General features: G+C 34.6%; 7 protein-coding genes across 10 annotated transcripts in view; 4 read left to right on the plus strand and 3 right to left on the minus strand.

Annotated features, from left to right (window-relative positions):
* Positions 1-11655, minus strand: part of LOC140985611 (uncharacterized) — a 25420-nt gene extending 13765 nt beyond the window's left edge. The window contains exons 1-4 of one of the 3 annotated variants that reach the window (XM_073453473.1): positions 11414-11655; positions 9851-9910; positions 9745-9770; positions 6522-8645 (exon numbers count right to left, since the gene is read on the minus strand). In XM_073453473.1, the coding sequence (XP_073309574.1) occupies positions 7825-8645; positions 9745-9770; positions 9851-9910; positions 11414-11448 (942 nt within the window). In that variant the 5' untranslated portion in view covers positions 11449-11655 and the 3' untranslated portion in view covers positions 6522-7824. Of the gene's footprint in view, positions 1-6521; positions 8777-9744; positions 9771-9850; positions 9912-11413 lie in introns of those variants that run through there. The other 2 variants (XR_012176805.1, XR_012176806.1) reach the window with 2 other exon arrangements.
* Positions 3165-6515, plus strand: LOC140985612 (serine/threonine-protein phosphatase 7 long form homolog). The gene is made up of 4 exons (XM_073453474.1): positions 3165-3993; positions 4070-4191; positions 4270-4357; positions 4454-6515. Exons 1-4 carry the CDS (start codon positions 3814-3816, stop codon positions 4907-4909), a joined length of 846 nt encoding a protein of 281 aa, XP_073309575.1. The 5' UTR covers positions 3165-3813; the 3' UTR covers positions 4910-6515.
* Positions 11656-22730: 11075 nt separating the features above from the next.
* LOC140985694 (peroxisomal membrane protein 11C-like) lies at positions 22731-25656 on the plus strand. Of its 2 annotated transcripts, none has more exons than XM_073453578.1 (8): positions 22731-23018; positions 23685-23888; positions 24042-24116; positions 24193-24267; positions 24348-24428; positions 24845-24919; positions 25022-25195; positions 25320-25656. In XM_073453578.1, the coding sequence occupies exons 2-8, from the start codon at positions 23697-23699 to the stop codon at positions 25353-25355; spliced, it is 708 nt and encodes a 235-aa protein (XP_073309679.1). In that variant the 5' UTR covers positions 22731-23018; positions 23685-23696; the 3' UTR covers positions 25356-25656. The 2 variants fall into 2 exon arrangements, with proteins under 2 accessions (XP_073309679.1, XP_073309678.1); XM_073453577.1 differs by having other exon boundaries at positions 22734-22908.
* Positions 25657-27625: 1969 nt separating this feature from the next.
* LOC140986932 (glutamate receptor 2.2-like) lies at positions 27626-30929 on the minus strand. The gene is made up of 5 exons (XM_073455349.1): positions 30641-30929; positions 29189-30531; positions 28828-29116; positions 28190-28596; positions 27626-28097 (listed from the first exon to the last, which is right to left on the minus strand). Exons 1-5 carry the CDS (start codon positions 30921-30923, stop codon positions 27699-27701), a joined length of 2721 nt encoding a protein of 906 aa, XP_073311450.1. The 5' UTR covers positions 30924-30929; the 3' UTR covers positions 27626-27698.
* A 1507-nt stretch (positions 30930-32436) lies between these two features.
* On the plus strand, positions 32437-35975 carry LOC140986906 (COP9 signalosome complex subunit 1-like). Its single transcript, XM_073455308.1, has 6 exons — positions 32437-32928; positions 34115-34435; positions 34603-34719; positions 34797-34882; positions 35209-35443; positions 35565-35975. Exons 1-6 carry the CDS (start codon positions 32524-32526, stop codon positions 35748-35750), a joined length of 1350 nt encoding a protein of 449 aa, XP_073311409.1. The 5' UTR covers positions 32437-32523; the 3' UTR covers positions 35751-35975.
* A 2789-nt stretch (positions 35976-38764) lies between these two features.
* On the minus strand, positions 38765-42859 carry LOC140985912 (uncharacterized). Its single transcript, XM_073453857.1, has 5 exons — positions 41674-42859; positions 40429-40749; positions 39551-39993; positions 39202-39445; positions 38765-38841 (listed from the first exon to the last, which is right to left on the minus strand). Exons 1-5 carry the CDS (start codon positions 42857-42859, stop codon positions 38765-38767), a joined length of 2271 nt encoding a protein of 756 aa, XP_073309958.1.
* Positions 42860-52704: 9845 nt separating this feature from the next.
* On the plus strand, positions 52705-58910 carry LOC140986328 (probable pectin methyltransferase QUA3). The gene is made up of 7 exons (XM_073454522.1): positions 52705-53357; positions 54970-55173; positions 55254-55464; positions 55562-55823; positions 55989-56363; positions 56552-56647; positions 58356-58910. Exons 1-7 carry the CDS (start codon positions 52926-52928, stop codon positions 58567-58569), a joined length of 1794 nt encoding a protein of 597 aa, XP_073310623.1. The 5' UTR covers positions 52705-52925; the 3' UTR covers positions 58570-58910.
* Positions 58911-70987: the final 12077 nt, after the last annotated feature.

Raw genomic sequence — 70987 nt, forward strand, 5'->3', positions numbered from 1 at the left:
CTATGCAAGCACGTGGTTCGAGGATTCACAGGTGTGCGCCTTATCTTCGATAGACATCGTGGCATCATTAATGTTGTTGAAGAGATACCTGATTTTAGACATCCACGTGGAGTACATCATTTTTGTCTTAGACGCATATGTTCTAATTTCAATACACATTTAAAAAAATGTGCACCTACAGGATCTATGTTGGAAAGCAGGCACACAACATCAAATACGCAAATTTGTTGCCATCATGGATTAAATTAAAAATCTAGACTTGAGATCTTTTTTCTCTCTCTGAAATTGATAAACAAAAGTGTACTCTTGCTCACGATGGGGGATGGAGACGTGGAGTTATGACGACCAACATGTCTGAGTGTCTTAATTCTATTCTGAAGGGTGCTCGTTGACTTTCTGTATCAGTGTTAGTTCAGTTGGCATTCAATCGTTGCATATAGTATTTCATCAATCGTAATACACGAAGTCAATGTATGACTCAGGGCAATCAGCCTTGGCATGATTATGCATTTCGAATTTATCAGAAATTATCTGTGAGATCTAGTGAACACACTGTGCAAAGTACCTAACCCAAAAAGTACAATAAAATCAAACCTATGTGGCCATTCAGTATACAAGGAAGACACAAAATAATGATCATGTGGAGTTCGAAATATATAATCTTGATGCGAAGTACCCTCTCCTGAAAGTTAATATATTTGTTGAATAAGAACATGAAAGTGAATATAAACAAAATACTTTGATAATAAAACATGTACCATGTGAGGTATGAGGCCACACAGGAATCATGGGAGATTGTGTAGACATACTTTGTCTCCAGTCAGGAGTCGAGAGTGATGGTTCATCATCTCTCTGTCGTCGCCTTCTATTTGCAAACCTTTCATGGTGATGATGTTGCTCATGTTCTGAAGGACATTTCATACAATAAGTCACCGGTCTGGATAGTTTTTTTAACAATTTTGGCTAACGTTTCACGCGGTTGATCGTCAACAGGAAGTCCTCTAAACAAGTTCCTTAAAATTGATGCTTCATCTCACTAAAATAAAAATAAAAACTTATCAAACACATTAATAGTAAATTATAATAGTATAATGTAAAGTGTTGGAAATAAATGGTTTAACAAGCAATTACCACAACACGCATGAAATATGAATCACCGGGCTGATAACCAAAATCCTTTTGTCGAGGCTCGATAGGAGATACGAAACGTCAAGTTATAGAATCATATCTTGTCTCATAATCATATCTCATGCTGAAATTTTCAACCAATTCACTCTCAATAATCAAATTATGACGATTTCCCACGCAGCCACCATTAGTCTATGATGGTTGACCCAATCGTAATTTTTGCGCCCCCGCCTTGAGCATTCATGTAACTGATCTCCATTAAGTGCTGGTATTGAAATGTTTTGTGACATTCCAAATAGCCGAAGAACTCGATTTAGGCGATGCATCTCCACAATGTGAAAAATATTAGTGGACACACACTTAGCCAGAGAGTGAGATGTCTACATTCTAAGGGCAATGAAAAAACATCCAAAACTTCGAGGTCGTATACGAGACATTTAAACTACAATTAATGGAAAAAAAGAATCATGTACAAAAGTGATAATATCTGACATATTTGAAATTTTATATTATATTATATAATGTAAACACCTGACTATTTGCCATCTTGTCAAGTACATCACGAATGATCCGTACAGAGTGTGTAGGTGTCCAAGTGAATACCTGTTTCCATCTACATGTACATTAAATTCGTAAACTTTAAAATAAAAATGACTTTATTAATTTTATATCATATGTTGCAATTATTACTTTGCTCCATATGGTGGAATTGGAAGAATATTATCACCGCTATTTTGATTTTCAGGTCGCGTGATTAGGTTGTATCCTAAGCGGTTAGGAGATAGAAGAGTCATTCTAGACCATGCCCAAATCTATAAAACAATTGAGTTTAATAAATGTGTACCAAAGAATAGTATATATTCAAATAAAAAATTGTAATAAATATACTTGTAAAATGTATAAAGGACCTGCGATTTCTTGTTTTCCCGATCCAGATGCGGAATACAACTCGTGATATAAATATGCAAGTACAGCGCTTGCCCAGCTATAACTACGAACCTTATGCAAATCTTGCAGAAAATGTAAGTACAATGTTTGACCACGCAACCTTCAGAATCAGGTAGCATACAACCACCAACAACCAACGCAACACATCGGGAGTATTGTGTCACTTCTATGTCTGTACTGTTTTCATCAATTACTGTTTGTGTACAGTGTAAGTACAAAGTAGTCAACTTTAAACTGTTGGATCTGAAGTCTGTCTGAAGTGGCACAAAACCTAGCCAATCATAACAATATACCTGCCACACAGTAAACTTGCGGGATATATCAGTCCGGATGATAGAGTCACCGTCAACATTAAGCCCCCAAATTATCGCAATATCTTGTAGCGTGATTGTTGCCTCGCCAACTCGAAGGTGGAAAATATGACTTTCTCGGCCATCTTTCCACAAAATCAATTATCAAATGATTATCGTAAACACAATCACCACAACAGAGGATGTCGTAAAAGCTCGTTTCATGTCCACACGTGTATTATACCATTTTTCCACAATTCCCAAATTAAATTATATGATATACGCACTCTTAGGATGTAATCCAAGTTGTTAGGTGTAATAAAACTAGATATATGTGTTTGTTGCTGATAAAGAACAGTAACATCAACAGGTTCAGCATTTAAGGACATCCTATAATTAATAACAAGAATAATATATTCTTTATAAATGAATTTAATAATAAATTCAGCGTGATTCAGCGTGATTGTTTTTTGATTCAGCGTGATTTTTTATTAATGAATTTAATAATAAATTCAGTGTGATTGTTTTTTGATTCAGCGTGATTTTTTATTAATGAATTTAATAATAAATTCAGTGTTATTGTTTTTTGATTTTTTCATGCAATTAAAATTTCATTATAAAAATTTCAATTGAGGTATGTATCGAGGTATGTATATAAATTTTTATTATTATAATAACTTTGTATTTTCAAAACTCGTAGATTGTAAATATAATATTTTTAATTTATTTATTATTTTAATTTTTTAAAAATTGGTTTACTTATAGTTAATGTTTATATATTATAATTGTTTTGTTAATTGATGTTATAGTTGTTTTTTTTAGACAATATTGTGCCAGATAATAATATATTATTCTTGTTATTAATTATAGGATGTCCTTAAATGCTGAACCTGTTGATGTTACTGTTCTTTATCAACAACAAACACATATATCTAGTTTTATTACACCGAACAACTTGGATTACATCCTAAGAGTGCGTATTTCATATAATTTAATTTGGGAATTTTAGAAGATTTGTTTAATACACCATCGTGTTCGGTCATGTCTACACGAAATGGGCTTTTACGACATCCTCTGTTGTGATGATTGTGTTTACGATAATCATTTGATAACTGCTCTTGTGGAAACATGGCACCGAGAAACTCATACTTTCCACCTTCGCGTTGACGAGGCAACAATCAAGCTACAAGATGTTGCGATAATTTGGGGGCTTAATGTTGACGGTGATCCTATCATCGGGACTGATGTATTCCGCAAATTTATTGTATGACATGTTTATTGTTATGATTGGTTAGGTTTTGTGCCACTTCAGACAGACTTCAGATCCAACAGTTTAAAGTTGACTACTTTGTACTTACACTGTACACAAACAGTCATTGATGAACACAGTACAGACATAAAAGTGACACAATACTCCCGATGTGTTGCGTTGGTTGTTGGTGGTTGTATGCTTCCTGATTCTGAAGGTTGCGTGGTCAAACTGTTGTACTTACATTTTCTGCAAGATTTGCATAAGGTTCGTAGTTATAGCTGGGCAAGCGTTGTACTTGCATATTTATATCACGAGTTGTATTCCGCATCTGGATCGGGAAAACAAGAAATCGCAGGTCCTTTATACATTTTAAAGGTATGTTTATTACAATTTTTAATTTGAATATATAATATTCTTTGGTACACATTTATTAAACTCAATTGTTTTATAGATTTGGGCATGGTCTAGAATGACTCTTCTATCTCCTGACCGCTTAGGATACAACCTAATCACGCGACCTGAAAATCAAAATAGCGGTGATAATATTCTTCCAATTCCACCATATGGAGCAAAGTAATAATTGCAACATATGATATAAAATTGATAAAGTCATTTTTATTTTAAAGTCTTACGAATTTAATGTACATGCAGATGGAAACAGGTATTCACTTGGACACATACACCTACACACTCTGTGTGGATCATTCGTGATGTATTTGAAAAGATGGGAGATGGTCAGGTATTTATATTGTATAAAATATAATATAATATAAAATTTCAAATATGACAGATATTATCACTTTTGTACATGATTCTTTTTTTTCATTAATTGTAGTTTAAATGGCTCGTATACGACCTCGAAGTTGTGGATGTTTTGTCATTGTCCTTAGAATGTAGACATCTCACTCTCTGGCGAAGTGTGTGCCCACTGATATGTTTTCACATTATGGAAATGCATCATCCAAATGGAGTTCTTCGGCAATTTGGAATGTCACAAAACATTCCAATACCAACACTTGATGTAGATCAGTTACATGAATGCTCAAGGCGGGGGCGAAAAAATTACGATTGGGTCAAACATCATAGATTAATGGTGGATGCATGGGAAAATCGTCATAATTTGATTGTTGAGAGTGAATTGATTGAAAATTTCAGCATGAGATATGATTATGAAACATGGTATGATTCTATAACTCGACGTTTCATATCTCCTATCGAGCCTCAACAAATGGATTATGGTTATCAGCCTGGTGATACATATTTCATGTGTGATGTGGTAAGTGCTTATTAAACCATTTATTTATAACATTTTTCATTATACTATTATAATTTACTATTAATGTGTTAAGAGTTTTATTTTTATTTTATTTTAGATTGATGAAACATCAATTTTAAGGAATTTGTTTCGAGGACTTTCAGTTGACGATCAACCGCGTGATGCGTTAACTGTAGTTGTTAAAAATACTATCCAGACCGATGACTTATTGTATGAAATGTCCTTCAGAACAGGAGCAACATCATCACCATGCAAGGTCTGCAAATAGAAGGCGACGACAGAGAGATGATGATGTAGATGATGAACCATCACTCTCGACTACTGACTGGCGACAAAGTACGTCTACACAATCTCTCACGACTCTTGTGTGGCCTCATACCTCACATGGTACATGTTTTTATTATCAAAGTACTTTGTTTATATTCACCTTCATGTTCTTATTCAACAATATATCAACTTTCAGGAGAGGATACTTGCATCAAGATTTATATTTCGAACTCCATATGATCATTATTCCGTGCCTTCCTTGTATACTGAATGGGCACATAGGTTTGATTTTAATGTACCTTTTGGGTTAGGTACTTCACACACGCATCATGAATTTCAAACTCCACAGCATGCTTATGAATCTTTTTTTACGGTACTCTTATTTGACATACATCACCATCAGAATAAGGAAATCCGTCCAAATTATAACATATCACCAATTTCATACATGGGATATTCTCATCCTCAATCGTCAAGCGAGGTTCCTCGAAACGTTGATATTAACGTGGGTTCCAGCGCTAGACTGAATGTTAATGAAGAAGAAGAAGAAGAAAAGAACTTCAACCCCCACAATTGGTGCGTAAAAGCAAACGAGTCCCAAAGCCACGTGATTGTGGGACTGGACATCGTTTGTGCAGGAAAAAAATGTAAACTATTTGAATGCTTACTTGCATTATAATATATTAATTTATAAGTTATGTATTATGAATTTATGTAAATTTACTTGTTTTATTTTCAAATTTTGCATTTGTTTTTAAATATTTGCATTATATTATACTGATACATGAGCCAATATAAATATGTGATAAATATGAGATGATATATATTTATATATACACTACACAATTAATAAGATTCAATATTTATTCAAAATGTGACAAAGCTTTAAGATTTTCAAATTTAAGAACTTTCATTATTAACTTCAAATATACATAAACTTAAATATTAAAAATTTAATTAAATGTGTCGCTATACATAATCTAAAATTAGGAAACAATGGTGATATTATCAAATAAAAAACAAAACGAGATGATTTTACACAACAGAGAACATAAAAATACATAAAAATCTACCAGCCCGCGAAACAATGAAATACAATCAAATAAAAACCAAAACAAACTGATCGGTTAACATACAATACTTACTAAAATACAGAGAAAAACATACAATCATAATTGTAACATATTGAATCTTCTAGTGTTCCTTCAAACATGCAAACAATAAATACATAAACACTTAAATATAAGATTATATTTGCAATATGAATGAAATACAAAATTAAAAATCAAATAAATTGTATAGACAGTTTTTCATATAACTTTACCTATAATTGATCATGGATTTCTAACTTTACCTTTACCTTTTTACATGTTCTGATTACGGCGGTGTTGTCACGAGCTTTCTCGCTGGATGCGTTGCCTTTCTCGAGTTGAAGGCTGGTCCATCTCATTTTTTATTCTTGTAGTTCGGTCCCTTCCCTTTCTCCGTCTTTAACGCCTATTTGCGTTGTGGCACAATTCAAATGTCGATGCATCCCAATATTCCTTGTCGCCGATCGGGCAAAATCTTCCCTCGTAGTATCTATGTATTCACTAATCTAAAACCAACATTGTAAAGTTGTGTAGGAACTAATCCATACCATATGGTAGTACATATTGCATGTGAAAACGAAATTCCAAAAATAGTCCATTTTCTGCCTGAGCATTCATTTAGACTAAGGGCGCGTTCACCCCGACCTTGTCGCCCCCCGTGACAACAAATGTTGATTGGTCTCTGATCTCAGTACGAGCAGTAGTGTGTTCACTAGATCTCACAGACCATTTCTCAAGAAGTCGATATGCATAATCAGACCAAGGCTGATTGCCCTTAGTCATACGCTGACTTCGTGTGATACGATCGATGAAATACTACACGCAACGATTGAATGTCAACTGAACTAACGCTGACACATGAAGTCGACGATCACACTTCATAACAGAATTAAGACACTCAGACATGTTCTTCATAACTCCACGTCGTCATCCCCATCGTTAGCAAGAGTCCACTTGTGTTTATCAATTTCAGAGAGAGCAGAGTCGAGATTTTTAATTTCATCCATGATGACATCAAATTTGCGTATTTGATGTTGTGTGCCTGCTTTCCAACATAGATCCTTTAGATGCACATTTTTGAAACGTGTATTGAAATTAGAACATGCATGTCTAAGACAAAAATGTACTCCACGTGGGTCTAAAATCAGGTATCTCTTCAACAACATTGATGATGCCACGATGCCGGAGACAAAGCACAAACCTGTGGATCCTTAGACCACATGCTTGCATAGAAGTTCCAAAACCATTTCCAGTACTTTTATGTTTCCTCATTGACAATTGCAAATGATAAAGATAATATTTGGTTGTTTGCATCTAAATCCACAGCTATAAGCATCTTGTGCTTATACTTCATGTACAAATGAGTACCATCAACACCAATTATTTTTCGACAGTGTCGGAACCCATCTATACATGGTCGGAACCTTGAATGCATAATTGTTTGGGTAAATGGTTCCACTCTACAATACTTCCCGGATTATACTTTACAAGGGCACCCATATATCTTGGCAAAAGACATGTTGAACTCTCCCATGTACCATATACATTTTCCACCGCTCACTTTAAACTATGTCATGCCTTACCATATGAGATTTGATAATTATATCGATCCTTAATATGTTGGATGACATATTTAATCTCACATGAAAGATTACACTGAACAATACTGGTAAGTGTTTGTGCAATCATATTTTTGTCCAGGTTATGGTGGTCTAACACCACATGGCTAGACATACATGTATGTGGACCACCATATTTCGTCATCTTGATATAGCCCAATTTGGATTTTGACGATGCACGAAGACCCCACCTATAGTTTGTATTTGAATATTTATTTTTACAACGAACTTTCCACAAAGTCTTTGTACTCTCCACAACTTGGTATTCACGTCGAGCAACTCTAACTGAGAAATCGTTAACTGCTGTAATCAAATGCTTCTTACCTTTAAAAACCATGTCCGTGCAAAGTTCTCCTTTATCTACGTTGTAATAACTCAAATTCGACGTAGATGACATTCCAACAGAATCAGGGCATTGCTCATCATATATTGTATTAAAGAATTGAGGTACATCATATAAAGATGGACCAACAGGCAGGACAGATTGAACAATATCAGAAAATTTTGCATTCTCGTCATCACGCTCATCTTCATCTGTTTCACTTGCAGTTGTATCAGGTTCAGTAACTATCTCGGTGGCGTCAAGCTGAATATCTAATGACAACTCACGCATTCTTTGTTCTTCAGACACGAAAGGTGTCAATACATGACCCGATCCACTAGTATGTGCATTAAGTGAACAATCGATACCTGCATGATTTGTGTCAACCGAGTACCATCCTCTTGCACCAGAATCCCATCCTCGTGTGGAAATCGGCCAGCAAACATTTTCTTCTACGGTGTCCATAATATACCGATCCCAATCCCCAGTACAATACTCCGAATTAGAACAATTTTCATCTATTGTTCCGAAAAAACAGCAGTAGAAGTACCAGCTTCATCATTAAATCCCATTGGATTGAACCCTTCAGTTATACATGGAATTTATGATTCAGAAACCTCAACATATACATTATGCTTGATGAAATCCGTTTCAATATACAATTCAATACACTATATTTTGTTATTAGAATCCAACATAAACTGTAAATTGTTTTCATCATTGATGTCAAGATGCACTTCTACACAACGTGAGTTGTCCATGAAAGAATATTTGTTGACAATTTTAAGTTAAATTTTGAATTTTCAATATTTGTCAACGGGTACACTATTTCCTTCAATTCACAAAAATTGATAGATCATAAGATTCGTGTTGCCCTCAGCGCGGTGGTACTATATTTTACAGTGTGGTGTCCTATCATAACATTACCACCTACCAATAAAAGAACTGACACTATATCCATTCTTACACAAATATTAATAGATCATAAAAAATAAAAAGTTGATAGTAAATTTTTTAAATTACAATTGCATAACAAGTGGAATTTAATAAATAATACATACTAAAATTTGTTTACATATGCTTTGATTTTTATTCTGATTAATGATTATAATAATACAAATGATAATGATAAAATTGTCTAATGATACTACTACTATNTTTATTTATATACTATCTATATAAAACAACAACAATAATAATTATAATTATAAGTATTATTACCATTCTAAAATAAAAAAATCTTATTTTTTATCTGTATCTTATAAGTTAATAATAATACAAATAATAAAAAAATATTTTTTATAATAATAAGTTTTGATACTATGTATGTGAAATATAATAATAATAATACTTATTTTTTATATAGTTTTTGAATAATATAAAATAATAATAATAACAACTTGATTTCGAAATAAACGAAGAAATCAGTAATTATAATAATATATTGAAACATAATTAACCGTTTTAATCATAAATTTGATATGTAATATAATGATTAAATAATAATATATATTCACAAATTAAATTCACATAATTTATATTAATACTTACCTCGAAGTTCAAAATCAAAATTTTCTCTGAAAAAAAAATCACAAATAAATAAATTATCGATTTCAATAAAACTTGAAAAACAAAACTTAATTTAGAGCATAACTACCTCATGTGTTGAAGTGAAAACTGATATTGAGCTGCTCCAACAATTAAATATATTCGAACACCGAAAGAAAATGTATCACTTCAATCAGCCAAAATAATTCGAAGAATGATAAAAGCAAACGAATGATACACTTCAAAAAAAATTTTAGACTAACGAAGAATAATGATAGCAAATGTTCTCTAGACGTTCACCAATTATATAAGCAAATTTTAAATATTCGGTCAAAAACACGCCATTTAACAGGGCGTGGTAATTGGTTCGTGTGATTTGTGTTGCACGTGATACATCCTATCACTCTGTCACCACAATTCTAATTATTATTTTTAATAATTTACGTGTAAAAAAAATTTTAAAAATCAAGTCACGTCATAAAAAAAATCAACAAGTCACGTCATTGAATTTTTAAAAAAAAAACAGCAAGTCATGCCGTCTAAGACGGCGTGACTTTAATTTTTTTCCCAAAAAAAAAGTGTATCACGCCCTTTCCATTGGCGTGATACGGTAAATTATTAATTTATATTCGTATGCGTTACTTATTTAAGTTATTATTTTATTCACGATAAACAATGAAAAAGCCCCTGCCTCATTTGGCACTTGCAAAGTAGAAATCAAAAGAATTCTTGTCTTTTGTATCGAGTTGCCATTTATGAACATTTAACTATACCAAAGACATGTAGTTTATCTTATGAAGCACGCTATAGATTTCAAAACACTAGCAAAAATCATTGCTTGCTTTCATTTATAAAGTTGTACAAATTGCTAAACACATCTCTTACGTCGATGATATTTTTATTCTCTATGAACTACCCCAAAAACTACCCAGCCAATTGGCAGACATCAGTGCTCTTCTTGTAAGATTTGAGGAAAACCAGCTAGGCATAATGCATAATAGGCTGCAAATCCAATTATGGAAAATTCTTACTGTATAGTATCTCTCAAAGCAGTAGTGCGAAACATACAAGCTGAAGATCGATTCTCGGGCTGAGCTCAAATGCTTGTTGCTACGCCGGATCTCAGGCGTAGCCTCTTACAAATCATTCTAGTGCACACAAAAATAATGAAAGTTGCACTAGTACCAAAGCCAACAATCGTGGTAATCAGATTCATTCCTGAGCCTAACATATATGTATTCCTATTTCTACAACCCAAAGAGGTAAAATAGCAAAATAACTACAAAGAAAATAAAAGCCAAACGGGTCACCAACAAATTCCCAAATCAAGATTCATAAAACAATGAGATTATGAGAACTGAAGTAGCATACTTAAGTCAACCATTTTTAAATCCCACATCAAAACAACCACAATACTCACTAAAATCAAGATTCAACAACAAATCCAACGCTTACGCCAATAAAAAAGACAATCTTCAAAAGGGAAAGATCAAGATTCATCAACAAATGGGGAGATATGACCACTGACAAACCAGTATTACAAAAGGGGAAAACAAGAAACAAGAATGCTTCCGCTAAATGGAATCCAAAGCCCTTTGAATGGACTCAAAGTGGATCAAGAAGAGGCCCGTCACACATAATGGATGAGAATACTAAGTAACACGAGTCTTACCATATTTTCTTCGGCTTGTGTCTTTGGACTTGCATTCTCAATGGAGTCCACCTTAGCGAAGGGTTTCTAATTGTTATGGATGTATATAAATCGACGGATGAGGAGAGGAGTGGGTCCTTGGGATTTGGCCGCTAAAGGGGAGAAATAAGAAACTTACGACTGTAAAATAAAGTTGGATACTGTCGGATTCCACAATGAAGTTGAAAAGAAAGACTGATTCTTGGAGTTAGCTCTGTTGCCAAAGTTTTATTTAGGAAATATTGCATCAACCTTCCCATTTTAATTTTATCAACACTTTTCTTGTCAAGTGGCGAATTACTTTTAAGGTCTATTTTTAATAATATTTGTAGATTTTATGTGCAATTCAGATCTATTTTTAATAATTTTTGTAAATTTTATGTGAGAGCTCAGCCAATATTCTCAAACCTACTTATTTGAATAAGTAAGTTTTTTTCAAAAATGAAAATAATAATAATAATAGTAACTCTATCTTTCTCTTTCATCTCTTTCTGTAATCGTCGTCTCAAAAAATTCAACACTATTTTCAAACTTTGACTGACGATATCTCATCCGTTAGTCGCCAAAATTTTAAACCGAGCCCCGTTTCGGAAAGCTCTCGACAAAGGCTATCCATTGATACCCATTTTGTAAGGTTTTCTCGCGACCCTGTTCGAACCGGTCGACTGTGACTCGTTTGATTTTTCTCTTCGCCGTCGATTTCATGTTCTTTAGAGTTTGGACAACTGATTCTGTAGTTGTACTCGAAATTTGAATTATTTGAGTAAAAATTCAAATTTTAGGGTTTCGAATTTTGGGTATTTGATTCATTTGAATTCCAACAATTAATAAATGTTATATTGTTGATTGTAGGTGTTATATCTGAGCTGATTAGAGGTATTAATAAAATTTCAGAAATTATTTGAGCATAATTTAGAAAACTCATATTTATTTAATTGAGTGATCGAATTTTAGTGTTTAATAATTAGATATGTAGAGGCTATAAAAATTGTCGTATATTAATTTCAGAAATATTAAAGCCTAAATTATGGATTTCTGAAATTTTTGCTAAATTGATGAATATTGAAAAAATAAATGGAAGTTGATGTGAAATGAATTACTTGCCACATGATCAAATTCTTCGGAAAATCCTTAGGAAATTCCAGTGGTAAATTAAGTATCAGTTGAGGTACGCATGAACTGTTTCATTATAACATCTATAATGATGTGGGACGTTAAGTATTTTGCAATGAGTTGTGTCGTGCCTTATATGTTTTTGTGAATAATGTGATTGCATTCACGCATTTTTGAGTTTATATGCTTATGCTGATAAATAATTCCTATTTTTATCTTTTGTAAATAATAAAATAAAAATATTTTAATTTGAAAGGAATATTTGGGATATTTGTCGACTAGTCATATTAACTATCCATGCATAACACTTCGAGTCTTGACTCCGTTGATTGCTATTATTATTGATTTGTTGAGATGTTGAGTCATTGATGGAGCAAGTGATAGGATTAGATTACTCCTGACATCTCATTGATGGAGTGAGTAATAGGATTAGCATACTTCTGATGACTGCATGAGGATTGATCGGGTCGCTACCGGACCAATAGCGGACTTACACAGCGGACGTTGTCTCTGATAGCGGACGCTACTTCAGCACAATTCTCGGATACATATGCATTATTCATCTATAAATGATCTCTCCTTAGTTTGTTCGTTATATTCAAAACCTACAGAATTATTTGTCTCGTATTTCTTTCTTTCTTACACTTCTTCAGTCCAAAATTATTCTGTCAGTTTGTTTAAATTTTCTCTCTATCCGAAATTTTTTCTTCTAAATGGCTACTATCGATGTTTTTTTATATTTTGGTGGTAATGTTATTATCAAGAATGGATCGGTCGAATATACTATGGCTTTTTTAAAAAATAATATAAAAAAATTATAAAAATATTACAAATTCAAAAGTTTCACAAAGCATAACAATCTGGATAACACTGTCACACATTCTGAGACTCACCTACAGCATTTTCCGGGTTTTTATTAATTTATATATAAATTTATACTTTATTATAAAATTTTAAAAAAAAATAGAATATGTTGCGGTCTTGCCACGGATTCTACTCTTGATTATATTCAAGGATGTGTGCAAACACATTTGTGGTCACATTTGTGCTACATATAATTTTGGAGGGATTGACAATAATTATAATAGCGTTCTAAATCATAATAATTTCAAATACTAATAATAATATTCTGATAATAAATATATTATTTAATATTTTTAATACTTTTATCATTAAGTTAATATATATCATCGTAGTTAAAAGTTAGTTTTAGTAATTAATTTTTGTTAGAATCTTAGGTAATACTACTATAAATATATAACAATACTAATATATTTGTAATAATAGTAATATACTGTTATTTTTGATAAATGTGTGAGATAAATATGAATATCAAATCTCGTATACGAAAGCATGGCGAAGTTTGAAACGTGCAGTGAAAATTGCTTATGGTACATGGGAGAGCTCGGTGCAACTACTTCCAATATATATATGTGTCATGTCCAAATATAATCAGGGAATAATTGTGGAGTGGAAGCATCTCAGATAAAACACCGAAGCGATGAAGATATTGAACTATGTTTTCTGGGCATTCAAGCCATGTGTAGATAAGTTTCGGCACTGTCGTAAAATTATTAGTGTCGATGGTACATATTTATACACAAAATACAACCATAAAATTTTGATCGTGTCAATCTGGATACGAACAATCAGGTTCTACACCTAGCATTCGCCATTATGGATGAAGAAACATATGATTCCTAGAAATGGTTCTTGGAGAATCTTGGCCGACATGTTTGAAGTGCAAATAGTGCGGGTCTAATTTCTGACATACATGATGGAATTTGTGTGAGCAGCTGATCAGGATCTATCCTATTTTCGACCTCCTCATGGTATGCATCATTTTTGTTTGAGACACGTCTGCTCAAATTTTAATTTTAAATTCAAAGATGTGCATTTGAAATATTTATGCTTGTAGGCAGACACACAACACAAATTTGTAAGTTTGAAGCAACAATGGAGGCGAAAAAGAACAAGAACATTTTGGAACACAGATATTTGGCTGGAATCTCAAAAGAGAAATGGATTATAGCCCATGATGGTGGTTGGCATCATAGGGTGATGACAACCAAAATGTCAGAATGTTTAAACAATGTGTTAAAGGGAGCTCGTAGACTTCCTATATCTGCTATAATACACTTGACATTTTTGAGATTCGTACAGTACTTCATTGAACATGTGACAACAGGTAGTCATATGATTCAGGAAAATCAGCTATGGCCAGATTATGCATGTCTGAATAATGAGGAATGGGAGAAAATCTAGTGAACATCGTGTTTCCAAATATAATGTACGAAAGAAAGCTGCTTCGATTGCGACTGGAGGAAGGCCGAGTCGTGGCAAACATTTCCAGTGGTGAAATTATCAACCAGCGATTTTTCATGTGGTAAATGGACAATTTTTGGTATCTCATGTTCTCATGCTATTTGCACTATTAAATGGTACTCGTTAGATCCCACAACACTTTTGCAGCTGTGGTACAACATGTCTAAGTACCTAGCAATGTATAAGGGAAGATTTCAACTTCTTGCATATGAACGATACTATGATCCACCCACCTTTGATTTACACCACAACCCGGTTAGACGTGAAAGAAGAAGAGCTGGTGGGATAGAACCGACAAAAAAAATTAACTTCTTATCAATGAATATGTATTTTATATTGATGTTGGTTAACAGTTATTTATAATGAATATTCGTGCTAAATATTATATTTTAGTTGTTTATATACAAGTATTTTATTTAAATTTTTAAAAATAAAATCAATATTTTATATAATTCAAATATATATAATGATACATATGAAATTTTAGTGCAATATATAATTTAATTTATACAATGATACAGATAGCTTCTCGTTCCAATCAGAAAAATCTCAATTATAAAATTTCAATCAGAAGAATCATCATCAAAATTACAATGATACAGATGGCTTCTAGTTCCAAACTCAGGTGGATTAGGTTTTCTTGTTCCTCTATGCAATCTAATATCTTGATTAATAACATTTTGCAAATCTGAATAACCTGGAAAACTGACAGGTGAAATAACATTTCTCTTGGGTCGTATATCATGAACAAGTTGTTGCAGACCAACATTAATAAGATCTATAAAACTTTGGACATTTGACCAAATTGGATTTTGATAATCATGGTCATCAAACGAATGTTGGGCAGCACCTGATGGATCAAATGTCTCTGTATTACCAAAAAACCTGATGGTCCATATGGCTTTGTATTACCCAAAAATCTGATGGACCAGATGACCCTCTATTACCCATGAGCCTGTATTATCAAAAAACAGGGACCAGATTGCCATGAATTACCGAAAATACCTGATGGATCAAATGACCCTACATTGTGAAAAAAAAAAACCTGATTGACCAAATGAGCATGTTTTACCGAAAAACCTGATGGATTAGATGGCCATGTATTGCCCAAAAAACCTGATGGACCATATGTGCCTATGTTACCAAAAAAACCTGATGGACCATATGACCTTATATTACCAAAAAAATCTGATGACCCAAATGGTCTTGTAGTTTCATATCTAAAAAATGGGTAGTATAATATTAAACTCAGCTGATGGACTAATAGTGGTAAACCGACTTGATGGCCTAACCATATCACTCCCCCACCCTAATGATGAATGATGCAAATAAGGAGAAGGCGTACTGAAATTTTGTGGATGTTATGTTGTTCGGCAAACATATGGTATGGATATGACAGAAAACCATGTCCATTCACGGCAGGAGATATAAAACAGACAGTTATTCGCTCATACCATTGAAAATAATTGTCATCATTTTACCTCGATCTCCTATGTCGTTCTCCTTGGAAAACATATCTCAACTGTCTATTCAATATAAGAATTGCATTTTGACGATATTCTTTCCAATATGTGTTGCGATGACCAATTCTCGTGAACAAGAACATACACTAGAATATATTGTTGTATTTTGAATTGTCTCATCACCTGATTGGGACGATGTATATCCACGATTTCAAATCAAATGAGAGGGAAAAAACATCTTCATGTTTTGTTGTCACATGAATCAATAATTTTCTTTACATCTATATCATTTTTTCTTGAAAATGATCTAGTTAAAATGAAAAAAAAATTAATTTAAACTTCATATAATTATTAAAAAATTTAAATAATCCAAAAATACCTCATTATTATTTATACGATCAATACAGTCCCTTATAATTTCTTACAACATGAGTCGGTGAAATTGTGTAACTAAACACATCTTTCCACCTATAGTTTAACAAATATGATTACATATTAAAAAATTTATAAATAGTTATAGATTTTATTAGGATAAAAAGTTTTAGATATTACCGTGCACTATATGGTTCAATTGGAAAAATATCATCGGGTTGACTTGGAGACACAACAGTTGTTAACCCATCTCGGTCGGGGTTAACCAATTTAATCTTGCTTTATGCCCATATCTAATAATAATAACACTTAAAAGTCATATGTTGTATTAAATAATGAAAATACATATTTTATACCTACAGAATATATAAATGTCCAAATATTGTAGATTTTCTTATTTGTGTTGCATTGCACATCTCGCGGAATATAAATGTTAAAACCGCACTTCCCTAACTATAAGATTATACACGAACAATGTCATGCAGCAATTGCAAACACATGAGTCTAGCCGACCTCCTTGATAATTCGGGAACAATATTCCTCCAACAATTATCAATGCTACACAACATGTGTATTTCACGACATCTATTTTTGAACTATTACCATAAATTAAGGTAGAAATGCAGTGATCGTGTAGTGCAGTCAAAGACAAATGACCACCTTTAAAATACTATGGTGACGCAAATCCAACAAGTCAAGACATATATGTTGCCATTAACCAACTGTAAGTGAAATATTTATTACAGTCATTGGGTTACCATCAATTGTTAGACCACAAATTATCGAAACATCTTGTAACGTGATAGTTGATTCACCACATCTAAAATAAAAATGTGTATGTCTCGCGTCGTCATTGTTCAACAAGAACAGTAATCAAATGATTGTCAAACACTCGAAAGCTACATTGTAAAACCCATAAAATCTCATATGATTTAAGTATGCAAGGACACGATTGTGTAAATAATTTCTAATATATAACATCCAAATCAGATTTTCTAATAGCTTAACTCTTACAATAGCATCAACAGTTTTAGAAGAAATTGTTGATGACATATGCGTTGTTTGTAACTAGAGAAAACACTGAGATCTTCTGGACCTCGATTTTCTGTCATTTTGAAATAAGTTATATAAAATAGTAAGTTAGTACAAATTATTCTGATAAAAAATTAAATAATACATATAAAAATAAAACTTAAAGTTATTAAGCATAAATTAAAAAATAATATAATACTTGATATATGTAGACAATAAAAAAATGCAATCTTCATTTTTCAAATACACACATAATTGTTCTTGTATGGACAAATACATGTTTTTTTTTCGTTTGATTATTTTACTCTTCATATGATGACTTTATTTATAATAAAGAATTGATCAATTTTCGGGTGAAATTATTGAACCTACAGCGTTCACTTACGCCTACAACAGACTGCAGATGCTAAAAAAGATGCAGCGCAATGCAGTGGCAGCAGACGCTGCAGGTGTCCGCCACACCCACACTATTTTTGAAATTAATTTTTTTAAAAAATTAGCAAATAAAAACCCCTGCGTGAGATCAACGTCAGATGATGGTCACCAGATGGCCGAGTCCATTTCAAATCGATCACATGTCTTTCGAGCATGATCATCCGACCGGCCGAGTACAAGAGTTCCGAGCTAAAAATAGCCAAGCTAAGTATGAATCAGTTCGGCAGTAGGCGAAGTCCTAGCCATATAAGATCTCTTGAATGAATATTTGATGATAAGGAAAGAATCCCGGAAGAACATAGAAATATTATTCGAATATGTGAGATAAAGCAAAAATCCACGCAATCTAGTATTTTTGTGAGACTTACCCAGCAAGGATTCTTGTCATCTTAGAATTCTTGTCATACTGGGACTCTTACCATATCAGAGTTCTTTCCATACAAGATATTTAGTTTCAATTCTATAAATACTAGGTATGTGTTATGAGTTTTTTTTTTTTGGAGGGTGGGGGGTGGCTACATTTCAGATATCCTGACGTCGGGGAATACATTGGGAAGAGAGTTCTGGAAGAGTATCTTGCTTGGTTCGAGAATGCTTCTTTGTTACATCAATATGCCGATCCCATCAAGTGCAAAGTTTTCGTTAATAATCTAGGAGTATCGGCTCAGTTTTTGTTCAATACGATCGAGTTCGGCAGCATCCGCACTTTCCAGGACTTTAATCGGACGTTCTCTCATTGCTTTGTAAGCATTAAAGGCAGCCCTTAACCACTTTGAGCTTGTATAGCATGAAACAATTGGAACAAGAAATCTTGCAGGCACACACTCACAGATTCAATGTTAAGGCGATGGAATTTTCCTCTGCCACCCCTAATTTACATGTGAATACTTTTATTCAAGGTTTACAACCAGGGGATCTTTTCGACTCACTGGTAAAAAAGGCTCTCACAAATTTCGAAGGACTCTTGGAAAAGATGAAAATACATCAACGTGTAAGAAGCACAAACATCACGGATTGAAAGCCCAAGTCCATGCCTCAACCTCAAAAAGAAGTTCAGCCAGGGAGGCCAGGCCTTGAACACAATCCACTCGGGCCAATCCGAGTGAACTGCTCAATCAATTTGCCACTTATATCCCTTTGAATATGGACAAGTTTAGAGCCATGTAAATTCGTAAGCAAAGGCTTCTTATTGGGACTTCAGGAATTCTTCTTTCTTGCTTGCCCATAAGGCCTCGGCCTCTTGCCTATGGCTCGAAAATTCTCTCCAGAGCCAAGTTCTCATTAAACAGTCAGACGCTCTTTGGCTCGGCCTGCTCAGCTCTCGCATTGGCCTTTGCCTCTGCCGCCTAGGCTCTTTTCCAAACTGCTTTGAGCTCGGACCCCAAAACAAATCTCTCCTCGGCTGACTGGCTCTCCAGGTTCCAAAGCAGTTCCATCATCTACCCATGTCGGGCCAGACTTCCTTCAGTTCTTTCATTTTGGAGTGGACCAAGGCTTGGGATTTGGCAACCTGAAGCGAGTTCAGATAAATTTCGGAAAGTAAAGAAGCATGTTAAAGTCTTACCTGAAGAAGATCGAGAGCCATCTTCTCATCCACTTCCCGATCGGTGACTGTTTGCACGGCTAACAAGTCCACCTAGGGGAGCGTGTAGAAGGTAGCTCAGCCTAAGTCATCCTGAATTAGAGAGACTACGAAGGCTAAAAGGAATCGGTGGTCAAGAACGGGGATTTGTGCTGGAGAATCCTCCAGGTCAACATAGGGCTTTTGTAGTGCCTCGATCCCTCGAAACAGAACCTTCGCCCTCACCTGAAGGGCTCTTAGACACAGAGACTACGATCTTTGGCCTCGGAGCCATTTGAGATGGTGTCTTCCTCTTCCAAGAGAATTTCTCGAGGCCATATTGGGAGAAGCCTGTTCGGAAGCCTCCTCCTCGCTTTTCTTCTGCTTGCATAGCTTCATCATTTCATCTTTGGTCATCATGTCGTCTGAACAGGAAAAATAAATCATGATTCAGGTCAGTAAAAATAAATAATAATAATAAATATGTGATGAGGGAAAAGCCCTGACCCTACCTAAATCTCCAACTATTGGAACCATTTTTCGGCAGAAAACGAACCGATACAATAAATTGTCCTGAACCAATGTAGTAGTTTGGAAGCATTTAGATGACATGATGGCCAAGAAGTTTGAGAGCCTGGGCTCGGGGGTAAGGGGATGAGGAGATCGAGAGGTGATTTCATTAGCCCAACCAATGTCACAGACTCAGGGCTAGGACTCGGGAGCTTGAACATAGAAGAATCGGTTGGGCCATCCTTTATGGGAGGTCGGGTTGTCGACCAAAAACTTGTGTTCAATCTTAGGGCTGATGCAAAATTTACCCAGACCCATTTTCTTAATAAAAACAAACATAAGGAAAAGGCCTACTAAGATCTGCAGAGCGAAGAACTTAAAAATAACTCCTAAGGATAAAAGGGTGGCATAGGAGTTCGGGAGTAGTTGATTTAAAGAAATGCACAGTACTTGCATGACTCTTGGATAGTGAGGGGAATGGGGAATCGGAGGCCCATATCCACCTGGTCAGTATAGAAAGTGTGATAACCAAGAGCGGGAGTATGGGCTCGATCCTCTGCCTCGAGCATGGCTAGGTCATAACCAACATGCATGTTTGAGCCCTCCCTAATTACGTCACCTCTACCAAGGTTGAGGTAGGATCCGACTATCTCATACCACTTTAGCCCCTCTCTTCTCTTAAGGCGTTGCTCTATGGCCTTAACGGTCATCGACTTATGTCTATGAGCTCTATCCTCATCAAAATCCTCAGAGACCGAGGAATTGGCTTTCGAATCGGCTATGTCTACCCTTTCAACCAAGACATCCATACCTTGTATTTGGTGGGCATCTATTTTCTCGGTCACCTCCTCAACTATCGTATGATCAGGGCTTGACATTCTAAAGTTGGCTAAGAGAATACTTACTGGTCAAATAGTGATTCGAGTGGGATTTTTTGGTGGGGACATATAGCAAATTTTGCAGAGTAACGATGCGAAAGTGAATAAAGTGCGAATAAAGAAGAAAAAAAACAAGCACTATTTATAGGGGAAACAAATTATCACAGCCACATGGTCAAAAGTTATGTGACAGTCTCGATGCAGCCAGATAGCCAAGTAGTTGCCTCGATAAGTGCAACGATCAGAAAATATGGATCGTCCGTGCTAAATAGGATGGTTGAAACAAATTGGTTACGTGTTGAACTCATGTTCGGTCACTTGTACGGACTGGAAGAGATCCACGAAAGCACAAAAAATCACACACACATATCCAAGTGCTTCGTGAAGCATTCTGATCGGGATCCTCTCCCGCGCAATTTCGACTGATCGGATGAGGTCTTAACAAACATAGAATCTAAATGTTCTAAACTTCATACTTCTTTTAGACCAAAAAATAATGGTGCCATTCATATCCCCATGATTTCCAACCCGACCCGGATCTATTTTGGCCCAAGCCCATCACTGAGTGGACTCAACGTCGGATGATGGGCCCCAAATGGCCGAGTCCATTTCAAATCGATCACATATCTTCCGAGCATAATCATTCGACTGGACGAGTACAAGAGTTCCGAGCTAAAAATAGCCAAGATAAGTATGAATCAGTTCGGTAGTAGGCGGAGTTCTAGCCATATAAGAACTCTCGAACGAATATTTGATGATAAAGAGAGAATCCCAAAAGAATGGGGATATGTTACCCATCATGGATTTCTGCAATCTTAGAATTCTTGTCATACTAGAACTCTTACTATATGAGTGTTCTTTTCATATAAGGTACCTAGTTTTAACTCTATAAATACCAATTACGTGTTACGATTTAGGGGGATGGCTTTACACAAGCACTACTATATTTCGCACGCTTAAGCTTGCTATCCAGACTTGCTTAAAATTGGAGGGGTTGCGCCCTCTAACGTTCGTTAGCATGTGCAAACTTTAGATCGAACCTCGACGATATTCCGGTTTGCCTCAGGCTATTCCACACCAGCATCTTCAAGATCCGATTTTACTCTCCAGACCAAACTCTGTGTATGTGAATTTCTTTGCACCATCAAACTTTAAAGGAGGAAAACTTCTTCTTCTTCCACTAATTTAGTTGAAAATTCATCGTGTAAGTTCCAAAATAGTTTTTCCAAAAATCATATAGCACACATCATGTGCGCTCGATCATTAGTAAGAGATAATACACATCAAACTTATTTACACATATTTTATTTGCAAATATTTTTGTTTTTGAAGTGTTTAAAGTGCATGTATGTTTTTTTTTTTTAAAAAAAAATGCATGGATGTAAAACAGTACTAATTTAATAAATGGGATTTTATTTATTTTTATTTTCACCACGGTGATATATGCCGTTATCCCGTTTAATTTAATGAAATAGAGAAGAATGAAATTAGTATTTTAGTTTTTTAATGAAATAAAGAAGAATGAAATTAGTATTTTAGTTTTTTTTATTATAAAAATATTAAATTAACATGGCGGCCAAATCCGTGCATGCAATTTCTGAATTTCTTGGAAAACGATGGGTCAATTTTGGCAAGCATTTGATGACACGAAATCTACCATCGAGCGAAACAAGTCAAGCCGCCGAACAAGAACTGTTTGCTTAGAGAGTGGAAGTAGGCAGAGATAGAGAGAGAGAGAGTAAACATTAATATTGTGAATTTCGAGCAACATAATCGGCACAAAAACAGGTAATAATCACGCCTACTCAAGTTGTCGATGGATCTGTGATGTTGTTTCTGATGATTCATTGATAGGTTTTCTCTGAAATCAGTAGAAATTTGGTGTTTCTTCCTTTTTGGTACTTGATTAAATGATATATTATATCTTCCTGTTAAGAGTAAGTCAACGGGTTTTCTATAGTTTTTGAATAAGATGTGATCATTCATCTGTGATTCTTTAGATTGCTATGAATTTCGTAGGACGGATTATGGAAATGAATGTGCGTCATCCTTGTTCTTTCAGTTAATTGTGGGAGAAAATTGATAGTGAAAGTTGTTCTACAAAGATATTATGACTGTGAGAGCTTTTTCTTGAGGACTTTGCATATAGATAACAATTCTTTGAGTAATTCATTCAATTGTTGATGTTGGTGCAGTTGTATATTGTTCAATACTTCAAAAAATTAAAGAATTAAATGATTATCGAATCGAAGTAAGATGATGTGTATGAGAATGGGAACCATGGAGTATACTTCTTGGGGGACTCTTAATCCATGCTCCACTTGTAATAAACTAAAATCATGTGCATCAGTTAAAGTCACAAGAAACTAGCTGCGTGTAAGCTCGCCGTGAAGGATGTCGAATAAAGAACTCGGCTCTCTTATATAAGAGTTGTTGGACTATCATATCATATCGAGGCTGGATTATATGTTCTACTTTAGTGTTGTGTTACTAAATACACATGCCTGCTGTTTGATTAACATGAATATGGCCTGTAGCAATCGTCTTCTTTTTTTACCTTTCAGGTAAGATAAAAGATGAGTTCATTAGATGTTGCCAGAGCAGAGCTTGCTCTTGCTATCATTTATCTGAACAAGGCTGAAGCCAGGGATAAGATATGCAGGGCCATACAATATGGTTCGAAATTCTTGAGTAATGGAGAGCCTGGAACGGCTCAAGATGTTGACAAATCAACTAGCTCAGCTCGAAAAGTTTTTCGTTTATTTAAGGTCAGCGGTTCAAGTATTTTCTACGAGGAAAGTGTAGTTTTCATTCCAGAGAGATATTTTGTTCTAACGTTACAGATGAGCGATGTTTTGGTCTTATATCTTAGTTGCATGCACAATCTTGACAGAGTTTCTATGTCCCTTTGTATTTTACAGTTTATCAATTGTCTCCATCCTCTCATCAGTCCAAGCGCTCCCGAGACTCCACTTCCTCTGATTTTGTTGGGAAAGGTATTGAATCCATGATAATGATTCCATTTGATCTTCTTATGGGCGCTATTACCATTTTAGTTGGTGCAAAATGCAGTCGACAAATGCGCTTTTGTCCACTTTCTTGTTTTTGGATCAAATTTCATGGTTGGGTAGGACAGGAATGTATAAGGTAAGCCTCAAAACTTCTCTAATTCAGCCCTTATTGGTAAAAATTTGTTGTTGGGGTGAGCAAGTGTTTTCTTGATGCAGAACAAAGAACGTCTAGAACTAATTGGAAGGATATCTCTCTTCTCTTGGTTAGGCGCTTCTGTCTGCACCATTTTGGTTGAGGTATATTGCCAACCTTCCACTTCAATTTTGTAGCCGGAGCATGAAGTTTTTGTTTGATTCCTGTTTAAGTTTAGTTGTAGAGAGGAATAAAACAAAAATAACATAAGATTTGTATAGTAAAACCATCAGGCAGTAATATCCACTATCAACTGACAAATGACCAAAGGGATAAAACTCTTACTATGCATGCTTTCTCCATTTTGGATGCAACCAGCACTTTCTCATGGGTGAAAAAATGGCTTAAACGTAAATATGGTAAATAAATTTACTATAAATAAATCAAAATAAAATCATATTATGAATTAATGTAGGTATCATTAAATGTGATTAAATTTTATTGGCTTTGATTTCAATCGATCCTGAAAAGGCATACAAATCAACTAACATGTTTTGTGTGCTTACATTTATTGCTTCAGATTGGTGAGCTTGGTAGGCTTTCAGCATCAATTAAGAAGTTGGAGAAGGAACTGAAGAATACTGATAAATACAAGGTTTGTTGTATGGATTTGACATCACATAATTTGGTTATCTAAACCTTGAATTTGTCTTGTTAATACATTCTTTTGCCATCCTCTTTGATTGTTTCATTACAGAATGAAAACTATCAGAGTAAGATGAAAAAATCCAACGGCAGATCGATAGCTCTTGTAAAAGCGACCATGGACTTGGTGGTTGCAGTTGGCTTGCTTCAATTAGTACCCAAGAAAGTCACTCCTCGGGTAACTGGTGTCTTTGGATTTGCAAGCTCTCTCATCTCCTGCTACCAGGTATTTCTTTTTTCATGTTGCGTTTTTTTTATATTCTTCTATAGTTTGGAATGATAGACTAGTTGTTTAAGATGATGAATCGACGTATTTTGATTATGCAATGCTGTTTCCTTGTTCTGTGCAGTTGCTTCCTTCACCACAGAAGGCAAAAACAACCTGAAGAAGGAACTTTATTTTGTCATCATATCGCTCAGTCATGAATCCGTGCATGATGCTGGACCGTCGGTTGTGGTTCGTCACCTTGTTTAATGTCAACTGTTGTCGTAGCTCGTTTCAGTAAAAAAAACACCCTATTGATAATATATTTGCAGCTTCCTAAGGTGATCAGGTGAACCAAACAAAATGACTGCTACTTTCACTATATTGATGAGCAACATCTTGCAGATTTACAAGGCATTATGTTCTTGGGTATTTTCATGCTCCATATCTGTATGGAGACTTAAAGTTAAATATTTTGACTATTGCTGAATAGGAAATATTCAGTGCGAACGAAAGATCCAGAAGGAGAGAGATATACAATTCTAAATATACAAGGAGAAAATATATGGAAAGTCAATTTCAGATTTATATTTTCTCTTCCGCTTAAAATCTAACTTAAATGGTTTTCCAAAAAAAAAAATCTAAATTAAATGGTATAAATGATTGCCAGTTTCACTCCCATAACTTTTAAACATCTATAATGTATCAACGATGCTGTGGGATCCGCTCCTTTTCATGAATTTTAACTTTTAAGAAATATTAGAATGGGTTGACGGATACAAGGGATACAGATCCTCTGCAGTAGGAAGAAAACAGTCTTTATGTTTTGTGTAAGCAAAACGATATGATCATCTCAATTCAAAATAAAAAATATGTAGGGCTCAATCAAAATGATGGTTTTGAATCTAAACTTACCAACTTTCGACAAAAAATAATGTATGAAGCACAAATGTAAACATTTTCAATTGGGGTACACAATGTCACCTCCCATTGCAGAGGATTCAGATCCTGCTCACAAGGGCCGACTCGACCAAAATAATATAAATATACATCTTTTGAGTTTCTTGGGGTTTTGAGTTTCGTGGGGGGGATTGTTTTTTGTCCATTGTGTTGCTTCCAAAACATCCATCATATATAATTACGGTAATGCAGAATTGGGTGACGATAAACATATTTATCTTAAAGAATTAATATACCACAATTACTGAAACTTTTGGGTTGTGAAAGTCATTCTTCTCCATTTTGTGATCGGTATCGGACCACAAACAAGTTACTATATGTCGGAAAAAACTAGTAAATTGTTCTCAACGGAGTGCTCAAGTTGATGAAATAAATAAACGTTTAGCCGGTGGTCATGAGTTCGACTTTTCATATCAACATCTTCTCATCTCTAAGGGCTTGCCAAGTGCAATATACCCTGCTAGCGACAAGACTGAATAATAGCGGTTGCGGGTTATCAAGTCATTAAAAAAAACTAGTAATCCAACTACAAAGATCTTAGGAAAATATATGTTTTTTATGTTAGAGTAGATGCCCAGCGAGCCAACTTGTGGCTGGGCTTTTATTGACTCTAACATAAAACAATCTTTATTTTAATAATATCTTACGATTTTATTCAATTATGACATTATACTTTATATGTTTACTCATGCAAGTTGCATAGATAAAGTCCTTGAATATATGATAGGTACCATGAGGTCTACCTCTCAACGTAAGATCATGAAACTCATTAGGAAGTGTATTGTATATTTTAAACAAGTTCTTAGTCGAATTAGCCGTCTAAAACAAGGATAAAGGTCGCTCGAGCTCGAGACTAGTATATGTGATGTAAACGTCATGTTTCATTGGCAAGGACATAGAGATGTCCATTCACACGGATGGGTGATCATATGATGATGCACTGAACAACCCTCCCTCGAAGTGTCCAAGTAGTTTTCACTTATCGGCCATCTAAGCTTCCATCACCGCCGCACCGCCGTCACTGCACCGTCTCCGGTTTTCGGAAATTCGGAGGTCATAATTTCAATGCAAAATCGCTTGCAATTTCTAGTGCAATCCATGCGATGAAACCAGTTTCTGATCGTGGACCTGATTAGACGATCAAAACCGGAGTTCTGTTCGTAGAGAATTACAAGAAAGACTATCTCCACTTTAAACCCGAAATAGTTTGGAGTCTAGCGTTTTATACACGAAGGTAAAATTCTATACGCCCTTTGAATGATTTTGAACACACGACGCTCAAGTACCGTTTCGGTTGTCGAAACGAAAAATTTTAAACTTCTGCTGGACTTTGGATGCGAGAATTCGATGTCCCAACATTTTATTCGATAAGTATACACAAGCCATAACGATAACTGTATACAAAATTCGAAAGTTTTTTTTTAGTATATAAAAATGGACTACTCACTCAGTGAAGGAATGAAAAAAAACACCAACACTTAAAATGCAGGGTTAGGATTAGTAATACAAGGGGGGATTTACGTTCAGACTTTTGGGAGATATGAAGATCCGATTTCTTGGTCGTCTATCCCCTGAATCTGTAGTTGATTTGTTTAAGGTATCCGAAGAATGATCCTATTCTTTGCCTAAAAAGAGCTTTTAAATCCGACATTCTTTGAGTAAAACTTCTTGCTCGGAGACCGTCTTTGAAATCTGTCATTCTTTGGATAAAATCTGCGTTTGTTCGCAGGTATAGGAAAAGTGATAAAATAAGGCAAGCAAGAGTAACACAACCTGTAATGGCAAAAAGTACCACAAAGCTTCTTAATGTAACACTGGTTGGAGAGTTCAAACTATCTGGTCCTGCTGCACATTGTGGATCGGCAGACAAACGCTGATCGATCTCCTGAATCGTTCCTTTTTCGGTCAGCTGGACTATTGCGCGAGATATATCAGCAACAATCGGCGAACCTTTAGGAAACGCCTGTCCGTGAACATATACAAGAGAGAATGTTGGTTAACACAAGCTCCATTTTTTTTTATCATGATTTTTAGATTGAAAGAGTAGATGCTCACGAATGCGAATCCATCAGTTCGATGAATAGGACCTATCATCGTGTACTTCCCACAGTACTCAGCCAAGAAGAGCCTGAGGTGAGGCATGACATCATAATAGGCCGATACACCTCCGTATTTGCTTCCCAAGGTTAAAGCTTCATCCACATATTCAATGGAACTGAATGTCTTGATTTTTGATTCATTGAATCCTAACCCTTTCAAGTAACCGACAAGAAACGAACCTTCCTGACAACCCACATATTGTCCGCTCTTGATAAGTTTATTCACATCTGTGACGGTTGGTTGAAGTCTCTGTAGAGTTAGTCTAGACGACAAGCTGGCAGTGTAAGTTGAGTTCAGTAAACTAGCTACCAATGCCCATGTTACTAAAACCAGACACAGTAAATTGGCTTGGATTCCTTCCCCTACATGTAAATAAAGTTACATTAGCATTAGAGTAGAGACTAAATAGTGTGTTACCCACCCGAGCTTATAGTTTAGTTCTGCTTCATAACGGAAGAAGTTGCAAGTATAGAAGACTTGAGCATTAATATAGAAGACTTATAGTTTAGTTCTGCTCCGGAATGGAAGAAGCTGCAAGTATAGAAGACTTGATCATTAATATCAGAAAAAAGAGGTGGGTTGGGGAGAATCACCTGGAAAGAATGGAAAATAAGCAATCAGGCCAGCATGTTGACCAGGGGGATCGGCAATCCTACGTGCCAGTATCCATACTGCTAGAGCAGTGGAGGTATAGAATAAAGCAGTCATAAGCCACAGTTCTTTGGTTAGAGGCTGCACAAAAGTCAATATACCATTTTCATCCTCATACTTAATTGGAACTACACTAGTAAGACCTCCTTCAGCATATGGCAATGTGAAGTCTGCATATATTGAACGGTTTGCTGTAATGGTGATATCTCCGAGAGCAGCGTCATATTTTTCCTATCATCGTCACCAAAGATGAAAAATAAATTATGAATTTATAAAACTGACATGTTTTAGTAAGAATTTCACCTGCAATGAAACTTGATATACAAGATCATTGTAATTCCCAACTCTTGAACTCTCACGATTAAAGAACGAATAGGGAACAAATTCATGTGGCACAGCATAAGGTAATGTTGTCATGACAGAGTCGAAAATCTCTTTATAATATCCAGTGACTGTGACGACATTAGTTACAGGGTCCACTTCCACTTTCAAGAAATCGTTAAAACCAGGCTTCATCGGCACTCCAATTCTTAGTTTTTTGCCGCTTACTGGGACCTCCCATCCTTTCGGTGCTGCAGTCGAGTCTCCTGGCCAAATGATAGTCCTAAAATTTTCCTTTGAGGTCGAGTAAGAACATGTGACATTTGGATTCAGTTCCCTGGAAAATCCAATAGACGGTGTCCAAATTCCTACCTCTTTCTGGGCTTTCCCGACGATATTGACTATCTGATATTGTGTCTGCTTCAATTGTCCATTGACAAGATGAAACTCTCCAGAAAGTCCTGTAAAATATGTATTTGATATTGCTTCAAGAAGTAGAGGACCTGTTTCCGAAACTCGAAAAGTGAACATGCCATGGGGATCATCTACATGGGCTAAATTCTTCACACCATTTATCCCAGTTTTAACCAATGTTTCTGCTGCCATAGCAAGAGCCCACATAGTATCGTATGCCCAAAGACCAAAAATACTAACTTCGGCCAGTTTGACGTCTTGGTTGTCCCGTATAAAAGTCCTGATCCATTTCGAAGCAAAAGATTTTAGTTCTTGGGAATTGGGGATTAGAGGCTTCACCCCTAAAACACCTTGCATTGCTTCAATAACATCCAAATCACTGAAATCGAATAGATCAGTCACTCCAGTGGTGACAATCCAGGCATATCCACTAGTCATCATTCCCAGTTCTTTGGACTTCAAAAAGATCCTTCCAGCAAGTGACTGCGTGGTGTGCACTACAAACACTCTAGTCTGCATCGTCATCATCTTGTACAGTTCTTTGTAGATAGCATCATCAGTAACTGTTCTAGACAAAACGCTTCTATATGATATATGAGTATTGACATCTTGCAATGCGTTAGCCAAATATGGCATGATTCCATTACCAAACTCCGTGTCTTCATAAATGACAACAACTTGGCTAAATTGGAAGGCTTTGCATATGGAAGCAATGGCCTCGACTTGATTGGCATCACTTTGTGCTGTCTGAATAAAGTAAGGCGTCCGAGGAATGAGAGAGGGACTTGTGGCTGAGAATGAAATAATCGGAACATGAGCCCTATCCCCTAGGTCCATCACAAAGTTGGCCTGCGCCGATTGCTGAGGACCTATGATAGCGTCCACTTCAAACTTTCGCAACAAATCAACAGCTGATAGGATCAGGAGAACACATATATGCGAACATCTTAGAAACAATACTTACATTGGCTGAGATTCGAAGCTGTAAATTGCCAAGAAATAACAAAAGTAGAAGCCTACCTGCTGCAGCAGCATCAATGACAGTATCGTTTGAATCTCGAACATTCAGAACCAGCTTAGTTTTGTGGTCTCCATGCACTGAATAAAAATCCTCAAGTGCATGTGACAAACTACACATTCCAATGCGCCCCACCAGAGAATTTGTCGAATTTATATCAAGAATAACACCAACTTGAATATTAACCGTTTTGATGGCGTCGCTTTGTGCTATGCAGAATGGAAGTGTGGAAAGAGAAATGGACAACACAAATAAAAAAAGATCCAGGCCCTTGGAATCCTTCATGATAGATTCTTGCGAAAACCGCTATATACACCAAGTAAGTTAAAGAAACTACATTGAACCTTATACAAGTAAATCTTTTTCTTGAAACATATGACAAATCACTTGCCAACTCAAAAGGGGGGGGGGATTTCAACTCAATCTAGCAAACACAGAAATGAAGTTCTAGTGTATTTGTAGGAAGGATTTTAAGTTGTTTACACGTAAATTCACTGCATCGTCCCCAAAGAAACAGACAGCTTGTAATATGGTATATCTTTGTCTTTTTATAGATTATAAATTGAACTTCTTTAAACTTGAGGCCGGCCAATTCATGCTAGCTGAAATGTTGACAAATGAAAGAATCAATTTACAGTGTAATTTGTCATCATTGTGAACGACGTCCAAATCTAGATAACAAAAAAATGAAGAATTGGCTTTTCCAAAGAATTCAAAAAAAGTTGAGAAAACAAAAAAAATGAAGAATTGGCTTTTCCGAAGAATTCAAAAAGAGTTGAGAAAACAAAAGGTTTAGGAAATTGCGAATGAGATTGACGACAATGATGAAAATTATAGAATATGTTGTAAGGGCCCAAATCAACTATGATGGGAAAGAGCAATCCATAACAAGCCGTAGGGAAAAAGTTCAAAAATAGTAAGGTGTTGACAAGTTGGAAAGGGTGCTATAGATGCAAAATTACGACAGCTTAAGATGAGTGTATTCCACAATGACTTTTTTGAGTTTAAAAATACACAAAAACTCTTATAATATTGTCTATAATTCGACACCTTCGAGAATATCTTTTCGCTATGAATACAAAGTAACATGGGAAAACATCTGTTTGATCCCATCCCGTAATTCTTTTGACTTCCAAAACCAAATTTTTTATGGGTTAAGAGTTTTTACGGTGTTCGAATGATCTCCATTTCAAGATTCAAGTGATATCCTATCCGACGCGATACATAAAAAAAATATTATTTTTAATGTTAAAAGTATTACTTTTCACTCCAAGTATGGATCGAGTCGATCTGTCACGAACAGAAGACCTACTCATAAAAGTATCGAGGAATCCAATCTAGATTTTAATGTATCCTATAAAAGTTTTTTTTGGCATTCAAAATATAATTTTTCAGAGTTTCTTTTACAAGTCGGGTAGTATTCAAACTTAAATTTTGAATTTCTATAATAGTTTAGTGTTATCTAAAAAATTTCGATATATTTTCAATAAAATTCTTTGGGTACAATTATAAAAAAATCAAAAAATTTATTTTATACGCCCAACAGATTTTGATGGTGTTTTATCTATTGTATAAACCCTTTTATAAAGAGAAAATAAAAGGTTAAACTTTAGTTAAAAACAATATCATATATTAAATTTTAATTAAATATTTTACGTATTAAAAGAAGTTTTTATGATAAATAAAATAAAACTTCTATGAATTAATATTATTATTAATTAAATAAGTAATCTATGTTTTTAGCCCAGCCCACAAACGAATACTGACACGTGCGAAGCCCACTTACTTATGCCTCCCTCACTTTCGCACGCACAATTTGATGCAACTGAGGAAACGAAGAACGAACCCTAGCTAATTCCAGTTTCTTTGTGGGTTAGGGTTTACTATGGAAGCCGAAGATGATGCTGCGGGAACGATGATTGAGGACGAGGATATCTGCGTCAATGGAGCCGTTTTAGACGGTGATTCGAAGCGTCACAGACCAATCATTAGCGGCGAGCAGCTCGACGTCGAGGCCTACGCGGCGCTGTACTCCGGCCGCACGAAGATCACTCGGCTGCTGTTTATTGCTGAGAAAAGTGGTGTCGCCTCGATGCAGCTAGAGGCTTTGAGAATGGCTTATGATGAGATTAAGAAGGGGGAGAACACGCAGCTGTTCAGGGAGGTGGTCGCCAAGATTGATGGCCGGTTGGGCCCGAATTATGGACCGGATAATGGATGGGCCGATGCGGTTGACCGACGAGCTGATGTTCGGAAGGAGAAGCTCGAGAATGAACTCAATGCTTACAGGGTACCGTAATTTTGCATTCTATCGTATGCTAAACTCGAGCACACAAGAAATTACTACTTGGTGCTTCTTTCTTCGTTTTTTTTTGTATTTTTTTGGGTTCACTTTACTTTTAACGCTCTTATTGAATTTTCAAGCTGTTTTTATCGATGCCTTTCCAATTGAGTTTGAAAAATAAGTGACCCAATCTTGGTCTGATTGGTGTAACTACACAGATTGCTGATACTACTCTGTTTTTCACCGTGACAAGTGTATTGTGTTTCTGTGTTGCAATTGGAGCTATGCAAGGACATTAATCCATTTTTATCTTAGTGTATTTTGGATCTTGTGTTAATAATTGACATTAGCTTTGATTATTCATGTATTGTCGATTTACTGAGTTCTTTCATGTTTTTTCTTTGTACGGGGTGCTGGGTTGTTTCTTGCTTTTTTTATAATTTTTGGAGGATGATTGCATAGTTTACCTACTGATAAGTACATATAACATCCTTGGCTTTTGGAACTGTCTTGTTCTCTTTCTTGTGCTCGAACTTTGGCTCGGAAACATAAAAGTACTGTACGTGCTTTTTTGAAAAGATTAGGCTCGGAATTATTTCACCAATCGAGTCACAGGTATCTAACATATTAATACCTAACGATTTTCCACGAATAGGAAAGGATACTCTGAATCATAGAACTATAATGAAATATAAATCTCATTTTTTTTTATTAAATAGAATTTTGTGTTGTAAAGATTTGGTGAACATTGAACTATTTAACAAAACGTCATCTTATTTTTTCAAATTGTTTTTAGAGTTGAAGGAATTTTTATTTTATTAGCAATATTCCAAGGCATACTATGGTATGATTTGAGTATTATTTATAGTTTGTCAGATTCAGTGGTACGATTGCTAGAAGCAACAAATGTGAGAAACTATTCTACTTGTTTGTCAAAGTGCCAGTTGCTGATTTGTTCAATCATTTTATTTAAATCCTAACTTTGCAGTGGCTCAAGATTTAACTCTATGAATATTTCTAACCCAAACCGTCAATATGCCTTCCTAAATCCTGATTTTAAATTGTTTATTCTCAGTCAACTAGTCCAAATTTTTTACTTTTTTGTGTGTTAAGGAAACTTGTGTACATTTTTTTCTGTACAGCTGATCTGTATTTTGTCCTTTTTTCTTACCTCTTATTATTTATGTTGCAGACAAATTTGATCAAAGAGAGCATTCGAATGGGTTATAATGATTTTGGAGATTTTTTTTATGCACATGGTCATCTTGGTGAAGCTTTCAAAAATTATGTCCGCACGCGTGACTACTGCACTACATCCAAACATATCATCCATATGTGTCTAAATGCAATTTTGGTTAGCATTGAGATGGGCCAGTTCACACATGTTACTAATTATGTTAGCAAGGCTGAGCAAAGTCAAGATGCCTCAGACACCATTACAATTGCAAAATTACGTTGTGCCGCTGGTTTGGCTCATTTGGAAGGCAAAAAGTATAAGCTTGCTGCCCGAAAGGCATGGCATTTGAATATTTTTCGTACAAATTAAATGATAGTTTTAGTTTAATTTCTATATTTTGAAATCATATTGTCCATGTTAACTGAAAAGTAAGAATGAACTATGTACTGATACATATGTACGGCCAAATTTAGTTGTTCTAACAGTTTCCTGTCTACTTGCAGTTCTTAGAAACTGGTCATGAACTACTGAATAACTTCACAGAAGTGATTGCACCTCAAGATGTTGCAACCTATGGTGGTCTTTGCGCACTTGCAAGTTTTGATCGTGCAGAACTGAAGGCAAATTTACAGTGCTTAAGTTGTTTTCAATTATGCATCCATAAATTTCTCATTTATGGAATATTTCTGTTTGGCAGAGCAAAGTCATTGACAACAGTAACTTCAAGAGTTTCTTGGAATTAGTACCTGAAATTAGGGAGCTAATTAATGATTTCTATACCAGGTAACTAGACTTTGTTGCCTTTAAATGGTGTACACATACACATGCATCAAAGGGCAAGAAACCCGAGGCTTCCATTGTGCGACACTGATGCTACGCTACCCTTGTACACCCTCTACTCAGGCACACAAAGAGGGCGCAAGAGTCAGGGTAAATGGCTTTGTTGCACGTGGCATCCTTAAGAATTGAAATGCAATCTGGTTGCTTATTCAAATATAAAACAACTAAAAATCAGAAATCCTCCATTTTCAATATCTTCGTGGATGATTTATACCATCCTAGTCCCTGGTTTTATTCCAATAATTGTTTTTTTCTTTTGTTTTTTTCAGCCACTATGCTTCCTGCCTTGAATATCTTGGAAACCTTAAGGCAAACTTGTTACTCGACATCCATTTACACGACCATGTGGAAACTCTATACGAGCAAATTCGCAACAAAGCTCTTATCCAGTACACTCACCCATTTGTCTCTGTTGATCTGCACATGATGGCGAATGCTTTCAACACAACTGTTACAGGCTTGGAGAAAGAGCTTGAAGCTCTCATTACCAATGACCAAATACAGGTAATAAACACCAAATCCGCGGATGATTTAACCGATCTAAACTCGGTTTCCAATGTTTGAGATCAGCGTGCAAGTTTCAGATTTGTTTGGAATTTGCAACAATTGTCCAATTTTGTTACAGGCACGGATTGACTCCCACAACAAAATTCTCTATGCTCGGCATGCAGATCTGAGGAAAGGAACGTTCCAACGCGTCCTGCAGACTGGCTGTGAATTTGATCGTGAAGTGAGAGCCATGCTTTTGAGAGCAAACCTAATCAAACATGATTATAACCTCAGAGCAGCTCGCAAGCATGGAAATGTATAGTTTGTTTATAAGAACGAGAGAGGCCCATATTTTTTGAGGTTAGAAATCTGTCTAAAAATTTTACATGGAAAGCAAAATGGCTTGGATGCGGCTTTGTCACTCCGAATTATCGAGATTTCGTGGAGACGGGGGGAGGAGGGGTTGCCATGGGCATTGTATCAATCAATCACACAAGTTTACATTCAAATTCGAAAAATTTAAGGGTGTTTCAATTTTTCACCCAACATTTAGTGTTACATCCGTCTGTTCTACTGATTGATCGAGATGCATGGGTGAATGTTCAGTTCATGGTTTTTTTGTTAGATGATGGTATTCTATATATATAAAAAAAAATCAATTTAACTAGACCACACCGATTTATAGGATTATGCAATTGTCTTTAAAAAAAAATATAGCTGGTGGTGAAAATGTATTTCAAAAATTTTCAAGTAGTAAAATAAATCTGGTACGTCGTCTCAATTGGTATTCCAATATGGATGTTATTGGTCTTTGGCCAGTCTCTTTCGATAAATGTAGCAATTTGCAATTTATGATGTGGAACACATGATTTTGACTATATTTTCGTGCTGTCTCCATCTATATACATTTATTTCTTTTTCCAAAAAAAAAAAACAAATTATTTATTTCTGAAAATCATATAATATTGACAGTTACGATTATCAACAATTTATTCATTTCTTTCTCTTTTTCTAAAACAAAATTTATTCACTACCAAAAAAAAACCGTTAACGACGGTTTTTAAACAACTGTCGCAAAATTTTGCAACGGTTTAACCTAAACCGTCGAAATTTTAAAATTTTGCAACGGTTTAACCTAAACCGTCGCAATTTAAAATTCTGCGACGGTTTTACAACATCATCGCCTATTGTAACGACGTATAAAAAAAACCGACGCTAATTAACGACAGTTTTGAAAACAACCGTTGATAATTAACAACAGTCATGTTAAACCGTCGCTAATTGACGACGATTTTAAATGAACTGTCGCCAATTAGCGACAATTAGTAAAACCGTCGCTATATTAATTTGTGACAGTTTTGCTTAAACCGTCGCTATTACCGACAGTTTTTAAATAAAATCGTCGCAAATTACCCATAAATACACCCCACCCCGTTTCATTTCTACGCACATATTCATATCTTTGGTTTTTTTTCTCTCTTAGGAAATTTATTCACACAAATTCGTTTTGGGTAAGTTTTTTACAAATTTAAAATATTAATAATTAATTTAGACGACTTGACGAGATTATTTAGAAATATGTACAAATAATTATAAAACAAAATATTTTTTATTAAATTATAAAATTATTTTTTTTAAAAAAAATTAATATAATTAGCGACGGAGTATTTTAAAAACCGTCGCTAATTAACGACGATTTTGATAAAATCTGTCGCAAATTTAGCGACGGTTTGAAAATTCTAGCGACGGTTTGTTTTATTTAGCGACGGGTTTTGTATAATTCGTCGCTACGTTAGCGACGTTTTTAAAAATCTGTCGCTAATTTGCGACGGTTTTTAATATTTAGCGACGCTGACTTTACCGTCGGTGTTAATTTCCGTCGCTAAAACCATATTTTTTTAGTGATTTATTTTAATATAATGAGAAAACATATTTATATTTCTAAAAAAAATTAAAATTTCTTGTAGATTATGAAGGATATACTCATTATTATTTAAATGTAAAATTTCTTGTAGATTATGAAGGAAAACCTACTCATTATAATTTAAATCAATACGCAGTTCTCTTGATCATATTATTTAATAACATAAAAAAGAATATAAATAAATCTAATATAATGCTTCGAAAAACATGTTTTATGACAAAAAATTATTAATCCGATTTTTTAATAAAAGATGGATATTTTATTATTATAAATCAAAAGCGATTACAACTGAAAAGAGTCGGACGAACATTGCCCAACCTACTTCACTAGACATAGAAACAGTGACCCTAACTAATTCGTGTTGTGTGGGGTATTCAAATATGAGAGGAAAGCAAGAAGAAAACAATGAAAATGGTTTTGTAGAGGCAAGTGTTGAACACTTTCTCCTTAAGAAGAATTTGCCCTCACAATGTGCTAGAGTTTGTGGCAATCTTCTCCCAAGATACAACTACAACACTTGAATAATGAGCACTCAAATATTCAAGTTCTATCACAAGGAAATGAATAAAACTCTCTCTTTTAGAAGAAGGAAGAAGAAGAAGATGCAAAATGATGTAATGTTCAAAAGTGTTTTTGATTTTCAATAAATCAAATATTTAATGTTTTTCAAATGAAGAGACATGATCTTTCATTCATAAGGGTGTCCCTTGGCCATTGTAACTGACCACAATCATCAAACAATGCCAAGGAAATGAAAAAATGTAAGAAAAATCGAAGGGACACGAAAACAGCCCGAAGGGGCGCGAGCAGGCGCCCGCGCGAGCACGCTGCTGAGCGCTCTCGGCAGCGCTCGGCAGCGCCTGCCGAGTGCTGCGCGTGCTTGCCCAGCTCTCTCGACAGCGCCTGCCGAGAGCGCACCTCACGTCGATCCGTATCCATCCCTTACATGTTTCGACTACTCGTTTGAAGTTCTTTCAACCTTCGATGAACTTGTTTCGAGTTTAATTCAAAACCACCGAACTTAATATTCGTTCATTAAGCTTCGTTCTTCATTTCGAATTTTTCCAATCAAACACATTGATTAATTTGCTTAATTTTCATTCATTAAGCATCGAAATTTTCCAACAAGCCCCCACATGAATGAAATTAATGCATGAATGCTCGTGATGCAGAAGAGAGAGTATATACGAAAAATTATCACATCAGGAGAGGTGGCTTTTGGCTTTGAACCTTCCTTAGTGGAATACAATCGGATTTACTAGGCCACGAAGTGAATGTGATGTCTTGAACTTCTTGGCGGTTCATGTAAACCCAGACAACTGTACCCACATGATAACCTTTCTTCCATTTCCATTGGCTTTATCGGTTGTGTCCGTTTTGGCCATGGAACACATCTTGGCTTCATACGTGTTTCATCGAGGCGGCCTCCTCACACGTACATAGGTGATCTCCTTGTAAAAGGGTATCCTATTTACCCCGCTTTTGCAAGCTACGGAATCATTAAAAGTACAATACTTAACCTCAATACCTTTGTAGCCAACTTCACTCATCATCATAGGAATGAGGAGTGATTCCTCAAGTTCTCATAACTTAGTTGTCCCATTGAACCAAGATCTTGGGATCTCCAATCAACAAGGTTGGGTTGCCACTATGAAAACTTTATTTGGTAGGTTTTAAACTCATTTCTCTTGACAGACAGTACATTTGATCTCTATTTAATGCTTTGTAAGCGGATCCGCTAAGTTATCATTTGATTTAATATAATCAACAGATATAACTCCATTAGAGATCAACTGTCGTACAGTATTATGTCTTCGACGAATGTGTCGAGACTTGCCATTGTACATACTGTTTTGTGCCCTTGCAATTGCCGACTGACTATCGCAATGTATCATGATTGCTGGCACTGGACTTGTCCAACACGGAATGTCCTCTAGAAAGTTACGAAGCCATTCAGCTTCTTCTGCAGCTTTATCTAGCGCTATGAACTCCGATTCCATAGTAGATCTAGCAATGCAAGTTTGTTTCGATGACCTCCAAGAGATTGCTCCTCCACCAATGGTAAATACATAGCCGCTGGTGGATTTGGAATCCTTGGTGTCAGAAATCCAATTTGCATCACAGTATCCTTCAAGTACTGCAGGATACCTTGTGTAATTTAGTCCATATTCTGAGGTGTGTTTTAAATATCTAAGCACCCTTGTCAATGCCTTCCAGTGTGCATCACTAGGATTACTTGTAAACCGACTTAACTTGTTAACCGCACAAGCAATGTCAGGTCTAGTACAGTTAGTGATGTACATAAGGCTTCCAACAATTCTGGAGTATTCCAGTTGGGAAACTGGTTCTCCACGATTCTTCGCCAAATGGGCATTTACGTCTAAAGGCGTTTTTACTGGGGTAGAGTCATAAGCGTTAAACTTCTTCAACATTGTTTCTACATAATGAGACTGAGATAGGATTATTGCTTCTGGAGTTCTAAATATTTTAATCCCTAGAATTACATCAGCAATACCCATATCTTTCATATCAAAATGTTTTGTCAACATTTTCTTTGTATCCTTAATCAAATCTTGACTATTCCCCATTATTAGCATGTCATCCACATATAAACATACTATTACATAAGATTCTCGAGTGCCTTTAATGTAAACACATTTGTCACATTCATTAATCTTAAATCCATTTGACAATACTACCTAGTCAAATTTTTCGTGCCACTGCTTGGGCGCTTGTTTAAGTCCGTATAGTGACTTAATTAAACGACAGACCTTTCTTTCTTGTCCTTTAACAATGAAGCCTTCAGGTTGCTCCATATATATTTCTTCTTCAAGTTCACCATTTAAGAATGCCGTTTTGACATCCATTTGATGTATCTCAAGGTTATGCAAAGCTGCAATAGCAATGAGCACACGAATGGATGTTATTCTTGAAACTGGTGAATATGTGTCGAAGAAATCATGACCTTCTCTTTGTCTATAGCCTTTGGCCACAAGCCTGGCTTTGTATTTTTCAATACTTCCATGAACTCTTATTTTCTTTTTCAATATCCATTTGCATCCCAATGGCTTAATACCTGGTGGAAGATCCACTAGTTCCCAAGTATGGTTTTGCAATATGGAATCCATTTCAGAGTTGATGGCTTCTTTCCAATAGGGAGCTTCAGGGCTAGCCAGAGCATCTTGTATGTCTTTTGGTTCATTCTCCAACATAAAAGTATGAAATTCTGGACCAAAAGACTTTGAGATTCTAGCCTTTTTGCTTCTTCTTGGCTCTGGCTCCTTTGAATAGCCTTCCAATGGTGTAGCATTTTCATTTAGAGTTTGCTCATGTGTAGGTCCTTGACCTTCATGCTCCGTCTCAAATTTTCGCTTGCTAGAACCATTTTCTTTCGTTTCTTTACAAGGAAATATATTTTCAAAAAATACTGCATTTCTTGACTCTATTGTTATGCCCGTATTCATTTCTACATTTTCAGATTTGTGCACTATAAACTTATATGCACTACTATTATGTGCATACCCGATGAATATGCAGTCGACCGTCTTTTGTCCAATTCGCTCTTGTTTAGGCTTTGGTATTTCAACCTTAGCTAGACACCCCCACACTTTAAGGTGCTTGTAGGAAGGTTTGTGACCTTTCCACAATTCATAAGGTGACTTGTCATTTTTCTTGTGGGGTATCTTGTTCAGGATGTGATTAGCCGATAGTATTGCTTCCCCCCACAAGTTTTGGGGTAGTCCTGAACTTATTAACATAGCATTCATCATATCTTTCAGAGTTCGATTCTTTCTTTCAGCAATGCCATTCGATTGTGGTGAATAAGGAGCAGTCGTTTCATGAATTATGCCCACAGATGTGCAGTATTCATCAAACGGTGCTCCGTATTCGCCTCCTCTATCGCTTCGATCCCTCTTTATTTGTTTGCCTAGTTGATTCTCAACTTCGGTCTTATAATATTTGAATGCTTCAAGAGCTTCATCTTTCGACCTCAAAAGATATACGTAACAATACCTTGTATTATCATCAATGAATGTCACGTAGTATCTTTTCCCTCCTCTAGTTTGTACAAACTTTAAATCACCAAGATCGGTGTGTATTAGTTCTAGAGGAGTTGTACATCTTTCAATCGAGTGGTAAGGCGCTTTGGTCATTTTTGCTTCAACACATATTTTGCATTTGTGTGTTGGATCGACGTTGTGTTTAGGTAATAATTCAAGTTTCATTAAACGTTGCAAGGTATTAAAATTTACGTGTCCTAAACGAACATGCCATAAATGAGAACACTCAAGCAAGTAAATAGAACTTTTGTCTTTATTACTTTCAACAACATTTTGGCGTATAGCCATTACATTCAACTTGAAAAGGTTCTCATCGAGATATCTTTTTCCAATAAAATGATCATTCTTGGTCAATACAACTTTGTTAGACTCAAATACTAGTCTAAACCCATGTTTGACCAACAGAGACCCCGACACGAGGTTCTTTCTTATGTCCGGTACATGAAGTGCATCAACAAGAGTTACTTCCAAACCCGATGTCATCTTCAGTACCACATTTCCAGTTCCCACCACCTCAGATGTAGTAGAGTTCCCCATATATAGTTTTCTCCCGATAGATAGAGTGTATGTGGAGAACAACCCCTTGTTGGAGCATATGTGTCGAGTTGCTCTGGTATCAACCCACCACTCGTTGGGGTTTTCCACCAAATTTGCTTCCAAAATAACTGCAGATAAATCAAGTTCAGAAAAATCAAATGGTACCGACCTTTCTTGAACTACGTTGGCTTGAGGATTTCCCTTCTTTGGCTTCCTACAATCCTTAGCCATGTGATTCGGTTTTCCGCAGTTATAACAATTGCCTTTGAACTTCTTCTTATTTGGTGGTTGTTGGCCTTGTTGTGGTTGCTTCTCAAACTTCCTCTTCTTCCCTTTGAAACTTGATTCAACAATGTTCACCCTTGCTGCCATTTTACTTGTCTTGGCCTCGGTGCTCTTGTTGTCCTCTTCTATCCTCAATCTCCCAATGAGATCCTCCAATCCCATCTCCTTTCTTTTGTGCTTCAAGTAATTCTTGAAATCCTTCCACAACGGAAGGAGTTTCTCGATCAATGCAGCAACTTGGAAGGACTCGCTTAGACTCATTCCTTTCGCATGAATCTCGTGCAAGATAAGTTGTAGTTCTTGCACTTGACTCATCACGGAGTTTGAGTCCACCATCTTGAAGTCCAAAAATCTCCCAACAATGAACTTCTTCAAGCCCGCATCCTCCGCCCTGCATTTCTTATCAAGCATATCCCAAAGTTCCTTGGCGGTCTTGACTTGAAAATACACATTGTACAATGCATTGTCAAGTCCATTGAGGATGTAGTTCTTGCATAGAAAATCACTTTGGTTCCATGCATCCAAAGCGGCCCTCATGTTGGTGTCTGTCTCGTTTTCAGCAACGGTGGGAGGATCTTCCTTCAAGAACCTTGACAAACTCAAGGTTGTGAGATAGAAAAGCATCTTTTGTTGCCATCTTTTGAAATCCGCACCAGAAACTTTTCTGGTTTCTCTCCTTATGCAATGGTTGGATGTGGTGTTGTAGATGATGATGCCATTGAAAATCTTTTTGCAAATGATCAAAAATCCAAAATTCTTCTTAAGATTGTTGTGTGGGGTATTCAAATATGAGAGGAAAGCAAGAAGAAAACAATGAAAATGGTTTTGTAGAGGCAAGTGTTGAACACTTTCTCCTTAAGAAGAATTTGCCCTCACAATGTGATAGAGTTTGTGGCAATCTTCTCCCAAGATACAACTACAACACTTGAATAATGAGCACTCAAATATTCAAGTTCTATCACAAGGAAATGAATAAAACTCTCTCTTTTAGAAGAAGGAAGAAGAAGAAGATGCAAAATGATGTAATGTTCAAAAGTGTTTTTGATTTTCAATAAATCAAATATTTAATGTTTTTCAAATGAAGAGACATGATCTTTCATTCATAAGAGTGTCCCTTGGCCATTGTAACTGACCACAATCATCAAACAATGCCAAGGAAATGAAAAAATGCAAGAAAAATCGAAGGGACACGAAAACAGCCCGAAGGGGCTCGAGCAGACGCCCGCGCGCGCACGCTGCCGAGCGCTCTCGGCAGCGCCTGCCGAGTGCTGCGCGTGATTGCCGAGCGCTCTCGGCAGCGCTCGGCAGTGCCTGCCGAGAGCTCTCGGCAGGCTCGGTAGGCGCGCGCACATGCGTACCGACCTGCGTGCCGATTCGCGTGCAGGTGCGTGCCTGCTACTGTTCACGTACAATTTTTTTTTCCGTTTTCATCCCTTACATGTTCCGACTACGCTTTTGAAGTTTTTTCAACATTCGATGAACTTGTTTCGAGTTTAATTCAGAACCACCGAACTTAATATTCGTTCATTAAGCTTCGTTCTTCATTTCGAATTTTTCCAATCAAACACATTGATTAATTTGCTTAATTTTCATTCATTAAGCATCGAAATTTTCCAACAATTCGTAGACTGCCTGATCTATTAGTGAAGACGAAACTGCAACTTGGTAGATCCAAAACTAATGTTTTTCAATAATCTATTATTAATCCGAAGCTAGAAGAATCCGAGTATGAACAATTGCGTGCAGCAACCACCAGTTGTGCATCGGATTCGACAATTACATTGCAAGCCAGCTAAGAGCTTCTCTAATTCTCAACGCTTCCGTCGTAGAAGGGTGATGATTTCCAGGAGTACGTCCATGCATAGCCGATATTACATGGCCTTGAGATTCTCGAAGAATACATCCAAAACCTGCCTGAGGAAAAACAGTTGCATCAACATTTGCATTTCACAAACCCCTTCAAGGGCTTGCTCGATTTCGCTTTCACTTGTCGTGTGTGTTAGAGTAGATGCCCTGCAAACCAACGGTTGGCTAGAAAATTATTGACTCAACTGTAATAAACAATCTTTATTTTAATATAATTTAATTTTTAATAGTTTCGTTTCACTTTATCTGTATACCCATGCGATCAGCATAGATAAAGTCCTTGATTATGCTTTAATACAAATGAATCGTAATTCGATGTTGAAACTCATTTGTAAACACTGCATATTCTAAATTCGTTCCTTGTCGATTCAGCCGCCTAAAACATGGATAAAGGTCGCTTGAGCTCGAGACTAGCATCTGTGATGTTGTGTACTGCGTTTCTTGGTAAAGGCATAGAGATGTCCAAACATGCATATGGGTAGTCATATGATGATTATATAGAACAACCCTCCCTCGGACTTTCCAAATGGTTATCATTCATCGAGGGGATAAGTCCGTGGTTATGATTGTACACCATTAGTCCTTACGACCCGGGACAACACTGAGGCTCTATATGCTAGGGCTGTGCTTTGACTCGTTTACTGGCTCCAGGAGAGTCATCAGGTGGCGAGGTTGGGTATAGTCGTGACACATATAGAAGCCAATGCATTGTAGTCGGGGATTCACCGCTCACCTACGGGTGTGGATATCCTATGTGATTGGATGTAATAATAGTGTATGGAATCTCTGGCCAGAGTATGAGATGTACGTTAGAGAAGGAGTTCTCTAATTGTACATGTGATGCCACTATTTATATGTATCACATATTTATCGAATTACTATGCAACCATCGATGAACCAATGGTTGCAGATTCGATCGGGATATATGAGATGAAGGGACCGTACTGTACGTTCATCATAATCGACTGGTTCTTGCAGGCACTATCAGTGATACCTAGGGAATCATGGGGCGATGCTACTAGACGCTCTTACCATGGTTCGATGGGTTTAATCAGAAATATGATTTCTGACATTCTCATGATCAATTGATGATATATGGAATGGGGCAAATTAGGGTAAGCTCGAATAAAGGATTATGTCCTGAATCACATGGAGTTGTGAACCCACAGCTAGCTGTATCACTGAACCATTGAAGGTCACACAAGCACTGGATCGTTTGTTCCCGTGGAGAGAATAAATTCAAGGAGTTGAATTCATATTATGATATAGTAAATTCAAGGAGTTGAATTTATGATAATTAAATTTTGAGAAAATAAATTCAAGGAGTTGAATTTATGAGATAGTAAATTCAAGAAGTTGAATTTATGAAATTTGGAGAGAATAAATTCAATTAGTTGAATTTATAAAATTTGAGAATTTAATTTATTAAACTCAAATATTAAGTTTATTAAATATTAAATTTTGGAGGTGATAAATTCAAGGAGTTGAATTTATAATTAAATATTAAATTCAAGGAGTTGAATTTATGATGAATTTAATTTATTAAGCTCAAAAGTTGAGTTTATTAGATATTAAATTTTGGAGGTAATAAATTCAAGAAGTTGAATTTATAATTTAAATATTAAATTCAAATGTTGAATTTATAAGGGATTTAAATTAAATGTAATGGGTATATGTATAATGGGCTTGTAGGAGTATAAGACCAACATACATATTATTAAGGTTCTTAATTGGAGTTTAAAGATTAATTAATTAATTAAACTAGTTGGACTATAATAATTAATTGATTAAGCTCATTAAGTATTTAATTTTATTAATGGGCCCTAAGCTTATATATATGTGTATTAGGCTTAAGGTTAAAAATAATTCATTCACAATCTTCGAAAATCCTCCTCCTTCTCTCCACAAAATTTCGGTCACTTCCTTTTGAAGGAAAAGTTTGAGCCGTCTCTCGTTTTCAATCTTCAACGTAAAAACTTCTTCTAATTTTCTAGTGCAAATTAGAAGAGGAACAAATCATCTAGTCGTGGACCTGATTAGAAGAATAAAGAAAGGAGTTTTCGAAGAAAGTTCGTAGGGATTCATCAAGAGCTATATCCGTCTAAACCGGATTAGTTAGTGCCAAGTGATTTAATTCACCAAAGGTATAAAATTCTAACGCCCTACGAATGTTTGATTTTGAAAACCATACGAACGCCCAATCAAATATATTTTGAATGTCAAAATAAAATAAAAATTTTAAAACTTCCGCTGCGTTTGGGCGCGTAGAAAACCGAGATCCAACAATGTGCGTTGCGCCCGATTGTTACCTAGCCCTTTGTTTGCTGTTTGCCAACGTTCAATGAGTGCCATGGCTGATTTAACTACTAGTTCTGCAGGTTTGCTCCTTTTGTTCCAAACAAAGTCGTTTCTATATTGCCAATTTTTAAAATCTCATGTTTAAATTACAAGTATAAATATCCCTGATGATTTAAAAGATTATCAATCTTTTAAATTGTAGTCTAGGCTAGGCTTAATTGTAGAACATTGTAAATTCCTGGTGTTTGTTTTTTGTTTTTAGATCAACGAATCAGACTGTCACAATGCTTCCATGTCCGTCTATTAGGAAGGGCGGCCTCCCTCTCTTCTACTTTAATTTTGTCTGTAATTTTATTAGCCGGTGAATGATATATGAGGGACTAAATAAGGTATTTTCATCAACCTTTTAACGAATTTTGAGGCAAACTTAGAGAAGTTTAAAATATTATTATCGGAGAATTCAATCTTCGGAAATAGAATATGTTATTAAACCTAAAATTAAAAACGAGGAAAATGGTTGATCTATCTGGGAAAGCAGTAAGAATTACACATGTTACTAATTGACTTATAATAGAGTTTTTGAGAAAAATTAAATGGAGAATTCTATAAAAGAAAGATATTATATCATGATTAGAATGAAATCAACTTTGAAATGAAATAATTATAGAAATAAAATGATATGTTTATTATGTTCAAATGATTGGTACCAGGAAAATGAAACAGAAATTGAATAAAATTAATTTTAATTGTCAAATAATTTTTTAATTAAATTTCAAAATAACAACTACTTAAAAATTATTATTATTATTATTATTAAAAATAATGAAATTATAAATATTTATACTCTATTAATTATTATACAATTATCTTAATTATCTTTACCATAAAATTAATATAATTATCTATGCTAATTTAATTTTTATTAGTAGTACTTTATTTATTAAAAATTTTCTTTGATAAAATATTATTATTATTATTATTATTATTGAGATATGGATTTATGTGAATAAGTAAATATTTTATAAATATAGAAAGTAATGAGTGGGGATGATATTTTCATTCGAATGGTTGGATCCCATGAATGAGAATCATTATTCTCAAAGGAATGTACATAATTTCAATATTATTCCAAGTATCAGTGTAAGGGATGAGATGGAAATTCTAATTCAATTTTCACCTCATTTCCTCCTACTAAACTTGTCTTAGACTTCAATATGTTGATTTAATTAAGAATATGCACGAGGATGTTATGACAGAAATAAAGTGTCCAAGCAGATCCACCAAATTAAAGATTTTCCTATAAATATACACAAGTTTATCTATTATACATCTAAGATATGTTACCATGATTTATGTATTATTTTTATCAATTACCAATTTACCATGATATATGTTGTTTTGCAGGTAACATTATTTTGGCTGATGAGACACATAAAAAAGTAACGGTTAAACTCGAATCTCGGCAGAAAACATTGGAAGTACAAAAATTTTGGGCTTAATAGATTAAATACAATATATGGAATTTAAGTTTAGCAATATTAGACATAGTAAGACAATGCTTTAGATATGAGATGACAAGTAACCTACACCGAGAGTTCTAAAACATCTAGGATTGCTTTTGCTAAAAGATTATGTTTTCCATAGAATACTAGCATCATGATTGAATGGAGGAGTGTGTGAGATTTTTTTTGTGATTGATTGTAATGTACATATAAAGTTTAAAGGCAAGTTTTACAAAATGATGGTTAGATCTGCTATGTTAAATGGAGCTGAATGTTGGGCTATAAATCAAGCACACAAGCAGAAGATGAGAGTCACATAACTGAGAATATCTATATATCTATATATTTATAAAGACGTGCTTGATTGACAAAGTTTTTGCATTGTGATTGTAACGTCCGAAAAACCAACCTACGTAAACCACATGCATGCAAAATTATTTTAATTACTTAATTGTTTTATTTAATTGATTTTAAATACTAGCATGATATTTATAATATAATTAAATGTATGATTTACATGATTAAATGATTATGTGACATGTTTTCATGAAATTAAGGATTTTACCCGAATATTCGATAATAGGCAGGGAAAAGAAGACCGGGAACGACTAAGACAAGAATATGTATTTTTATTTAAATAGTGGCAAAACTTCCTAATATGATTAAAAATGATTTAATTTTCTTAAAAATGTTGGAGTTCGAATTATTTTACGAGTCGAGCTCGATTTTTCCCGGGCAGCCGATTTTTGTCAAACAAGGAGTTTTAAAAGATCAAAAATATTATTTTATGAAAACTAATTTTTATAAACTTTTATTATTAAATTAATTAAGTGTTATTGGGCTCAATTTAATTAATTTAAATAGGCCCAATTACCTTAAGCATGCAAGCCCAAAACCAAAGTCCCTTTAATATTTTAATTAAATTATAAATAAGTGTTTTTAGGTCTTTAAACCTCATAAAAAAACACCTCTATCAGCCGAGAATCATTCAAACCTAGCACACACGATAATTTTCAAAAAAAAAAAATAAGGAGAAGAAAGCTTGTGTTCTTCGTTGCCCGTTGGTCCTTCCTCGCCGACGATTGAAAATTCGAGCCTTATAAACGCAAAGGCACGTTTCTTAAACCCTTTTAAAACATCATACAAATCATAATATGTGTGTTTTAATTGTTTATGCTTGAATAAAATAGGTATTCGATTATTTAACGATATGATACGTATTTTCGACGTTTTTACGATTTTACGCTTGTTTTGATATCGTTTTTGATTCCAACGGACACGCTGCCAATACATGGTAAAATATGATTGATTATGATTAAAACATGATAAATTGATAGAAGGAAATAGGCTGGAACAACCGTGAAAGAAAAAAAAAAGGGGAGAAGAGGGCCGTAGGTTTCATGGTGAGTGCAAAACACAAGTGGTTCGGTTCCTTTGCATGGGGCACGGGTCTGGCCAGGGTCTGGTTGGGGGCTTGTCCAGGGTCAGGTTCGAAGGCTAGGTAGGGTCCTAGGGCGGCTAGGGTTCGAGTTCTAGGCTTGGGGAAGGAGTCCACCCGAAGTGGGACTCCTCCCATATTCACGCGCAGGTTTTGTATGGCTGGGAAAAGGGGGCTCGCAGCTGGCCTGGGCGCGAGCCAGGCTGGTCCTTTATGGTCCTAGGATGTTGGGCAGGGGTCGGGCCAGGGGCTGGAGCGGCTGGGTTGGCAGGTGGCACGGGCGAAACATGAAACGTGATTGAAACCAGCAAGGGAACGTGCGCGACTTGTTCTGGTTCAGTGCTTCGTGCGTGGGTTCTTTGGGCTGGGCTGGTCTGGGCTAGGTCTGGACATGGTCCAGGGATGGCTAGGGTGGATAGGACTCGGTGGTGGCTTGGGCAGAGAGTTCCATATCTGCGAGAGGGGACTCCTACGTGAGATGGAGACAGCGAGCCTTGTTGCTGATGCAGGGCTTAGTGCGTGGCTCAGGGGCTCGGGCTGGGGGGGGCTCGGGTATGGGACTGGTATAGGGTCAGTAAGGGTCCAGAGGGGTCAATGGTTAACCAGCTGGAAGTGTCCTAGTTGGGTTAGGAGTCCTAGAAGTGCAAGGAAGCTCACACACACACACATGCAGAATCGGGTCTATTGGTCAGGTGAGTTTGAGCGACTTAGGGGCTGGTTCTTAGGCTAGGCTTGGTCATTAGGGTTCCTAGATGGGTTGGCTCGGGTTTGACTCAAGGTGGCTTGGGCATGGCTCGAGTAAATTGGGAGATGGCTCGGGTGGTTCGTATATGTGTCAATTTCGAAAATTTAAGAACAAAAAAATGAATCCATGGGTCCACGGGGGTGGCTCATGACTTGGAAGGGTAGAATAAATATTAAAAATGCTGTGTTTAAAATTTGGGCTCAAAATAACGAGTTTTGGATTTAATCGGGATTTAATCGCCTCACGAAACGATAATTGACAAGTTAATTGAAACGCCTAGTTTTAAGCTTTATAAAATTATGAAAAATTAGGTTTAAGCTTAAATAATTATTATAAGTCTAATTTTTTAATTTGGGAATTTTATATTAAGGTTTGGTTTAATTCGGGATTAAAACGCATTAATATGTTATATTTAATGATTAAATTAAAAGTCATCGATTTAAGCCAAATAAAAATATGAGAAAATTAATTTAAGCTTAAATAATTATTTAAAATAATCTCATGTCATTAAAAGTGAGAAAAAGATAAATTCGAGAATTTTTACGTCCAGTGGCAAAACGGTCTTTTTACACTTAGGAAAATACTAAAATGCTTGGCAGCGTCCCGTAGGATCATAACGCATGTTAAATTATAGTTTATGATTTAAAATGATGATGTTGATGATAATATGTATTTTTACGATTTATGGTAAAGCTGTGCAATTTTTAATGTTTAAAATGTTATTTTTGGAAAGCTATGTTATTTTATGATTTTAAAAGAAAATGAAAAATATTTTGAGGGATGTGAATTGACTGTGACAAAAGATATGATTTATGATATATGATTTTGTGGGGATAACGTGAGGGAAAAAGGCCCTAGAGGGAGCCCATATACGGGAGAAGGCCCCAGAGGGAGCCCATACGTGGGAAAAGGCCCCAGAGGGAGCCCGTCTATGGGAGAAGGCCCCCGAGGGAGCCCCGACGAACGTATTTCCACGGTGGAGCCTAGTGCACACCCCCATGGACCATGTGGAGCTAAGACTGCAGTCGACCAAAGGATAAAAGCTAGTCACTTTCAAGGATCAAACTTCACCCAAAATGATATATGATTGAAAGCTTATGATAAAAATAATTTTTATGATATATGATTTACGATGAGGATTAAAGCTATTTTTTTTAAAATGATTTATTTATGCTTAAAGTTATTTTAAAATGATTTTTCTATTTATGATTTAATTATCCTTGAATGATTTTTAAAGGATTTTAAAATGGTTTATTTATTTTCAAAAGCTATTTTAAATAAAAATAGGATTTTTAAATGCATGTGCTTGTATATGTATTATTTGTTATCTATGTTTAGAACGTGCTGAGTCATTAGACTCACTAGGTTTGTATGATGTAGGATTTGATGATTTTTGGAGGCGGTGACGATTGAGTCGATCGAGTGCAGCAGTACACACCCGAGGGCCTTTATGTTTCCGCACTAGTTTATTAGATTTAAGATTTAAAGATTTATGTTAATGATTTTTATTAGATAATTCTTATGCTTTATTTTTATTGTTAGTGATCTTTTCAAAGGACAATTTAGGATGTTTTGGTTAGGTGATGATTTAGGAATTATTTTATGCACTTGAGTTTTAAATTGTTAATTTATTAGGATTCATGATTATGTTAAATTATTTTATTTAGGAATTTAGAAGTTATGGTTTAGATATTAGAAAAAAAAAATCGGGGTCGTTTCAGTGATTTTGCTATATTGCTCAAAAATATGAATTATTTGAATCAACGGCATGAATATTGATGAAAAAGTATATAAAATTAAGGGTCAAATTTGAGATATTAAATTTACAGAAGTCAATATATTGTTTATTCATTATATTGATGCATTTAATTTTTTTTGAACTCATTAAATACATGAAGATCATAGTAATGTTTTTATTTTTTTAATAGAAAATTATAACATAAGAAAATTTGAAAATAATGTCAAGTAAATATTGAATAAATATTTGATAATAAAAATATATTAAATAAATAATATTTTTTTGATACATAATGCTTAAAAATAGATTTTTGAATAAAATATATATTTTACATTAAAAATATTAAAAGAAATCCATTTAATGTATAATAAATATATATATATATATTTATTATACTAATGAAAGTATAAAAAGAATGAAATTTTTATACTAATGAAAGTATAAAAAAAATTTAAATATACTAATGAAAGTATAAAAAGAATGAAATTTTTATACTAATGAAAGTATAAAAAGAATGAAATTTTTTTTATTATATATATATATTTATTATACTTATGAAAGTATAAAAAGAATGAAATTTTTTTATTATATATACATATTTATTATACTTATGAAAGTATAAAAAGAATGAAAAAATTTTTATTGTAAATTTTCTATTATCTTTTAAATTGTGAATTGTTAGATTAATTACATGAAAATTTTTTACACAATTTTTTGAAAATCTATTAATAATTATACATTAAAAATAAATATATATTCAATTTTTTTTAAATCTATATGTATATCTATATCTATTTCGAATAATAGACACCTAATCTGAAATGATTTGATTTGATATGATAGATAATAGACTACATTGATAAACAAAGGTCGACTCCATTTAATGCGTGTTGTGGTATCGATTTTATTGAAACAGTGACTGGTACGTTGAGCAGAAACAATTGTACTCCCTCCAATTGCTGGTGGCATATCACTTCCCCTTCCACATTGTGTCCAAGTTGTTTCTCGATTCACTACCACGGTTCCCGAACTTCAGATCTTCAAGAATTCGTGCGTGTGATGAAATCTTGGTGCTCTGTTTGAATTCAGTAAAACCAGTCTTAATGGGTCACTTGAATCTCCACTCTTCCAAGACGCGTAGTTCGCGACAATGGCGTCTGCTGGATATAGTAACCGCCACTTTTTTCGCGGCGGTTCTGCTCTTCTTCATTCTTGTATTCACCCCATTGGGAGATTCCTTAGCGGCGTCTGGGCGTCGGACGCTGCTCCGGTCATCTGGGTCTGATCCGCGCCATCGCGGGAGGCTGGTGGAGCTCGTGGAGTCGGGCCGGAACACGGCGCCGATCGATGCCTGTCCTTCGGAGATGGTTGATCACATGCCTTGTGAGGATCCGCGGATCAATAGTCAGCTGAGTCGGGATATGAATTACTACAGGGAAAGGCATTGCCCTCCATTTGAGGAGACACCGCTGTGTTTGATCCCGCCGCCGCTTGGGTATCGGGTGCCAGTTCAGTGGCCGGAGAGTTTGCACAAGGTTAAAGCTTTTTTCTAAATATATGGCTTGGCTTCTAGTTGATTTCATTGATTATGCTGAAGAGTTAGTTTGGTTGTCTGTCTGGTGTTGATTTTTTTCCTGGAACTTTAGCTTTTTTAGTAAACTTTATGCAATCGAAAAAGATGAAAATAAAAATGCTGATGAGCCGCGTGATGTTGCATATTTCTCGGTATCTAGCTGGTTCGATGAATTGATAGAGTTTTTAGAATTTCCAGAGCACTTTTTTGAGCTGTAAAGCTGGAAGCTGGGTTGATAAATGGTTGTATTCTGCGTCAACTGCTATAAGGTTTCATTAGCTTGTTTACTGTGTGAGAAAATAGGAAATGAGTTGGTACAATCGGAGTTCAAGTTCTTGAATTTTCTTTAACATGGATTTGTGTCTTGAGCTTTATCAACCAGTTGAAGGTTGTGGATCTGGTAAAGTGGTGTTGAATTTGGTCTTAGTACAAGTTTGATGAACTCATGCACAAGTTAAAAGTTCTATCTTTCCATTGTATTATGGTTTTGTGAATTTCGGATCTTATGACTGTATCTGTGAGTTAGTTCTGGCAGATTGATTGGCATGGTTGTGTAGTTGATCTTAATTTGGCTTCTTTTCAAATGGTATTTTTTTATTGTCTCAATGTTATGTAAAGCTAGTTATTTTCTGATTCTCTTCCCCGTTAGATATTGTTGTCTTGGACTCTTTTATATGAACTGTAATTGAACTATTGGACAATATATTCGATGATAACATCACTGCTCCTGTCGCTTTTACAGAATCAATAAAGTGACAAATGCTCATTCTAAGGTCTCGATTAAGACCATTTAAATTTTTTCTGATAGATTTATCCGATGCGACTCCCTTATTTGTTGTGTTCTTTTTGTTGGTCGAATTTGGTCTCTGGAAAAAGAATTCGAGTTTGATCCACTATTAGATTTATTTAGTGTGTAAATATATAAGTTTGCTGGATGTGTAATCCAGAGGCAGTTGAGCTTTATTATTTCTCGCTATTAAGATAGTTTCAAATCCAAAGGAGGTAAGTTAACTATTTGGTCTAAAAATTGAAGGCATCACCTTGGTAGTTATTTCCATCGTGGTTGTGGAGGGAAACTGAAAAAAGGAGACTCAATGCAGAATGTTAATTGGTTGAGGATTTTTTTTATTTTTGTTTTATGAATCAGTGTTTACATTTTATTTATAAAATGCTTACTAGAGTCTGATCGGGATTTTAGATGGATCACATAAGCTCAAATGGTATGATGATATAAGCTTCTTACAAAGTTGGGAGACCTAGTCTTAATTTTAGTGAATAAAGTGCTTTGGCTTGTCCATATTAGCATCTAAGTATTGACTAAATATTATCTTGTAACTTGTAATGGGTGATTTAATTCAACCAATTTTAGAGCATATTTATAATGAACAGACCTCTTAAGTGCCAAAGACATTTCACAAGTTCCACAGATAATAGTATCTTCTGTAGCGAAGTGGAGCACCCTTTTAAGTAACTTCAATAAGATCCTTTATGAATGCAGTTCGACATTTCATATTTAACACAAAACAATTGAAGGTTTGAATTTGGCCTGTATACTAATATCTGTTTATATACAGATATGGCATGATAATATGCCTTACAATAAAATAGCGGAAAGGAAAGGCCACCAGGGATGGATGAAAAAGGAAGGTCCACATTTCATTTTCCCTGGAGGTGGCACAATGTTCCCAGATGGAGCAGTACAATATATCGAGAAACTTAAGCAGTATATCCCTATAGCTGGTGGAGTTCTGAGAACCGCCCTTGATATGGGATGCGGGGTAATAAACTGTCATCTATTCATATTGTTACTGATTATTGTTGTCTTTTTTAAATATGTTGATGGTCATTATATTTGCAGGTTGCTAGTTTTGGTGGATATATGCTTGCCGAAGAGATTTTAACACTTTCTTTTGCTCCAAGGGATTCACACAAAGCACAGATACAATTTGCCTTGGAAAGAGGAGTACCAGCTTTTGTTGCAATGCTTGGCACTAGTAGACTCCCTTTTCCTGCTTTCTCTTTTGATTTGGTGCACTGTTCTCGGTGCTTGATCCCTTTCACTGCATACAGTGAGTCCCTGTCATCTTAGAAGTTTATGATATCATTTATTGAAATTTTGTAACCTATCTCTTCTCTTTTTAACGCAGAAAACTTGTTACTTTTCAGATGCCACGTATTTTCTTGAAGTTGATCGGTTACTTCGCCCAGGAGGCTTCCTAGTCATCTCTGGCCCCCCTGTACAGTGGCAAAAACAAGACAAAGAATGGAATGATCTGCAGGCTGTGGCCAGATCATTGTGTTATGAGATCATTGTTGTGGATGGAAACACAGCAATCTGGAAAAAGACTAATGGGGATTCATGTATTCTAAATCAGAATGAATTTGGACTTCATTTTTGTGAAGAATCTGTTGATCCAAATTTTGCATGGTAATGCACATGATTCAGTCTTAATGTTCTCATGTTTTTTTATTCTGTGACTGACGGGTGATCCTGAACTTCATAATTTTGCAAATGACACATTCATTTCTGTGACGTGGTTGGTTTTAGCTTTCGGCAGTTATATTTTGTGGACTGACGTAAATGAATGTGCAGGTCTTTCAAGTTGAAAAAATGTGTGAGTCGGATACCATCTGCCAAGGGAAATTTTGCTATTGGGATGATTCCAAAATGGCCCGATAGATTGACAAAGGCTCCTTCACGGGCTAGTGTCATGAAGAATGGAATGGATGTGTTCGAAGCTGATAATCGAAGATGGGTAAGAAGGGTTGCTTATTACAAGAATTCGCTAAATTTGAAACTAGGAACTCCATCTATACGAAATGTCATGGACATGAATGCATTCTTTGGAGGTTTTGCTGCAGCAATAACATCTGATCCTGTTTGGGTGATGAATGTCGTCCCTCCTCGCAAGCCTTCGATTCTTGATGTCATTTATGATCGTGGACTTATTGGAGTTTACCACGATTGGTGAGTAGAATCAACTCTATGTTGTATCCATTTTTCTGTGGCGTTGTTTAGGCTTGTGAAAGAGAGTCTGGTAGATGAATCAGGAGTAAATTCATTCAATGCAATAGTTGAGATGCACTATATGCATGTTTTAAGTGTTAGCTATTCTGATTGTTGAATTGAATCTTGCTTGTGGCTGATGCATGCAGGTGTGAGCCTTTTTCCACTTATCCTCGGTCTTACGATCTAATTCATGTAGCTGCTATAGAATCTCTTATAAAGGATCTGAGTTCTGGAAAGAGCAGGTATGTTATTATTTTTGCACTTTTTTCAACTTAACTATTTGTTGGCTCTTTACCACCCTAGGAAAATTTCAAGTGCATTTTCTGCTACTGGGTGATACTTGGCTATCCCTGTTGCACCAGCACATACAGGGACACAGATAAGACGCAACATGGATATGACTGGCACAAATTTTTTGAAGTTTTTAAACATGACACAACGTAGGCACATCCATACAAAATATATACAACACACACACACACACACACACATACGAACACATATTTCGTATGAATGAAAAATATTAAAATTTTGTTAAGATATGTACCGTTTAATGTATATTAGTCTACTAATTCTACTTTATTTTAAATTTAGGCACATAACTAAACAAGACTTTTCGACTGCATATGCATGCATGTAATCAATGCTCAAAAAAACTTAAAAAATTTAGTAATTATAAATGCTGTCAAGTTTCAAATAAAATTGAACAAAGTAGACCATGATAGTTGTCGGTATTGATCTTCCTTGTTCATTCTTATACAATTTAATCGAAGAACTCATGAGAAAAAAGTTAAAAGGCTAGATGCCTTTTAACTATGTAATGAAAACTAGTATTTATTTAGTTGTTAATTAGTAATCAATTTTTTTACTGTAAAAGAATTGGATGCAGTGGTTTAGATATAAAGAAAATAAGAAACACAAGAGTGATGTGATTGTATGTCTTTCAAAATTTTGATATATTTTCGAAGAACTAAGAAAGTTCGAAAATAATTTGGTGTAATTGTAAGATCGACCACTTTCTTGGTAATAGATGGTGGTAAAATGCAATCTCGAATCTATTGTACAGTAATTTAAACACCATATTTCGATCGCATTTCTTGCAAAGACAGTTATCATTTCCCAGTAATCTACCTTCAAAAAATTGTTCTAAATTGCAAGCCAGGGAATCAAATATGTGATTTTGTCTTTGATACTTATCATAGGATGGAGCACTTATTATTTAACCAAACATCAGTCCAAGTCTTGCGTTTTGATAGCTTTGCCAACATGGGCAATTATTGCTGCCCAACAGTGACCAAAATGTACCGGAGTCCGGATATACCCATATATGTGTTGATACATGTCTCCGTTTTTTTATTTTAATTTCCTAGTCCAACGGGATATTATGTGTTTTCTAAAGTGTGTGTATATTACAGTTGGCAATTCTTTCCCTTCGTCCCATTGTTTATTTGCCATTTTTAATATTTCCGCGGCTAGCATAAGTATCGAGCCTCCTTCTCATTTTTCTTTTTATCTTATTAGCCCATACTTTGAGAGTTGAGACAATTGCAGTTATATTTTCTATGGCATTTACTATTCTCTCCTGGAAATGATTCTATGAGATCAATTTTCTATTTTGCAGTTTAAGATTTTTTTATGACATTGAGCATTAATCTCTTGCGTGATTGAGAGAGAAATTTATAGATGCCCAACTTCTTAATGGAAATAATCACTCGACTTCGAACGGTTGCTCAGGAATAAGTCTCCATGACACAAACAAGCTATAATATAGCTAAGGCCTAAGAACACTTGCTAGTAATTTCAGCCTTCACTTGTTTTTCTGTTTGTGAAAGTAGCAGAAGCATTATACCTACATACAGAAATTTGATGTCTTTCGTTTGGACTTGTTTGTTCTTCCAATCGGGGATGTCTTCTTTTTGCACCAGCTTAATCATCTAGGTTGAAATGCAGGTGTAACCTTGTGGATTTGATGGTAGAAATGGATCGAATGTTACGCCCTGAAGGTACGGTTGTCATTCGAGATTCACCAGAAGTGATTGATAAAGCAGCTCGCATCGCTCGTGCGATTAGATGGAAACCTACTATACACGAGAAAGAATCCGAATCACACGGAACAGAGAGAATTCTGGTAGCACATAAGAACTTGTGGAAGCTACCTTCCTGATCCTACTAACGAACTCTACTGTTAATTATATTGATGGTATGATTATCCTACATAAGTAAGTACCTTGATGATTCATTAAAGTTCAATGGCAGTTCAAAGCATCAAGAAAACGTCCTCTGTTTTACTTTTTTGTCTCATTTATGTCATCAAAATGGTAGCTGTTATATAGGACAAAGACATTGTAAAAAGCCAATACATACATATTTATTTTTTTTTTGAAATGTTTTTAATCTATATCGAAATATCATTCCTTATTTCTGACTCTTGAATATTTATGCATCGTTTGATTGTGTCGATAACATATTTGATGTTAGCCTCCAAATTTATGGGCCATAGGAATTTGTCGGAGGGAAGAATTGTAATATCCTATAATCTGAAATTTTGGTTGATTTGTCGTTTTTGGAGGTGAAAAAACTTAACATCCCACGACGCTGAACTAGATTGCTTCATGAACCTTACACGAGGTCCATGTGTATGTTGAAAATTAAATATAATTGCTGTGAAAATGTAAAAATTTACGGTAAAAAATAAAAATATCAAACTTTCAAAATTATCACACTACAGACTTTATAATATTTTTCTCTTNCACTACACACTTTATAATATTTTTCTCTTAACTCAATTGTGATTTTTCTTCACAAATGAGATATTTATAAAAAAACTTTACAAATAATCCAAAAATAAATTACATCATTACTTTCATCATCACACACAAATTTCAATATTCAACACCTAATTTTACCTAATTTTCAACATTTAACATTATAATTTTCAACACAAATATTTCACATTTTCAACAATAATAGAATAATCTAGTGATTGTATAGGTTTTACTTATCCAAAAGATTTATCTCACTATTAATTAAATATATTTAATATCTTTAAGTCATCGTTTGATAGAAATAATAAGATATTAATAAAAGATATACATGCGATATATGTATTATTATTATTTTTAATTTGATCAAATAATATTAGACAATTAACAAGAAATTATTTTTAATTTAAAAAAATTGTTCGATTTTAAAAAAAAAAATTTGTTTAGATTTTTTTCTATGTAAAATATATAACGATTTGAGAAAATTTTTAATAGGGTGAGAAGGATAATATCGAATTAAATATTTTGGTGTTTTTTAAAATAGTTACTCTAATAGTCTCACACTTAATAATATAGTATTGATTAAAATATTAAACATTCTTGTCTTATCAAAAATTTGAGTCAAATTCTATACATAATTATATTCACATAACGTGTGTGTATATATATATAATATATATATATATATATTTAATAAATGGCATTTGAAAGGTCCTTAATTAAAAATAGTAATAATATTATAAAACAATGACTATATAAAATTTTTATATCAATAAAAATTGATCAGACTATTTTTATAATATCAATATTATATTATTCCACTCTCATAGTAAAACAAATAATAAATATATTTCCATTCTTCTTCCAAGTACTTTTTTATCTTCCTCTTCAAATATTTACAGTTTTTCAACCCTTCCCAAAAAATATTATAGGTCAAAAAATAATATTTCTAACTTTAAAATATTTTTTATCCTATAATTTCACATGATCCGATATATGTAATAATAATTATATTTTTTTTTATCAACTCGACAAATTAAACACAAAATTGACCAGGTCTGTCGGTCCAATCCGCCCTGCTCCACCACTTATATTATATGGATTAGGTTGGTAAATTTCCAACCCGCTAAAAATCCTACCGACCTGTCCCACTAACCTGTTTTGACATATCTAAATATAAGATGTGAGTTTTATAATATGTTTTCAATATTATTGGATTATGTATGTTCTTTACATTTTTTTGCCAATCCAACTCGTATTCCAAATTTTGGATCCAAGAATTAGGTTTGTTTGTATCATGCGGGGAAATGTTTATAGGTTTTTCTTGAATTGATGTATGTGAAATGATGGATCTCAAATCTATCGATCTAAAATTCCCTGACTTGTTTAGATAGACGAAATTGGAAAGAATTTCATATCAAGTTACGCAATTTCAATAGTAATTGTTGTGAGTGTCAGATATATCAAGATCGTTGTTTTTTAAAATTCATCCATCAAATCCATCAATCCAAGTGTAACCCTAAAACATCGGATGTAAAACCTCAGTCGAAGGTAACACATCTAAATTAAATTAAAATTCAGAAAATAGCTTAATAATTGGACTTCTGCATGCCAAATGGTCTCATTCAACATATTACAATCTCCTAATATCTAATTCTCCAACACATACGAGCATAATAAATTTAATGTTTTATAATTTTTCAGATAAGATTGAAATTGAGGCACTAAATTTCAATTTGACTGCGGTTAACATCAAAACTTTTGAACTTGGTTGTTCGTATAATTTTGACAATAAAATTTAAAACAAATGAATAAAATTATATGATTAATATCTCGATATATTTAACTTCAAGAAAATTCGTAATATAATAATGAGAAATATTGAGATAAATATATTTTTGTATATACATGCAACACGTGTGCTCGAATCGCATATTACCAATATATATGTGTATAAATATAAATAACAAAATTTATAGTACAATATCTACTTATATGAAAGCACCAATAAATTTCCATAGAGTGGGGTTTTTTTTTTAAATAATATAAATTTAAAAATAGTTTATTAAAATATTGCAATACAGAAAGTTTCATGGAAATAGTACAATCCGTTGAACACTGCTCCGGATTTTAGCTTTTTTATATAAANTCATTTATTGCAGATATTAACATCGTTCGTTGATTCAATTACAAGTTACGCCCAACCAAATTTGAAAAGGTAATTTAAGTAATTTGTTATATTTTAATTGTATTATTTATATTATATTAATATAATTATAATTTTGTTCGGTTGCATTATAATAATAAATATAATTTTGATATATTTTATATTTTTTATTTAATCATATTTTAAAATTAATAATAAGAGTACTAATAAGAAAATAATAATAAATATAAATTGTTGATATTTGAAAAGAATTTTCAAAGTTCGTATTTTAAATATAATTATATAGTATTTAAATATGAGAGTGAGTTAATATACTGATAGAATTATAATGTATTTTATTACATTTGTTAACAAAATTTATAAGTGTTTTATTATAAAATAGTGTATAGTTGTGCTATAACTTTGATCTCATTAATATAATATTTAATATTTTAATTATGCTTATGTTAATGCAAAGTAATATAAGAATTTATAATTCTAATTAACATATTTTTATTTGATGATATAATTTTAATTATTTTACTTAAAACTTTTATTTAAGTAATTAAATAAAAATTTGAGGTCAAATTTTATCACGTACTTATGTAGAAAACAATTTTTAAAAATATAAGTTTATATTGTGAAATTGATTTTTTTATCTGTTTATTATGTTTTATTTTCTTTTAGAATTTATTGATACTCTTAATTATTAAAATGGTTAATATTAAAAAGTAATATCTGCAAAAATTATAATTACACGATTTTAAATTTTAATTTTTTAATATAAGTTTTAGCATTTTTTATTATTATAAAAACAAACATGGGTATTATTAAATTTATTTTCTAATTAAATTGATATGATAATATATATTTTAATAGTAATTTTTTAAGTGATTCTTGAAATTTAATCCAATATAAAATATATATTTTAATATATGTGTAATAAACTCATAATTAAATTTTGTTATGATTGTATACATTATATCTTAGTTTTCGCTCCATATTGGATACTGTGAGGGCCTTACTCTACGTAGGTGGCTATGTCATTATTTCAAAAATAATAAACAATTCATAACACATAAATAAGCAAATTACTTTAAATGATTAAGTTGTCTTTACTTAAGAATATTAGTAAATAGTATTTTGATAGTGGGATCATATTGTATTATAATAATATTAAATGTATTGCTAACGAATAATAAATAAATACTAAAAAAAGCATTTAGTTTTGGTATTAATATTACATTAAGCAAATACTAATAAGATTAATTGATTCAATAACATTTTTAAATAATATATGAAACTAATTAATATTAACTATAAAAAATACTAATTTTAAATAATATTAATTAAAGAATATTAGTCTGAATTATTATTGTACCGTATCATAATATAATTAACTAAAGAATTAATAAAAATTTAAAGAAATTTAATTTTCTTATTATAATTAGCTTGTGCTAAATTTAATTCCGTCACTCAAATTTTTAACTATATGTATTAGATAATAATACATTAAAAAATAGTATAGATATTAAAATTAATCTTATTTATAGAAAACTATATTTAATTCTGTTTATTCCAAATTATGATTAACAAATATGGTGAAAGCCATTTTTTTAAATGATTATTATATCTTATCTAAATATGATATTCTAAAATTATTATTGTTTGTTAAATATTTCACAGTATAAGTGCTCGCAAAAGTTTTAAAAAATGCTTATGTATTTTCTCTTATTAAATAAAATTTAATAATTTTTTAAAAAAAACATTGAAAACATGATTATGAATTTAGAAGTTAGGGCATTTTTATTGTTGGGAACAGAATAATTCTAAATTGATCATATATAATGCTAGACATAACTTAATTGTGGAGATGTGCAATAAGATTTAAAATCAGCAGATTCTTTAGGCAATATAAAAGCAGTAGTCTTCAGCTAACGGAAAACAGAAGCAGAATTTAAAGTTATAAGATAACCAGAAGCAGAACTTAGAATTCTAGGAAAACAGAAGCAGAATTTAAAGTTCTAAGATAACCAGAAATAGAACTTAGAATTCTAGGAAAACAGAAGCAGAATTCAGTCCAAACCGAAGTAACTTAACGTTTTTCGCATAAACAGAACTAGCCTTGAATGTTACCGTTACTTTATCAAGTACTAGCATTAATTGCACCATTAATGCTGTATGGAGCCTATTTATTACGTCTTACCAATTTTGGTATAAAACAAGACTGATTGTTTTGAAGCTTTTCTGCAGGACCTATTTCAGATATTAAAGCTGAATATATTAGAAGTCAAAGAAGCCGTTTTGTTTATAGACGTTGGGATCAAAACTTCTATAAATATACAAGAACAACGTTGATAAAGTGTGATACTGATTGCAATACTCACAACGTTGATTTGAGCACAAAAACTCTCTTATCTCACAAAAAGCTCGACATACAGAAAAGTAGCACACGCTTCATAGCATATATCCGATCGGTTGAAGATCATTTTGTGCTGCTATTTCTCACACTCTTCATAAACAGTTCACGCTATTCATATCTTGTTGAAAAGAGTTTGTAGTCTGGAAAAGAGTCTTTTCCAGAACCTTGATTATATAATATCGTGTTGATACACTAAGAGTTTCAGTAGGCAGAGGGTAAGTCCTGCTGAAGTGGGTGTGTACTGTAAAATCCAAAGTCTTTTAGTGATATCTTCTGGAAACAGAAGAAGGGGAGACGTAGAAGAGTTTATCTTCGAACTTCCATAAACAACTACTGTCTACTGCCTACTGTTTTTATCATTTCAATTACCGAACCATCAGATCATTTCCGCACTATTTTGTGATTTGTTGGTTGCACACTTGAACAAGATTAGCTACAATCTTTAACAGGATTTTAGCAACTTCAAAAGAAGAAATCAGAAAAGAAAAGAGTTTATTCACTCCCCTTCTAAACTCTACATCGATCCTCAACAAGTGGTATCAGAGCAGTCTTATTCTTGTTCTTAAAAATCTACAACAGATGGCACACTTTAGCAAGGTTCCCATGTTCTCAAAAGAAGACTTCGATGACTGGAAGATCCGTATGCAAGCTCATCTAGCAGCTCAAGATGACGACATGTGGTTCGTCATCACAGATGGTCCATTAAAGATCTTAAAGCCTAATACAGCTGTTGCTATCACTGATGGTGCGTCGCAAATGGTTGAAAAACCAAGAAGCGAATGGACTAGTGAAGATAAAAAGAAAGCCAATCTGGATAATGTCGCAAAGGACACACTCTATAAAACTCTTGATAAGAACATCTTCAGCAAGATCAAGATGTGTTCAACTGCAAAAGAAATATGGGAAAAGCTCATTCAAATCTGTGAAGGAAATGAGCAGACTAAAGAAAACAAGCTGTCCGTGGCCATGCAAAAATTTGAAAATCTGAAAATGAAGGCCGGAGAAACTCTAAACGAGTTTGATGAACGTTTCAGTAGTCTGGTTAATGAGCTAGCAGCTCTTGGTAAAGACTATGGCAACAGAGAAATAGCGCTCAAAGTAATGAGAGCATTGCCTAAGGAATGGGACGTAAAAACTATGGCCATGAGAGTATCTAGAGATCTGAACAAATTAGAACTGCATGATCTATTTGCAGACTTGAAAGCATATGAATTTAAACTGGAAGTACGAAGTGGAGAAGAGCCATCATCGAGTACACCTACCAAGGCTCTTGCTTCTACCGCTGTTGCTCCTGTTACAGTTGTTCCAAATGTATCACCTACTGCTACTACTGAAAGTACATCTGATAGAACTGCTGAACAGATCAGCAATGATGCAATGTCTTTGTTTGTGAAGAAATTCTCTAGATTCATGAAGAAGAACAACAGAACATATCAGAATCCTAACCGAAATTTTAAGAAGGAATCACCATCTGGTGATATGGCATGTTTTAACTGTGGAAAAATTGGTCACTTCATTGCTGATTTCCCAAAGCCCAAAAATGACGAAAAGAAAAAAACGGAGCACAAGAAGAATGATAAGAAATCCAGAAGATCAGATCGCAAAGCAATGGTTGCTGAAGAAAATAAGTCCAAGTGGGCAGATTCTAGCTCTGAGTCTTCTGACTCAGATGATCATTCAAGCGACAGTGATGCAGAAGAAGTCAAATGCCTTATGGCAGACACCGAATCAACCTCAACATCTGGAGAGGTATTTGACTTTAACTCAAATGAATTTACACGAACTGATATGGTTAATGCACTGCATGACATGGTAGAAGAGTACTCAAGACTTTCTCAATCATTCGAAGAAGTTAAGACTGAAAATCAAAATTTAAAGGATCAAATCAGTAAGTTTACTTGCGTGCAAGAAAACAGCTGTAGTGATCTGAAAGTTGAGATAAGTAAGTTGAAAACTGAGAATGAGAGAGTAAATGCAGAATACCAGACAATGAGATCTGAAAATCAGAAGCTATCACTACTGGTAAATGCATGGAACAAGTCTTCTGTTTCTTTGGAAAAGATGCATGAGTTACAAAAACAATTTGGAGACAGAAGTGGTCTCGGTTTCAGTAACATTGAAGCACTTCAGAAACTAGTACGAAACCAATACTGGATAAAGGCAAAGGAAAATTCATTTACTTCGTTAAATCCAGTATGGTACATGAACCTGTAGTACCGACTGTTCAAGGTGAAAAGTTTGTAAATCAGACGAACAGAAGAAACTATTATGGTCTGGGTTATGTTAAACCTGAGCGTAGAGTCCATCAAAGTGATGGATCCAGTAGAGGATTCAACTCAGAAGGACAACTCTCTATGAGGGTTAAAAACTACCAGTACTATAATAGTAGACCTGTTCAAAAGAGATACAGACCAGAAACCAAGAATAGAAGGGAAGAACAACATTCTAAAATGCATTACGATAAGAATACTAGACCTTCTGTTGCACACACAAAGGTGGATACTCGAAGTACAAAGTCACCAAGAATTGTACAGATGTGGGTTCCTAAGGGACTGATAAGGCTTGGACCCAAATAGACTGGGTACCATTTACTAAAACTTGTGCTTGCAGGAATAGAAGAAAGTCAAAATTAGCAACTCCATATGGTATCTGGACAGTGGATGCTCCCGACACATGACTGGACAAAAGAATCTATTATCAGAAGTGATAAGTTGTACTGGACCAAAGATAACTTTTGGGGACAACTCAAAAGGTAAAACCATGGGTAAGGGTAAGATTACTCATGGTAACATTACTATAAATAATGTACTTTTGGTTGAAAACCTATGTTATAATCTGATCAGTATCAGTCAATTATGTGACAATGGATATTCAGTAGTTTTTCAGAAGCACTTATGCATAATTAAATATGTGGATTGATATGCAATCTTAACCGGGAAAAGAGAAGGAAATACATACAGAGTTTTTTGGAATGTAGATCATATTAATGTTCCTACGTGCTTAGTTGCATCTCTCAGTGATAAACATTGGTTATGGCACAAGAGATTGAATCACATAAACTTTAAGTCAATCAATATTTTCAAAAAACATAACATAGTTGACGGTTTGCCTGATATTAATTTCGTTAAAAATCACGTATGTTCTGCATGTCAACTTGGTAAACAGATAAGATCCAGCTTCAAGAACAAAGGTAGTAAATCAACTTCAAGATGTTTGGAATTATTGCATATGGACTTATTTGGTCCAATCCCTATCATATGTTTAGGGGGAATGAGATACACTCTTGTTATTATTGATGATTTTTCCAGATTTACTTGGGTAATATTTCTTGCTGGAAAAGACCAGACCAGTGGCCTTCTGATCAAACTTCTGAAGAAAATTCAAAATGAAAAATCAGTTTCTGTTATTAAAATCAGAATTGATCGAGGTACTGAGTTTACTAACAAGGTACTTGAATTATATTTGGATGAACATGGCATTCATCATAAGTATTCAGCTGCCAGAACGCTTCAACAAAATGGAGTAGCTGAAAGGAGAAACAGAACTCTTAAAGAAGCCGCTAGAACAATGCTAGCAGATGCTAACATCTCTCAGCGCTTCTGGGCAGAAGCAATCAACACTTCTTGCTATACACAAAACAGAACCATGATCAACAAGAGACATAATAAGACTCCTTATGAGATATGGAAAGGGAGTAAGCCTAATGTATCTTATTTTCATGTATTTGGTTGCAAATGTTTCGTGCATAATAATGGTAAAAACTATTTGACTGCATTTGATTCGAAATCAGATGCTGGACTGTTTCTTGGATATTCAGCAGTAAGCAAAGCCTTCAGAATCTTCAATAATAGAACTCTTAATGTTGAAGAATCCATTCATGTTGTTTTCGATGAAGACAACAATGCTCATGAAATTACTAACACTTCAAATCTGAGTAACAGGTTGGACAACATTCATCTAGAACTGGATAGTGAAGATGATACAGAACCACGTGTCAACGATGCACAAAATCCAGAACCAGACATCCCTATAGTAGAACCAGCAATACAGATACAGGATGCACCAGAACCAGTAGTTGACACTCCAGAATCTATTGACACCTCACTTGAGCTTGGTCCAAATCCATCAAACCAGGAAGAAATCCGTCTAAACCCTTTTATTTGGAGAAAATCACATCCTCCATCCTTGGTTATCGGAAATCCAGCAGCTCCTTTAAGGACAAGAAGACAAATGCTTAATGAATCTATGCATGCTGCTTTTATTTCTCAGGTTGAACAAAAGAAGATTGAAGAAGCTCTTCTGGATCCTAGTTGGATTGAAGCAATGCAAGAAGAGCTGAATCAATTTAAAAGAAATGAAGTATGGTTTCTTGTACCTAGACCAACTCATCAAGCAGTCATTGGAACTCGGTGGGTATTCAGAAACAAGTTAAATGAAGAAGGAAATGTGGTTAGAAACAAAGCAAGCCTAGTGGCTCAGGGTTTCAGGCAAGAAGAAGGAATATACTATGATGAGACCAACTCTATCACAATTTCTTGTTAATCAGGATTTCAACATTGGCACAGTAGATAAGACTTTATTCACGTTTGTTAAGAATAAGCACATTTTGTTAGTACAAATTTATGTTGATGACATTATCTTTGGGTCAACTAACCCCAAACTATGTGAAAAGTTTGCTAAGATGATGCAGGATAAATTTGAGATGAGTTTGATGGGAGCATTAACATTCTTCCTAGGACTGCAAGTCAAGCAACTGGAAACAGGAATCTTCATAAATCAGGCTAAGTATACGAAAGAATTACTGAAAAAGTATGGTATGGAAATATGCTCTGCTGCTTCCACTCCAATGAGCTCATCTACTAAACTTGACAAAGATGAAAATAGAAACTCAGTAGAAGTAACTCAGTATCGTGGTCTTATTGGCTCATTATTATATCTCACAGCCAGCAGACCTGATATCATGTTTGCTGTTTGTATTTGCGCAAGATTTCAGACTAACCCTAAGCAATCTCATTTTATTGCTGCTAAGCGTATTCTAAAATACTTAAAGGGTATTCAGAATGTCGGCCTATGGTATCCCAAGGACTCATCATTCAATCTTATTGGATATTCAGATGCTGACTATGCAGGATGCAAACTGGATAGGAAAAGCACTAGTTGTTTTTGTCAATTTCTTGGTGACAGGTTGATCTCCTGGTTCAGTAAAAAGCAGACTTCCATAGCCACGTCTACTGCAGAAGCAGAGTATCTTGCTGCTGGAAGTTGCTGCTCTCAAATACTGTGAATACAGCAAGAACTCAAAGATTATGGAGTTCAAGCCTCTAAATCACCCATCCTCTGTGACAATACCAGTGCCAATGCAATCACGCAAAATCCAGTATTTCATTCCAGAACGAAGCACATAGATATCAGACATCATTTTATCAGAGATCATGTACAGAAGAAGAATATTCGTCTGGAATACGTTCCGACTGATCAACAAGCAGCAGATATCTTTACAAAACCTCTGCCTAAGAATAAGTTTTCTTACTTTCGAAATGTACTTGGTTTAATTGATTTAATTTAATTGTTATTTGTCAAAATTTAACAGTAGAATATTTGCAGAAGAATAAGAAGACAAAATTACATCTACTAAAATTTTATTGAGAAAATAATATATGCCATGTTACAGCAGCCAGTTCAGAACCTACAAATTCTTGCCACTCAACTATCCAATTATTCAGTTCATGGATTCTTAAACTAGTGAAGGATTCAGCAGAAGAGATATTCTCTAGCTGATGCCACTCCTTCCACAGCATCGCATGCAGAAGAACTTGATCAGTTGCTAGCTCTGTAACATGATTGACATCAAACTGTTGTTTGTATCTTCTTGCTACTGCTCTTTGTGAACGAGTAAATGCCAAACCATTTTGATAAGAATTCTGAAGATCTTGAATCTTGAACCATGAAGACATGACTTTTACCAAGACATATTCTTCAATAGTCTTCCAGATAAGGAAACACTTCATCTGTGACAATGACATGCGTACTACTACAAGCATCAGAATTGCTTGAACTAGACATATCGAACTGATATTATCTAACATTTTTGTTGTATTATTTATAGATAGATGACATTTAATGATTGAAGAAGTTGAAGAGTCTCAAGTCAGATGAAACGTCTCTTGATTCATTCGATTAACCCAGACTAAGTTTTTCGTATCCCTTGTTTTATAATCTTCAATGAAAGCAGTAGATAAACGAAAATATGACAAAATGAAATTCTTACAAAACCAGATACATTACATTGCGTTTATCTACTACATTTGTTGATATCAGCAGTTTGAGGTACTTCAGTAGCACTGAGTACTTCAATAGGAATCTAACTAAAACTGCTGGAATCCCCTCTTTTTGCATGGTCATGATTTGTGAATGGGGTAATTCCACAGTTTGAACCTAATAATTTAGAACAATCTAACTAATTGTTCAGATTATATGCCAAGGAATTTCTTCCAAGTCTTCATATCTTGAAAAAGAATATCTTCAAACTTCTGCTTACGAGAGGCTGGAAGTTGTCCTTGGAGTTCCTCTGCCGATTCAGACTCAGGAGAAGTCTCCGAGAAGTCACTTGAACTACTCATTTGTTTTGATTTGATAAAAGCATGAATGACTCAGTTTGTAAAATTGCAGGTATTTATACAAGCTGAAGCGACGGCTCACTGTCTGCACGGATACCAATAATCATTTATTATTCTTTCAGACTTCGTATCTTCGCATTTATTGCATAGATTCAGGGGGAACAGTAATCTTTCATATTTTCGTGTTTTATCAGAAGCAGAAGAGAGTTTTGTCTGTTCGATAAGACAAATTATCCACTGGATTTTGTCAAGAATGCTGACAATACTTCAGCACCTTATAACTTCCAGTAGATATTATCATAATACGACAAATCCTCTTATGATTATTTTCAGTAACTCATTAGACAGCCCGCTCTTTTTCATTTTTTTTGAAAAATAACTATTCTGACACTCGGCATAACCTTTCAAATATTCAACCGTAAACATACTGACACGTGTCCTTATGTTTACACTGATGGTTGTACATTTTGAATATTAACCGCCTCCTATTTCTTTTCACCTTTACGATTCCAGACTTTCTTGCTGCTGCTTTCTCTTGTCTAACATAATCTTCAACGAAATTATCTCAGAGAAATGGCTGGAGCTTACAATCTCAACGCTTATCAAGTTAATTTTTCATCGGTACTTACTATTAA

This window comes from Primulina huaijiensis, chromosome 10 (assembly GCF_012295235.1).
Source record: "Primulina huaijiensis isolate GDHJ02 chromosome 10, ASM1229523v2, whole genome shotgun sequence".
Lineage (NCBI taxonomy): Eukaryota > Viridiplantae > Streptophyta > Magnoliopsida > Lamiales > Gesneriaceae > Primulina > Primulina huaijiensis.

Bases quoted from the DNA above. Each gene is read 5' to 3' on its own strand.
- LOC140986328 (XM_073454522.1), top strand. From the start codon at position 52,926: ATGGGTCACTTGAATCTCCACTCTTCCAAGACGCGTAGTTCGCGACAA. The intron at 53,358-54,969 runs GTTAAAGCTTTT...GTTTATATACAG, and splicing joins GGCCGGAGAGTTTGCACAAG to ATATGGCATGATAATATGCC. The intron at 56,364-56,551 runs GTGAGTAGAATC...TGATGCATGCAG, and splicing joins ATTGGAGTTTACCACGATTG to GTGTGAGCCTTTTTCCACTT.
- LOC140985694 (XM_073453578.1), top strand. From the start codon at position 23,697: ATGAGTTCATTAGATGTTGCCAGAGCAGAGCTTGCTCTTGCTATCATT. The intron at 24,429-24,844 runs GTATATTGCCAA...TTATTGCTTCAG, and splicing joins TCTGCACCATTTTGGTTGAG to ATTGGTGAGCTTGGTAGGCT. The intron at 24,920-25,021 runs GTTTGTTGTATG...GTTTCATTACAG, and splicing joins AGAATACTGATAAATACAAG to AATGAAAACTATCAGAGTAA.
- LOC140985612 (XM_073453474.1), top strand. From the start codon at position 3,814: ATGCTTCCTGATTCTGAAGGTTGCGTGGTCAAACTGTTGTACTTACAT. The intron at 3,994-4,069 runs GTATGTTTATTA...ATTGTTTTATAG, and splicing joins GTCCTTTATACATTTTAAAG to ATTTGGGCATGGTCTAGAAT. The intron at 4,192-4,269 runs GTAATAATTGCA...ATGTACATGCAG, and splicing joins ATTCCACCATATGGAGCAAA to ATGGAAACAGGTATTCACTT.
- LOC140985912 (XM_073453857.1), bottom strand. From the start codon at position 42,859: ATGCTTTTCTATCTCACAACCTTGAGTTTGTCAAGGTTCTTGAAGGAA. The intron at 40,750-41,673 runs GTAATAAAGACA...TTCCTTGTAAAG, and splicing joins ACGCCAAAATGTTGTTGAAA to AAACGAAAGAAAATGGTTCT. The intron at 39,994-40,428 runs GTATTAAGCCAT...TTTACATTAAAG, and splicing joins ACTAGTGGATCTTCCACCAG to GCACTCGAGAATCTTATGTA.
- LOC140986932 (XM_073455349.1), bottom strand. From the start codon at position 30,923: ATGAAGGATTCCAAGGGCCTGGATCTTTTTTTATTTGTGTTGTCCATT. The intron at 29,117-29,188 runs GTGAAATTCTTA...TGACGATGATAG, and splicing joins TATATCAAGTTTCATTGCAG to GAAAAATATGACGCTGCTCT. The intron at 28,597-28,827 runs GTGATTCTCCCC...ATTTACATGTAG, and splicing joins TTATTTTCCATTCTTTCCAG to GGGAAGGAATCCAAGCCAAT.
- LOC140986906 (XM_073455308.1), top strand. From the start codon at position 32,524: ATGGAAGCCGAAGATGATGCTGCGGGAACGATGATTGAGGACGAGGAT. The intron at 32,929-34,114 runs GTACCGTAATTT...TTTATGTTGCAG, and splicing joins ATGAACTCAATGCTTACAGG to ACAAATTTGATCAAAGAGAG. The intron at 34,720-34,796 runs GCAAATTTACAG...TCTGTTTGGCAG, and splicing joins TTGATCGTGCAGAACTGAAG to AGCAAAGTCATTGACAACAG.